This window comes from Musa acuminata, chromosome BXJ3-2 (genome assembly GCF_036884655.1).
Source record: "Musa acuminata AAA Group cultivar baxijiao chromosome BXJ3-2, Cavendish_Baxijiao_AAA, whole genome shotgun sequence".
In the NCBI taxonomy this organism is placed as follows: Eukaryota; Viridiplantae; Streptophyta; class Magnoliopsida; order Zingiberales; family Musaceae; genus Musa; species Musa acuminata.
In genome coordinates this window covers 17853514-17925602 of record NC_088350.1, presented here as the reverse complement: position 1 = coordinate 17925602, position 72089 = coordinate 17853514, and the positions used below count along the sequence as shown (strand labels likewise).

Sequence of the window (72089 nt, the reverse complement as noted above, 5' to 3'; positions counted from 1 at the left end):
AACCGAGAAGAAATCGGGAACCTATCGGAATTTTCGGAAGTTCGTTGAAGAGATCGTCGGAGGTTCATGGAGATCACCGAGAAGGCTCGGCTACTCGTTAAAGTCATCACAAGATCGGGAGCTTGCTGGGAGTCCATCGGAAGAAGTTCGTCAAAAAGCTCGCCGGAACAAGACTCGACGTTCGAGGTTGAAAACTTGCTTAGAATATTTTTAGTTATGTAGTTCACTTGTAATTAGGATTTGGATTAAGAGATATTCCAATATCCTTGTTAGGGGCCAACTGGGCCAAAATTAGATTTGGTTTGGGCTAAATTTGAAGCCCAACCAGTGAACCGAAGGGTCTGGCGGTGGCACCGCCCAACACTCGAGAGCTGGGCGGTGGCACCGCCCAGCATTGTCAGTGTCAAACACTGACAAGCGGTGGCACCGCCACTGACAAACGGTGGCATTGCCAGCATCGGGAACCAAAGAGAATTCAAATTTTGGAGCCCAAATTTGAATCCTCTTAAGGCCTATAAATACCCCTCAAATCTCAGCTGAGATTATAACTTTTTGAGAAGCAATTGATTGAGAGAAAGGCCTTAGAAAAGTCTTAGCTAGTCTTGTTTTCAATTTGCTAGTGTTCACCTCCTTCTTTCTTGCTGAAAATCTGTAAGAGAGTGAATCGCTTGTAAAAAGTTGTAAGAGGGGTATTTACCCTTCCTTTTCAAGAGATTTGCTAGTGGAAGGTGGGAGCCTCATCGAAGAGGGGCCTCGCAAGTGGATGTAGGTCATTTGACCGAACCACTTTAAAATCGGCATAATCTCTGGTTTGCATTTCATTACTGTTATTTACATTACTGCAAACCTTCTTACTTGCTTTATTTCCTTATTACCTTTGCTACATAACTTTGCGAATACGCTTTCAAGTTAAGCACTTCCGATTTCGATTTTTATCATACGAAAGATTTGTCAAAACCGACGTTTTAATCCGCTACACTAATTCACCCCCCCCTCTTAGTGCCGCTCCGATCCTAACATGTATTTCTCTTCATGCTTTTTTTTTTATATTACTAACTAATTTAGTTGCTCACTACTCTTATTCACATTCTAAGTTAAATATATTTCTGATATGGGTTTCATCGATCAAAGTTTTTAAATCGGAACGTTATTTCGAAAACACTAATTCACCTCCTCCCACTCTCTCCTCTTACTACTTTTACGATCATAATAATTCATATCAGAGCTTGGTTTTCTTAGTTGGTTTAACATTCAAGAGATGTTAAATGATATTTTCTGATAATCAAGAGGGTCATTTTATCACTCATCCTTTTATGTTTAGTGGGACGTACTATACTTATTGGAAGACACGAATGCGGATTTTTTTTTATTTCTATATATTTTGATTTGTGGAATGTCGTTAAACGTGGGTTTTCAAAATTCTCTAGACCAATAAATGAATAGAATGATCTTGAGAAGAAAATATTTTCTTTAAATACTAAAGCTATAAACGTTTTATTTTGTGCTTTAGATAAAAATGAGTTTAATCATGTTTCTATGTATGAAACTGCATATAATATTTGGTATACATTTAAAGTTACTCGTGAAGGCACAAATAGTATAAAAGAATCTAAGATTAATCTTTGGTACATATTTATGAATTATTTAGAATTAAACCAAGTGAAACCATTAGTGACATATATACATGTTTTACATATATTGTCAATTGTTTGAAAGCTCTTAGTAAATGCTATACTAATATTGAATTAGTTAATAAAATTTTAAGATCCTTTCGAAAAAGTTAGGATCCAAAGGTATTAAAAAATAAAAGACTTGAATAACTTTCCTTTTGATGAACTCATATGATCATTAATGACCTATGAAATGACTTATAAGATATATGAGAGGATAACTTTTCAAAGAACAAGAAAGATATTGTACTTAAAACTAAAGAATATCACTTGAACGAAATCTCAAATGATGATGATGACTTGACACTCCTCATAAGAAAATTTAAAAAGTTTATAAAAAGGAACAAAACAAACTTTATAAAATAAGAATATAAATAAATTTAAAAAAGACATAATAATTTATTATAAATGCAAAAAGCCAAGGTACTTTAAAAATGAGTGTCTACAACAGAAAAAGAAACTACTAACACAAAAGAAAAAGAAAGCACTCAAGGCAACTTGGGATGAATCAAGTGTATCAGAAGACAAAGAGCAAATTAATGAAGATAAAGTAGCAAACTATAGATTGATAGCTTTCAACTACGAGGTATGTGACTCAACAAAAACTTCTTTATCTTATAATAAATTATTTGATGCATTTCATGACTTATATGATAATACAAAATAATTGGTAAGAAATATAAATTGCTAAAAAATAATCATGTATCTCTCTCTAATAAATTTGATAAATTAAAAAATGAGTATGACAAATGCTTGTTAACACCTTGCACTAAATATGAAGAGTTAGACCTATTCAAAAAAGAAAATATGTTATTATAAAAAATAAAAAAAATTAAAATTGATAATAAATTATTAAATATGATTCTTGCTAACAAATGTTAAGTACATAGAAAGGAATAAATCAATTTTGTGAGTAGTAACACTTAACAAAAGCCAACGACATTTGTTAAAGGACTCACATTACATGTTTCCCTTAAATTAAATGTAATTTTTGTGATAGATATGGTCATTATGTTTATACATGCTTATTAAAAAATATAAGTTGCATAAATTAGTTTGGATTCCTAAAGGAATCATAAACTACTTAATGTCAAAAGTCAAGATACATAGATCTTACTATGAGGGACCCAAAGTTAAATGAGTACTTAAAGCAAACCCCCTTTTCTTATATATATGTCTATAATTAAAAGCTAGGAGCAAGAGATGATATCTTGATAGTGGATGCTCAAGGCATATGACGGAAGATCTAACACATTTCTCTAAGCTTATTAGCCAAGACGAAGGATATGTCACCTTCGGAAACAATAATAAAGGAAAAATTATTAGTAAAAAAAATATAAGTAACAAATTAAACCTCTTGATTGAAGATGTTATATTAGTAAACGGTTTAAAATATAACTTACTAAGTATTAGTCAATTATATGATAAAGGATATAATATTAAATTTGAATCTAATGCTTGTATTATAGAGATACTGTTGAATCTCGGATTTTAATGATAAAATCAATTGATGAAGTTAAGATCTAATATATGTTTAAGTGATGTAGGATTAACCTCGATCAAGAAAAGAAAATTTGATTAAAGCTGGAAGAATTATACATTAGGTCGGAGTGGAACATGTTAGGAGATTGGACGTTGAGATGGAGGATCAATCGATGTGCCGGTAGGACTTCGTGCCATGAGTTCGATAATCGGGCCGAAGGATCGAACATTACACCAAGGAGATCGAAAGTTGCGAGAGGTCAATATGACGATTGGGTAATATATCAAAGGAGAGAATGATGCGCTGAAAGATAAGATAAAACATCGGATGAATCAATGACATGCCGGACAACGTAGAATTCTAATCTTATAATCTATTGTGTCTTAATTGGTCATAGTTAGGTCATAAGTTAGTTTTTTATATAACCATGATAACTTAATTAGGAGCCCATTGGGCCTAAGTTGGGAATATTTTGGGTTGGGTGGAAGGCTCATTCGGCAACCTAAGATTAGGTGGAACCATCTATGAGCAGAAAAAGTCAAGAGCACACTTTTCTAGGCTATCAGGTGGTGATACTACCCAGACACAGTCTCCTAGACTATGTTAGGCAGTGATACTGCTAGTTTGGGTGGTGGTACAGTTGAGAAATCTTTGGGGGCGACATCACATGCGTAGCGGAAGAACAAAAAACAAAATCCCCTATTTCCAAAGAGATGTTCGTCATCATGCGAAGATTGGTGCGCAAACTCTGCGAAATAGAACACTGCGTATAGTAAAGATTATGTTACCTAGGGAGATCATATATCCTCGATTCCTTATAGATATCTAGGAGAGGGTGAAGGAGGTCAAGCGCCCTCCTCTCTAACGGTGATCCACAAAGCAAGGCTGCGACGACACTCCTAAAAACTCTAGGCCTACTTGGAGGTGGAGAGGGGGAGGAGAATAGGAGAGACAAGCAAAGGCTCTAGCCTATGAACCACTACATCCCTCCTATTTATACAGGTCCTCTATCAACTTAACCCTAATGGATCCTCCTCTATTGGGTATTAGATCTTCATCCAACTACCCAAGCCTCTTAGATTAGTGGATCTTTATCCAATAATCTCTCATGGGCTTTTATTGGATCTCGTCCATGGGATCCAATAATTCAGGGGCTTATTGGATATCCAATAATATAGGCGCTCCGACGGATATCTCATATCCGAACCTCTACTCATTATAACGCCTACCATATATGTGTGACCCTCTAGGCCCAATATCGAGTCGACCGTGAGTCATACCTGTCAAAACTTCTTTTGGCTCAGTGAATTATTATCTCCATAATAATTCACTCGACTTATCGACTACGGACGTGCTAGGCCACTACACCACAGTCCCCAGACGATACAAGAGAATCCAATCCATTGGATATGTTTGTCCTCAGTTACCATGTATCTATAGTCTCTCATCCATCTAATATCCTAGAGACCGTATATTGGACATGGTGTTGTTTGACCCATACGATTTCTACTCGAGTCTCGCTCTAATCGGATTCTCTCAAAGAACTCTTTCTCTCTAAATCCGAATGACCCTAGCCAGGGATTTGTTTGAGCAAGAACACATAGGGTATTCCTCTCATGACATCGAGAGTGGATGATCCTTTATCGATACTCAATAGCCCTCGTAAGGTTGATTGTCACTCCCGATGATTGATTGTACTAGAACTGGGATATCCAAACCTATAAGTCCGGTATCAAAGAGTGGAGTACTCATACAGGACATCCTTGGTGTCTCAAGTCTAAGGACTAGATATACCACTAGGATTACGGAATCTTTGTCCGACAATAAGGCATCATCAACCATCCAACATTCCGTAAGCGGATCAATTAGTGAACTCATTCTCCAATGAGCACTTATACTATATCTCTAGTGTCCCCACACGAGCAGCTATGAGACCAGCTGCATCCATCATATGGATAGATATATAGCATACCAGTCTGTCCGGTGATCTCGATGTCCCTCTCGAGTAATCTATGACCGAGATTATTTAGGATCTATGTTTAAAAGTGAATCGGTCTCATTATCGTGATCTCCTCATTATCGTGATCTCATCATGATCTGATTCCCATTGCACAGATCCAAGAACATCATAACATATACATGTATATATGCAATAGTCAATATAAAGTGATAAATGCCAAAATATAATAAGCAAAACGACTACATGTTAAGTCACACATGCCATCACTTACATGATTGGCTTGTTGGACACTTATGACTAGCAATCTCTCACTTGACTTAAAGCCAATCACCTATGAGTCTGATTCCTATCAGACCCCTGTGATACTCAAAGATAATTTGAGACAATGGCTTTATCAATGGATCTATAATGTTATCTTCGGATGAAACTCTTTCCACTACTACATCTCCTCAGGTCACGATCTCTCTGATTAGGAGGAACCTCCTTAGAATACTTTTGATGAGACTTGGGTTCCCCGTTGTTGTTGCAATATAAGAAAATCAGCTCCTTGCTACTCGGCACAACTCCTAGATCTGTGATAAACTTCTTTATCTAGACTCCATCCTTTGCTGCCTCTACTACAGCAATGTACTCTGCCTCTGTAGTCGAGTCAATAGTAGTATCTTGCTTAGAACTTTTCCATCACACTACTCCTCCATTCAAAGTGTACATATACCCCGAATTTGACTTGCTATCATCAACACCATACTGAAAACTTGAGTCCATGTAGCCTTTAATCCTGAGGTTACTACGTAAAAGATTCTTAGTCCTTCTCAAGTACTTAAACATACACTTTACTACTTTCCAGTGTTCTAAGCCTGGATCTGCTTGATACCTACTCGTGACACTTAGAGCATACGATATATCAGGCCTGGTACATAGCATGGCATATATGATAGGCCCTATTGCTGATGCATAGGGTATCCTATCCATGTTCGCCTTTTCTTTAAGAGTTTTTAGGGATATTCCTAGAAAACGATATCATATGTCTCATCGGTATGAGACCTCTCTTGAAATTTTCTATGCCAAACCTTTTGACAATAGTTTCTATGTACCTGAATTGGGACAAGCCAAGCATCCTCTTAGATCTATCTCTATAGATCCGAATCTCCAAGATATAGGATGCTTTCCCTAAGTTCTTCATGGAGAAGTGTCTAGATAACCAAGCCTTTACTGTGGATAGCATTCCTACATCATTCCCAATTATCAGGATGTCATCCACATATAACATCAAAAAGGTGATAGCGCTCCCACTTACCTTCTTGTATATATAAGGCTCATCTTCGTTCTTAACGAAGTTATAAGATCTGATTGCCTCATTAAATCTTATGTTCCAACTTCGGGAAGCTTACTTTAGTCCATAAATGGATCTAAGAAATCTGCACACTTTATCTGGGTAGTCTTTGGACACAAATCCCTTGGGTTGTATCATAAATACCTCCTCGAGGTTCCTATTGAGGAATGTGATTTTTACATCCATCTACTAGATTTCATAATCATAGTGTGTTGCAATAGCTAATAGAATTCGGATAGATTTTAGCATTGCTACGGGTGAGAAGGTTTCGTCATAGTCAACACCTTGCCTTTGATGATAGCCCTTAGCCACTAGCCTTGCTTTATAGGTCTCTACCTTTCCATCTACTCCAATCTTTTTTTTTAAGATCCACTTGTAACCAATGGGTATAATACCTTCGGGTGCATCAACTAGGTTCCAAACTTTATTGGTGTATATAGAATTCATCTCAAAATTCATGGCTTCTTGCCACTTCCCAGAGTCCATACTCATAATAGCCTCCTCATAGGTCTGAGGATCAATGTCCTCAACATCCTCTCCTTTAATATATCCCACATATATCTCAAGAGGATGAGATACTCTGCCAGACCTACGTAAAGTTGGAACTTGTGTATTAGGTACCTGAATAGACTTGGGTTGTAGAGTGGTGCTTGAGCTAGGTTCTCTAACCTCGCTCAACTATATCATGCTCCTACTATCTCTGCCAAGAATGTGTTCCTTCTCAAAGAACATTGCTCTCTTGGCTACAAAGACCTTTCGGTCCTCGAGATGATAGAAATAATACCCACAAGTTTCCTTGGGGTATCCCACGAACTTGCACCATTTCGTCCTTGATTCCAACTTATCGGAGTTGTGTCTTTTAATGTGGGCAGGGCAGCCCCAAATCATAACAACCTTAAGATCAGGCTTCTTTCCTTTCTATATCTTATATGGTGTAGACACTACCGACTTAGTTAGAACTCTGTTCAAAAGGTAAGCTGCTATTACTAGGGCATATCCCCAGAATAAGATGGGTAAGTCAGCAAAACTCATTATGGACCGTACCATATCTAACAGCATATGATTCCTCATTTTAGACACACCATTGAGCTGAGGTGTATTTAAGTAACTAGGTAAACTCTATACTTAAGTACTCACCTCCTCGATGTGATCGAAGAGTCTTGATACTATTTTCAGTCTAGTTCTCCACTTTATTCTTATACTCTTTGAATTTCTCAATGACCTCGGACTTACACTTCATCAAGTACACATGTCCATACCTTAAGAAATCATCAATAAAGATAATGAAGTACAATAACAAGAGTTGACATGGGTCTACATATATCACTATGTATGAGTTCCAATAGCTCAATGACTCTTTCTCCAGTTCCACTAAATGAGAGTTAGTTAGTTTTCCACAAAAGCAAGGCTTATAGATTACATATGACTCATAGTCGAATGGATCTAGATATCTATCCTTTAGCAACTTTTAAATCATTCCCTCATGGATGTGACCCAGCCTACAATGCCATAGGAATGCACTGTTCACCTTATCTAATATCCTCTTGGACATACTTACATTCATGATATGTGGAGTAGTGTTTAGCATAAACAAACTATTATGCAATATTCCTCTTGCCAATCACCTTGACTTTGCCAGAATCTGTAACAAATTACATATATGATAAATAATACCGGTATCCAATACCATTGCACTATCACAAAAATTTGACAACTGGAGATTAATTATGAATGTACCTGAAGCTTCTCCAAGCTTTTGTTTCACCCTCCCTACAAGGTACTCTTTGTAGTTCCTCTTCTAATGCCCATCTCTTCCGTAGTGGAACTACTAGCCTTTGTCATTTGTCGGTCCCTTTTAGCAACCTTTATTTTACCTGGTCTGCCCTGCCCTTGATAAGAGACTTTTCTGCTTTCCTTTTCTTTCTGGTCTCACCAGTGTAGAGAACTGGCTTCTCCTTTTTGATAGTGCTCTCTGCCTCCCTCAATATATTGAGGAGCTCTAGAAGAGTCACCTCAAGCTTGTTCATATTAAAATTCATTATGAACTATGAAAAGGAATCTGGTAGGGACTGAAGCACAATGTCCACACATAAGTTATCATCTAGGACCATTCCTAGACTTGTGAGTTTCTCTATCTACTCAATCATTTTTAGGATATGGTTTTGAACCGGTGTCCCCTCATTCATCCTAGCATGGAAGAGACTCTTGGATATCTCATATCGCTGAGTCCTTCCCTGTTCCTTAAATAGTTTGCGGACATATAGGAGAATAGATCTGACATCCATCTTTTCATGTTGTCTCTATAACTCAGGAGTCATAGAGCCCAACATATAACACTAAGCAAGAGTAGAGTCATCAATGTACTTCACGTAATGAGCGATCTCATCCTTGCTTACCCCTTCCTCGGGTGTAAGTATCACTATATCAAGGACGTATACGATTTTCTCCGCCGTAAGAACAATTCTCAAGTTGCGGAGCCAATTCGTATAATTTGGACCAGTGAGGCAGTTAACATCAAGTATACCATGTAATGAATTTAAAAGCAATATTTTCTAAAATTAAAAATACAATAGAAATAAATAACATGCAGATTTTACATAAATAAATAATCAAGATATGGACTTCTATCTTAATATACTCCCACGACTTTACTAGCAAGTCACACGACACCCTTAGCACATGAAACGGAAGTCTCCGGCAAACTTCTAGTGGGGATCAAGATCCAATCAGCGTCTTAGTGTAACCTCGAGGGACTCGACCAATACACTAAGCCCAAAAGGTAGGCAACTCTTACTGATCATAACTTCTTATGATTCCCGTCCTGTTCGACCTCCGAATCACCATGGTCTCGAGGGACTCGACCAATCATGATGTTCGATTAAGTCAACACCATCGTTATAAGATGAGTATGATTCGATGATATACCCTTGAGGGACTAGACCAAGGATACCATGTCCTTAGGTCACCGGTGGCATCTCTATATCGTAGGCAAGATAACAAATCGCGATATACATGAACCTCGAGGGACTCGACCAACTCAACATACACCAGGAATCGGTCCCTACCTATAACAATGGAAGGTCATGTGGGTTAATCTAATTATCTCATGTTTACTGACTTAATATTATCGAGAGAGGGGTTTCTATAATTTGATCTCCTAATATGACATGCCACACATATATATTTAATATATATGTACATCGCATGCAAATATATATACATATCTAATAGGTATATAAGTAATTACACCAGATGATTATGGACCATAACCTAATGTGATCAGGCCCGAGCCAGTGGGCCTAATCACTCATATCAAGATCTATGTGTGCAAGGATGCATTTTTATGCCCTGTGATCGTCCATCTTGTCCTCGTCGATTTTGTCAACATCTTGACGCATCTCTATGTATCGCGATCATTCGTCTCGTGGGTCCTACTATCGCATCCATGCTCCCGCTGCGCATCATGGTGTGATTATAGCTTAATCATAGGTACGCAGGCCCGACAATAAATAAGAAATAAAATGAAGGCTCGCAAGCTCTAATAATAATAATCACAAGTACACACATCACACAGTCTATGATCATCCATCCACAAATCATATATTACATGTATAAATCATCATCATGTAGGATTACTAGATAATAATAAATAATAATAATTAATTAAATATTTTAGTTAATTAATATTTTTTAAATTCAAGGACATATAGGGAATTTTATTAATTCTGAGGGGTATTTTGGAAATTTAAATAGAAAAGACAGATTTAAAATTTTTAAAATTCTAAAGGGCAAAACTATCCTTTTGCTCAAAAACCCTAACCCTCTTTCTCCCCTTGCTTACTATGGTCATCGCCACCCTACCGGCGGTAACCTCTACAACGGGGGGTCGGAGGCGCCAACCCTGCCCGCGGGTAGCACCGCCGTTGCAGGTGGGCACCCCTGTGGGCATTGCCACCCCCGTGGGCGGCTGTGCTCGTGGGTGTAGCACCCGCAGGCATCGTTGCCCTACGGGGCCTCAGCCCGCGGGCACAACACCCGTAGGCGCCGTTGGGCTAGTGCCCCTTGCGGGCGATTTTCCCCACGGGTATAGTGCTCGCAAGTGCCGCCAACAGGGCCGCCACTACAGGTTGCCCTGCTTGCGGGCGCCCAATCCATAGGTGGTGCCTACTGCAGGCAGGCCGTAGGCCGCCGACCGCAAGCCTACTACAAGTAGGCCACCGATCGGCTGTTGCTATACATAGTGCCTGTGCGCCTACACATGCGATAGCATGCACGCAAAACGAGGGCAGCAAGGGCAACAACTATTGCTTCCCTTTCTCTTGCTTTTGCGTCAACGATCTTGACGCTAAAAGCTTCTTTAAAACACAACACATACAGTTTAAAACTAACCTATTGCATGAACAACCTGGCTCTGATACCATTGTCCCCTTGGGAAATCTTCAGGAGCGACATCACATGCGTAGTGGAAGAATAGAAAACAAAATCCCCTATTCCCAAAGAGATATTCGTCATCGTGCGAAGATTGGTGCGCAAAATCTGTGAAATAGAACACTGTGTATAGTAAAGATTATGTTACATAGGGAGATCGTATATCGTTGATTCCTTACATATCTCTAGGAGAGGGTGAAGGAGGTCAAGTGCTCTCCTCTCTAGTGGTGATCTATATAGTAGGGCTGCGATGATGCTCCTTAAAACTCAAAGCCTTCTCTGCGATGGAGAGGGGGAGGAGAATGGGAGAGGCAAGCAATGGCTCTAGCCTATGAACTACTAAATCCCTTCTATTTATAGAGGTCCCCTGTCAACTTAACCCTAATAGATCCTCCCCTATTTAGTATTGGATCTTCATTCAACTATCTAAGCCTCTTAGATTAGTGGATCTCTATCCAATAATCTCTCGTGGGCTTTTATTCGATCTCGTCCATTAGATCCAATAATTCAGGGGTTTATTGGATATCCAATAAGATAGGGGCTCCGGTAGATATTTCATATCCGAACCTCTACTCATCGCAACGACTACCATATGTGTGTGACCCTCTAAGCCCAATATCAAGCTGGTCGTGAGTCATGCCTGTCAGAACTCCTTTTGGCTCAATGAATTATTATCTTCATAATAATTCACTCGACTCATCGACTACGGACGTACTAGGCCACTACGCCGTAGTCCCTAGACGATACAGGGGAATCCAATCCATTAGACATATATGTCCTCAGTTATCATGTACCTATAGTCCCTCATCAATCTAATATCCCAAAGACCGTATATTGGGATGGTGTTGTCAGACCCATACGATTTCTACTCGAGTCTCGCTCTAATTGGATTCTTATTGAAAACTCATTCTCTCTCAATCTGAATGACTGTGGCTAAGGATTTGTCTGAGCAAGAACACATGGCATATTTCTCTCATGACACCGAGAGTGGATGATCCTCTATCGACACTCAATAGCCATTGTACGGTTGACTGCCACTCCCGATGACCGGTTGTACTAGATCTGGGATATCCAAACCTATAAGTCTGATATCAAAGAGTGGAGCACTCATACAGGACATCCTTGGTATCTCAAGTCTAAGGACCATATACACCACTAGGATTACAGAATTGCTGTTTGACAATAAAGCATCATCAACCATCTAGTATTCCATAAACGAATCAATCAATGAACTCATTCTCCAATGAGCACCTGTACTATATCCCTAGTATCCCCACATGAACAGCTATGAGACCAACTGCATCCATCATATAGACGGGTATACAGCATACCAATCTGTTCGGTTATCTCGATGTCCCTCTTGAGTAACCTATGATCGGGATTATTTAGGATCTGTGTTTAAAGACGAATTGGTCTCATTATCGTGATCTCATCATGATCCGATTCCCATTGCATAGATCCAAGGACATTACAATATATATATATATACACACACAATAGTCAATATAAAATAATAAATACCAAGATATAATAAGCAAAACGACTACGTGTCAAGTCACACATTTCATCACTCATGTGAATGGCTTGCTAGGCACCTATGACTAGCAGGTACCACCTAATGTTAATGCCGCAGGCGGTGGTACCGCTAGGACCCGGGAATCTCAAGATGAGACTATTTTTTACTCCATTTTTGAAGTTATTTGGGGTTTATAAATACCCCAATTATTTCTGCTTGGAAGAGCACAAAATTGAGTAGAAAGGGGGAGAAATATACTTGAGAAAAAAGTGTTATAATCTCTCAAATGTTAGTGAGTCGCTTCCTCCTAGAGTTAGAAGGTTTCTAAAGGAGGAGTGAGGTCTAAAAGAGAGAAGTATAAAGGTTCTCTCATGAGCTTGTAAAAAGGAGAAAGAGTTGTAAGGATGGTTGATCTTCGCCCATTGGAAAGAAGATCGGTAGTGAAAGCTAGTGGCCTCGAGTGAAGAGGAATTAGAAGTAGATGTAGGTCACGATGACCGAACCACTATAAATTCGATGTGCTCTTTTCATTTGTTGCTTAGTTTTATTACTTACTTAGCTGCTCACTTCACTTTACATTTACTCTAAGTCAAACTTAAACACTTTCCGATATGGGCTTTATCGAAATAGTTTTTTTACAATAAATGAGTTTTCAAATTGACATAATTTTTTTGTAAGCACTAACTAACTCCCCCCTACTCCTCTCCCACATAGTACCCCCCCCCCACCCAATCCCCCTCTCCTCTTAGATACTTAATATGTATACTATTGAATAATATCTTAATGATTTTTGTGATGAAACTTGTTTTTCAGAAACTTGTTTTTCGATTTTAAACGATGATGAATGTAACTTGTTTTTCGATTTTAAATGATGATGAAACTTGTTTTTTAGTTTTAAGGAACAATAATGTCCCCTTGCTTTGGCATAGGAGATTAGGTCATCCAAGTATGAAATTGATCTCATAAATTACAACTAAAAAACTTGTAAGAGGAATGCCTAACATTAAATTTATCAAAAATAAAGTTTGTGATGCATATTAACTAGGTAAATAAATAAAGAGTAACTTTAAACCTAAAAATCAAGTGAGTACTTCTACACTGTTACAATTAATTCATATGGATTTATTTGGACCAATTGACATCATAAGTCTCTGAGGTAGTAAATATACTTTTGTAATTGTTGATGATTATAGTAAAAATACTTGGACATACTTCTTGGCATATAAAAGTGATTGTTTTAAATATTTTACAAAGTTTGCAAACAAGTTCAAAATAAAAAAGGTTTTATAATTTCTTCTATTCGTAGTGATCATGGTGGTGAATTTAAAAACCATGATTTTCAAGAATTTTATGATTCAAATGGGTATTGAGTATCGATAGAGGATCATCTGCTCTCAAAATCATAAAAGGAATATCTCATGTGTTCTTACTTAAGCAAATACTTGACTAGGGTCTTTCGGATTGAGAGAGAAAGAGTTCTTCGGGAGAATTCGATTAGAGCGAGACTTGGATAGAAACTGTATAGGCTTGACAACACCATGTCTGGTATACAGTCTCTGGGATATTAGATGAATGAGAGACTATAAATACATAATAATTAAGGACAAACATGTTCAATAAATTGGATTCTCCTATATCGTCTAGGGACTACGGCATAGTAGCATAGTACGTCCATAGTCGATGAGCCAAGTAAATTATTATAAAGATAATAATTCACTAAGCTAAAAAAAATTCTTACAGGTATGACTTACGACCAGCTCGATATTGGGCTTAGAGATTCACACACATATGATAGGTGTTGCAACAAGTAGAGGTTCAGATATGAGATATCTACCAGAGCCCCTATCTTATTGGATATCCAATAAGCCCCTGAATTATTGGATCCTATAGATGAGATCCAATAAGAACAAATGAGAGATCATTGGGTGGAGACCCACTAATCTAAGAGGCTTGGGTAGTTGGATGAAGATTCAGTACCCAATATGGCAAGATCCATTATGGTTAAGTTGATATGGGGCCTCTATAAATAAGAGGGAACCAAAGGGTCATGGGCTAGGTTCTTTTTGGTTATCATCTTCTATTTTCTTCTCTCCCTCTCCTCCTCAACCTATAGCCCCTATTTGTGGTGTGTGGACAGCAAGAAAGGACAACCCCTTCTTAATTGTGTGGTGCGTGTGAGGAAAAGATTTGGGCAGCGATTTGAAGAGCGTATTCGCAACCCAGCGATTTGAGGACAATTGACCTTCTTTATCCTCTCCTATAGATCTATAGGTTTCTAAGGATATAAGATCTCTCTAGGTAACACATCGATTTTGTGGGTTTTTGTGCACCTATTTTTGTATGACGATGAAATCTTCTTTTATGTAAGAAATTTTAAAATTTTTATTTTTTATTCTTCCACTGTGCATGTGATGTTGCCCTAGATTTTTCATTGCACAGATCTATGGATATCACAATATATTTATTCTCATTGCTCTGATACCACTATGGCAGTGCTTAGTCCTTAAGATTTCCTAGTAGGGTTCCCAAAATATTATAGAATAATTAATTAAATAATTTAATTAATTATTATTATCTAGTAGTCCTACGTGGTGATGTGTGTACATATGATGTATGATGTGGATGGATAATCATGGACCGTGTGATGTGTGTGTACATGTGATATGATTATTATTATTAGGGCCTATGAGCCTCTATTTTTTCTTGTTCATTGTCAGGCCTACGTACTTGTGATTATATTATAATTACACGAGAAGGTGCAATGGAAGCGTGGAAGCAATAACGGGACCTTTGAGGTCAAGACGAACGATTGCGATGCATGGAGATGCACTAAGATGCCAATAGAACCGACGAGAATAAGATGGACGATCACAGGGCATGGAGATATGTCGATGCACACATAGATCGTGATGTGAGTGATTGAGCCCACTAGCATGGGCTTGATCATATTAGGTTGCGATCCATGATCATCTAGTGTGATTACTCATATGATGTGTGATTGCTTACCCACATACTATAATATATATATATATATATATATATATATATATATATATATATATATATATATATATATATATATATATATATATATATATATATATATATATATATATATATATATATATATATATATATATATATTTATTTATTTATTTATTTATTTATTTATTTTTTTTGCATGCAATATAGATATATATTAAATATGTATGTGTGTGATATATCATAGGAGACCAAACCAAAATCCCTTCTCTCGATAATATTAAGTTGATAAACGTAAGGCGATTAGAATGACCCACGTGACCTTCTATCGTTATAGGAAGAAATCAAATCCTAACATAGGTTGAGTTAGTCGAGTCCCTCGAGGCTCACCTATATTATGACTCGAGATCTTGCCTCTAACATAGAAATGTCACTAGTGACCTGAGGATGTGGTATGCTTGGTCGAGTCCCTCAAGGGCATATCATCGAATCAGACTCATCTTATAACGAGAGTGATGGCTTAACTGAACATCATGGTTGGTCGAGTCCCTCGAGGCCATGATGGTTCGAAAGCTAAATAGGATGGGAATCATAAGAAGTTATGATCGGCAAGAGTTGTCTATCTTTTTAGGCTTAGTGTGATTGGTCGAGTCCTTCGATATTATATTGAGACGTCGATTGGATCTTGATCTCCATTAGAGATTTACCAAATATCTTCAATTCACATCCTAGAGAGAGTTATATATTTCATGAGAAAATAGTGGGATTAGATTAAGATAAAAGATCCCATCTTAATTGTTTACTTTTTTTACAAAGTTTGCATGTTATTTATTTCTATTACATGTTTTTTTTTCAAAAAATATCACTTTCAAATCCCTTACATGACATACTTGATATTAACCACCTCACTAGTCCAAATTTTACATATTGGCTCCGCAACTTGAGAATCGTTCTCACGGTAGAGAAAATCGCATACGTCCTTGATACAATGACGCGTACACTTGAGATAAGGGTAAGCGAGGATGAGATCGCTCACTACATAAAGTACATATATGACTACACTCTTGCTTCATGTTACATATTGGGCTCCATGACTCTCGAGTTATAGAGACAACATGAAAGATGGACGTTAGATCTATTCTCTTGTATATCCGTAAAGTATTTGAGGAACAAGAAAAGACTCAACGATATGAAATATCCAAGAGTCTCTTTCATGTTAGGATGACTAAGGGGACACTGGTTCAGAATCATGTCCGAAAGATGATTGAGTGGATAGAGAAACTCACAGGTTTAGGAATGGTCCTAGAGGATAACCTGTGTCTGGATCTTATACTTCAGTCACTACCAGATTTCTTTTCTCAATTCATATGAATTTTAATATAAACAAGCTTGAGGTGACTCTCCTTGAGCTTCTCAATATATTGAGGGAGGTTGAGAGTACTATCAAGAAAGAGAAGCTAGTTCTCTATGCTAGTGAGACAAAAAAAAAGGAAGATAGAAAAATCCCTAAAAAAGGGTAAGGGCAAACCACGTAAAGCAAAGGTTACTAAGAAGGACCCGACAAAGGATAAAGGCCAATGCTTCTACTACGATAAAAGATGAGTACTAGAAGAGGAATTGCAAAGAGTACATTGCAAAGAGAGCGAAACAGAAGCTTAGAGAAGCTTAAGGTAAATTCATGATCAGTCTCCATTTGTTAGATTTTTATAATAATACATGGGTATTGGATACTGACAGTGCTTATCATATTTACAATTCATTACAGATTCTAGCAAGACCTAGGAGATTAGCAAGAGATAAGATGAACCTCAAGATGGGCAATGGAGCAAAAATTGCTATAGTAGTTGTTAACATGGTCACCCTACATATACTTGATGGAGCTATTATTGCATTGGATGCATGTTATTTTATTTATTCTATTATTAAAAATATTATTTTTATTTTATGTTTGATAATTAGTGGATATAAATTAGTTTTTAAGAATAATGGTTATTTAATATTATTATATGATAAGATCATCAGGAGAGGAACATTATATAATGGTTTATTTATGCTAGATATTGCTCCACATATCATGAATGTAGGTATATTCAAGAGAAAACGAGATGAGGTGAGCAGTGTATACTTGTGGTATTATAGGCTAGGTCATATCCATAAGAGAAGGATTGAAAAGTTGCTAAAGGATGAATATCTAGATCCATTCGATTATGAGTCATATGTAACTTACGAGTCTTGCCTTCATGAAAAACTAACCAACTCTCCATTTAGTGGAACTAAAGAGAGAGATACTAAGTTGTTGGAACTTATACATAGTGATATATGTGGTCCCATGTCAACTTATGTCATAGGTGGTTACTCTTACTTCATTACTTTCACTAACAATTTCTCTAGGTAGGGACACGTGCACTTGATGAAGTATAAGTCTGAAGCCTTCGAGAAATTCAAGGAATATAAGAATGAAGTAGAGAACCATACTAAAAAGAGTGTTAAGACTCTTCGATCAAATCAAGGAGGTGAGTACTTGAGTACAAAGTTCACCCAGTTCCTCAAGGACCATGAGACTCTATCCCAATAGACACCTTTTTATACACCTCAGCTCAATGGTGTATCCGAAAGGAGGAATCGCATATTGTTAGACATGGTGTGGTCCATGATAAATTTTGTCGACCTACCCGTCTCATTATAAGGATATGCCATAGAGATTGTAGCTTACTTTCTGAATATAATTCAAACTAAGTTGGTAGTATCTACACTATATAAGTTATGGAAAGGAAAGAAGCTTGATTTGAAACCACTAACAATCTTAAGAATGTTAATGTAGTTAATGTTAGGAGCGTATCGGCACTAAGAGGGGGGGGGGGTGGTTTGGAGGTTAGTGCTTTCGTAAAAACTCATTAGAGAATGAGTTTACTAATTGATCCGCTCACAAAATGCTAGATGGTTAATGATACATCATTGTCAGACAATGATTTTGTCATCCCAATGGTGTATATGGTCCATAGACTTGAGACATTATGGATTTCCTATATGAGTACTCCACTCTTTGATATTCGACTTATAGACCTGGATGTTCCAGATCTAGCACAATCGGTCATCGGGAGTGGCAACTAATGTTACGAGAGCTATTGAGTGTCGATAGAGGATCATCCACTCTCGTGTCATGAGAGGAATATTTCATATGATTTTGCTCAAGCAAATCCCTAGCCATAGTCATTCAGATTAAGAGAGAAAAAGTATTTCAAGAGAATCCAATTAGAATGAGACTCGAGTAGAAATCATATAAGCCTGACATCACCATGCCTAGTATATGATCTTTAGGATATTAGATGGATGAGAAACTATAGGTATATGGTAACTAAGGATAGATAAGTCTAATGGATTGGATTCCCTTGTATCATTTGGGGACTATGGCGTAGTGGCCTAGTACGAATACAATCGATGAGTTGAGTGAATTATTATGGAGATAATAATTCACTGAGCTAGGAGTTCTGATAGGTATAACTCACGACTAGCTCAATATTGTACTTAGAGGGTTATACACATATGATAGGTATTGCGATAAGTAGAGGTTTGGATATGAGATATCCGTTGGAGCCCCTATCTTATTGGATATTCAATAAGTCCCTAAATTATTGGATCCTATAGATAAGATCGAATAAGAGCCAATAAGATATTATTGGGCAGAGATCCATTAATTTAAGATGCTTGGGTAGTTGGATGAAGATCCAGTACTTAATAGGGGAGGATCCATTATGATTCAATTGACAAGGAGCCTCTATAAACAGAAGAGAACTAAAGGGCTATAGGCTAGACTTTTTTTGTTGTTATCTCCTATTCTTCCCTCTCCCTCTCCTCCTCGACCCATAGCCCCTTTTTGGGGAGTATGGACAGCAAGAAGGGTCGCCCCCTTCTTGATTGCATAGTGCGCACAGTGAGACTTGAGCAACAATTTGAGGAGAATAGTTAACCTCCATCATCTCTAACAAACCTATAAGAATTCAGGGATATACGATTTCCCAAGATAACACAATCTTCTTATACATGTGTTTGATTTTGTGGGTTTTTATGCACTAATCTTTATATGACAACAAGAGACTAATTTTTCTATGAAAATCTTGAATTTTTATTTTCTGTTCTTCCGCTATGCATGTGATGCTTATCATAGGTGCCCTACAAGCCAATCACGTGAGTGATGGTAGTGTGACTTGATACATAATATTTTTACTTATTATTATTATTTGGTATTTTATCACTTTATATTGTCTATTGCTTGAATATATTGTGATGTTCATGGATTTATGCAATAGGAATCAGATCGTGATGAGATCACAATAATGAGATCAATTCATCTTTAAACACAGATTCGAAATAATCCTTGCCATAGATTACTCGAGAAGGACATTAAAATAATCAGACAAACTGGTGTGCTATATACCCGTCCATATGATGGATGCAACTGGTCTCATAACTACTCTTGTGGGGACACTAGGGATACAATACAAGTGCTTATTGGAGAATGAGTTCACTGATTGATTCACTTATGAAATATTAGATGGTTGATGATATCTTATTGTCAGACATCAATTCAGTAGTCTCAATAGTTTATTTAGAAGCGTCCCCAGCTTTGAGTTCAGTAAAAAAAGACGGAAGTGAGGAGTTACCTTAGAATCCAAAGTGGTAGAGCAAGCCTGATTTCCCAGCTTCGTGCTTAGAGGTAGTCGCTCTGTTCCTATTCTTTGACTTACTTGCTCGATTCTTACTTGTTAGGTTTAGGTTGAGTATGGTCCTTAGACTTAAGACTCCAAGGATGTCTTGTATGAGTACTTCATTTTTTAATACTGGACTTATAGGTCTAGATGTTCTAGATCTAGCACAGCCAATCATCGAGAGTGGTAGCCAACCTTACGAGGACTATTAAGTGTTGATAGAGGATCATCCACTCTCGATGTCATGAGAGGAATATCCTATGTATTCTTGCTCAGACAAATCCCTAGCCAAGGTCATTCAGATTGAGAGAGAAAGAGTTCTCCGGGAGAATCCGATTAGAGCGAGACTCGAGTAAAAACTGTATCAGTCTGGCAGCACTATACCTGGTATACAGTCTTTGAGATATTAGATGGATGAGGGACTATAGGTACATAGTAACTGAGGACAGATAGGTCCAGTAGATTAGATTCCCTTGTATCGTTTGGGGACTACGTCTGCAATCGATGAGTCAAGTGAATTATTATGAAGATAATAATTCACTAAGCTAGAAGGAGTTCTGACATATATGACTCACGGCCAGCTCAATATTGGGCATAGAGGGTCACACACATATGATAGGCATTACGATAAGTAGAGGTTCGGATGTGAGATATCCGTCGGAACCCATATCTTATTGGATATCCAATAAGCCCCTGAATTATTGGATCCTATGGATGAGATCCAATAAGAGCTAATGAGAGATTATTGGATGGAGATCCACTAATCTAAGAGGCTTGGGTAGTTGGGTCAAGATCCAATACCCAATAGGGCATGATCCATTATGGTTATGTTGACAAGGGACCTCTATAAATAGGAGGGAACCAATGGTTCATAGGCTAGAGCCTTTTTGGGTTGTCTCTCCTATTCTTCTCCCCTTCTTCTCCTCAAATAGCAAGCTTTGAGTTTTTAGGAGCATCGTCGCAGCCCTGTTGTGTGGATCACCGCTAGAGAGGAGGACACTTAACCTCCTTCACCCTTTCCTAGAGATCTATTGGGATTCAGGGATATACGATCTCCCTAGATAATATAATCTTCCATATATGAAGTTTTTAAGTTTCATAGATTTTGCGTACCAATCCTCGCACGATGACGAACACATCTTTGGGAAATTAAAGATTTTGTTTTTATTGTTCTTCCGCTGTGCATGCGATGTCACCCCTAGATTTCCCAACATGTGATATCGCTATAGATTTCCCAACACCCATTATGTGTCTGGTCCTTAGACTTGAGACACCAATGATGCATTGTATGAATACTCTACTCTTTGATATTGGACTTATAAGTCCGGAAGTTTCAGATCTAGCACATTCGGTCATTAGGAGTGGTAGTCAACTTTACGAGGACAATAGAGTATCGATAGAGGATCCTCTGTTGTCGCAGCCCCTCGTCGATCCCAGCCAACGAACCGCCCCATCGTCGCATCTACCGTCGACGATGTTGCCTGGTCCGCCATCGTGCTCTCCCCCTTGGGTCGCAACCGCAGCCGCTGCGTGTCACAGCCCCTCCTTGTAGCGGTTGTAGAAACAAAGTTCCTCTGTTGTCGCAGCCCTTCGTCGATCGCAGCCGCACCTCCACCAGCCACGCCACCTCCAGCACTCCTCTTCCCCTTCAGCGCCGTCGTCGCCCAACCGACCCATCACCCCTGTGGTCCACCGTACGACGATCGCCGCTCGCCTCTCAACCACCGCTCCACCTTGCTCTACATCCTTTGTAACCGAAACATAGCACAGGCAGCTCACCTTGCTGCCCTTGTTTCTAGCCACACCACAGTCGCGGGTCCCCTTGTTGTTGTGAACGCCGGCTATAATCACCGTTGCTACTACTGCCCAGCCAGTGACAACGCTGCTCGTCGCCCAGCCATGATCCTCGTAGCCTTTCCCTTGCTCTGGTAACAGAAATAGGGTAAATCATCGATTGCCTTTGTTCCCACAGAGCCACCGTCGATTCCTATTCTCCACTACAACCTCAACCCCGGCCACTTCAACGCTGCCTCTCCCTTGCTCTGCCTCTGCTGCTACAGCTGTAGGATTCCATCATTGCAGTCTCAACCTAACTATTTAGCGATCACTTTCATGAGTCACAATAGTTGTAGTCGTCGCCTTCCAGCCCCCGACGCTCTCATCTCACGCAGTGACTGAAACACAGGGCAGCAACTCTTCCTCTGTCGCAGCCACCGCATCAACGAGCCCTTGCCGACGCTGCCCCTAACCGCACCACCATTGCTACCTCTCAGCCCTCAGCAGCAGCGATCCCTCCACGCAGTGACTGCAATAAGCATCGTTGCCTCTCACCAGTGCCTTCTTCCGTAGTGTGATAAAGACAGAGCAACGCTGCCTTCCATTCGCACCATCGTAGCCATCGCAGCGACGAGCCCTTAGCAGTGCTACCCCAGCCGCGCCACCATCGCTGCCTTCCAGCCTTCAGCAGTAGCAATCCCTCCACGCAGCGACCATAGCAAGCATCGTTGCCTCCCACGCAGCGAACGCAGCTACATCCACACATCCTCTCAGGAACCCTTCATTCCAATAGTGCTACCACCGATTACATCACAACAATAGCACCGAGTAGGGCAGTGATTTATGCCCTAGTCTTGACACCAGAAATAGGAGTTGAGATTACAGATTTGTAGTCCTACAAAATGGCCACCGATAACTCAATGAAAGCACAAATGGAAGCATTGGAAATTAGAATTGAGAACCGGCTACAAGAAACACTTAATGATTTCAAAAAATGGCCTACTGGAGAGCCTCAGCAAATTTCAATAAGATGGGAGCTCAAGTTCTACGTTGCACAGATATGAAAATATTGGAAAAGGGCCCCAAGATTGTGACACAATCTGCTCATACATGAAGGTGGATGGACAGCTCGCCAAAATTTGTTAGACTTCTATAGTGTTGGAATATCAGAGTAGGTTTGAAAGATTGTCAAATCAAGCTAGAGATTGGTCGGAACGATAACTTCTAGATACATTTATTGAAGGGCTTATTCCAGAGATCCAGTGTGAAGTTAAGGTTCGTCAACCCCGCACTATGATAGCTGCGATCTCATTCGCACATCTACATGAGAAAAAAATCAACAGGGAAAATCATGGAAACAGAAGTGACAACCACCAGATGATCAGTAAGCCACCCACCATATCTATTCCCAACCAAAGCCTTGATACCCGAGGACTAACCCAAGAAGAACTCAAGAAAAATTCAGCAAAGGGTTTGTACTATAATGAAAAGTAGAGTATGGAGCACTAATGTAAACAAGGGCAACATATGATGATTGAGCCAATTGGAGAGGAACCGAAAGCAGAAGAGTTGGACTCCGATCATGAAGGTATAAATTCTAATGAAGACGTTTAACCTGCTGTACATACAATGCATACATTAGCCAACTACTCTAACCCGCAAACTATGGAAGTTGCCGGAACTTTAGAGCATCAGCCTATTATAGTTTTGATTGATACTAGTAGCACTAACAATTTTATGGACAGTGAAACTGTTGACCGATTGGCCCACCACATTAAAGACTATGATAGATTCGAAGTAAAAATCGTTGATGGACGGATTTTCACTTGTGATAGCAAAGGTTCAAAGATAAAATTGACTATACAGGGCTAGAAGTTTCATGCAACGATTACTACACCGAAAGACCGACCTGTTGCTTACACTATCAAAAAGTGGAGACCATAATTACTTGATCAACGAGTTGTGATACGTTATAGATAGTGTATGGCTAAAGTGCTAAAAGAGAAGCTCCCCGAGGTTGATGCTGCTCAACCTTGCAGACAAGACTGATTTGAAGAGGGAGGAACTATTAGGATCCTTTTTATGAGCTTTTGAATAATGTTTATTGAGTCTATTTAGTCCAGTTGTTTATTGAGTCGATTTGGTTCTATTAGAGTCAAGTAGAGGTTTATTTAATATTTATTTATTATTAGACTTCAAGTCCTGATGGACTCTGGGTGGAACTCTCTAAATAGGGATGTAACTGCTTCTTTTCAGTTATCTATGAAAAATATTATTCTTGTTGGGTTCAGCCCATATGTGTGCTTGGACATTGGGCTTATTGAGCCCAAATCAGTAATTAAAAGAGAAAGATGTGAGATACGGCAAAACACGAGAGAGAGGAAAGTTTTTTCGTACGTGGTGTGAATGGCGACAGCACACGGCAAGAGAGAGAAAGAAGAGAGAGAGAAGGAAAGAGAAAGATTAGGTTTCTGAGTTTTTTTGCTTGACGATCGGTGGCCAAACGTTGTTAGTTTTAGCCCAAATTTTATGTGGAGAATCCTTGCAGCAAACTCTACAATCCTAATAGTGTTGATCTACAGTTTACCCTCTCTAAGGTACTTTCCTATTATATCCACTCTATGAGACCTAGAATTCTCTTTTAAGGAGATTCATCCTATATGATGATATGCTAGAGCCAAGATCGATGTTTTTGATGTTATTGTGATCCTCTGATTATTCTAGAGAAGACTTATTATAAACCTGTTATTATTACTATTGATAATGGAAGTTTGAGGTGGACTACGGTCCCGTGGTTTTTCCCACATTGGGTTTTTCACGTTAAAAGATTTAGTCTCACTATGTGATTGATTTTTTGCTCTATTATTTATGCTGTGCTGGTTGATATTTTCATTTGGATATCAAGTTGGTATTTTGATGAAGAACTCATTTTGATACACAAAGAGGGAAAAGAATATTCCGCTTTAACAAGTTTTTTCCCAACAAGTGGTATCAGAGCAATAGGTTGTTTGGTACTAGTTTTTCTTGTGTGATTGAAATGGAGCAGTCAGATGGTATGATTAAATTGAACTCATCAAATTATTCCACTTGGAGGCGTCTAATGGAAGATTTGCTTTATTGCAAAGATTTGTATAAGCCCATCAAGATTAAAGATAAACCTTCTACTATGGACAATGAAGAATGGGAAGTTCAACATAGAAAAGATATTGCATATATTAGAAGATGGATGGATATAAACTTACATGAGTATATTTCTAATGAAACCATAGCTGATGTTGTTTGGCAAAGGTTAGAAAACCTCTTTACGAAAAAGATAGTGGGAAATAGAATTTCTCTCCTCAGAAGACTTGTAAATTTAAAGTATAAAGATGGTGGTAATACTATTGAGCACATAAGCCTATTTCAGAGTCTTGCAAACAAGTTGGTTGCTATGAAAATGAATTTAGATGATGAGACGTAAGGATTATTACTTCTCAGCTCTTTACCAGAAAGTTGGGAAACGTATGTGGTGACTATTTACAACTCCACGCCAGAGGGAACTATAACTATAGATATGGTTAAAGACAGTTTTCTAAATGAAGATGCTAGAAGGAAAGAACAGGGTGACTCTTCTTCTGGTGCATTTGTTACTGAAAAACAAGAAAGATATGGAAGAAGTCATAGTAGAAATCCATATGGTTATAGAGGAAGATCCAAGTCTAGAAGAGATATCAAATATTTTCACTATAATATGCTAGGTCACATGAAGAAAGAGTGTAGGTTTTGGAAGCGAGAACAAAATGAAATGAAGAAAAATGAGAAAGAGACCAGTACATTTGCTGCTGAAAGTAATATCACTATTGTTTGTGATGACGGTTGTGTCAGTCTTGTAGCTCAGGACAGTAACTGGGTAATTGACTCTGGTACTTCATTTCATGTTACTTCTCATGGTGATTTCTTTAGATCTTACACTGCTAGTGATTTTGGTAATGTCAGAATGAGAAATAATGGTACATCTAAGATTGTGGGTATTGGAGATATTTGCTTGAAGACCAATATTGGGAGCAAATTGATACTTAAAGATGTAAGGCATATTCTAGATATTCGTCTTAACTTGATATCTACAGGTAGACTTGATGATAAGGGCTTTGCACACTATTTTGGTGAAAGCAAATGGAAACTCACTAAAGGTTCTCTGATTGTGGCAAAAGGAAAGAAACTTAACTCTTTTTATATGGAAGCTAAGCTACACAAAGGAGAGATTATAACAATTCAAAAAGGTGAAAGTATAGATCTTTGGCATAAGAGGCTTGGACATATCAGCGAGAAGGGACTTCAAACTCTTGCTAGAAAATAGTTCTTACTAGAGTTGCAAGGTACATCTCTTAAATCTTGTGATCATTGCTTAGCTGGAAAACCACAGAGAGTTACATTTCATACATATCCATCATCTAGAAGATCAGATGTTATTAATTTAGTTCATACTGATGTTTGTACTATGCAAACTAGAACTCTTGGAGGTGCTCTTTATTTTGTTACTTTTATTGATGACTATTCTAGAAAAGTGTGGGCTTTTGCTTTAAAATCCAAAGACCAGGTACTCATGTTTTTAAGGAGTTTCATATCTTTTAGTATATATGGATGATATTATTATTATAGGAAATGATCCTTTGAAGACTTAGGCATTTTTAAAGCACTTCGATCGATTCTCCCTCAAAGATCTAGGAACTTTAAGCTACTTTTTGGGAGTGGAAGCAACATTTACATTTTTAGGTCTCTTCCTATCACAAAGAAAGTATATTCAAGATTTATTATTAAAGACAAACATGCAGGATGCGAAAGAGGTTACAACTCCTCTTTCTACCAGTGAATCACTTAAATTATGTAATGGAAGTCCTACTACAGATTCGACTCAATATCGATAAGTCCTTGGCTCCTTACAGTACTTGGCTCTCACCCATCCAGATATTTCATTTGCCGTTAATAAATTATCTCAATTTATGCATCGACCATCTACTACGCATTGGTTTACGGTCAAACGAATTTTGCGGTATCTTAAAGGGACTCTTAATTATGGCATTTTTCTTCACAAAAATACTTCACTCCATCTCCATGCCTTTGCTAATGCTGATTGGACAGGGAACTTTGATGATAGAACATCTACGTCAAGATACATTGTCTTCCTTGGAGCTACTCCAATCAGTTGGAGTTCTAAAAAATAAAAGACGGTTGCACGATCTACAACTAAAGCTGAATACCATGTCATCGCCACCGCCGCTGCTGAACTCAATTGGGTCAGAAATCTGCTCAAGAAACTCAACGTCAACTCCACAGTTATTCCTACAATATATTGTGATAATATTGGAGCTATCTACGTATGTGCTAATCCAGTGTTCCATTCCCACATGAAACACATTGCCAACGACTTCCACTTCGTGCAAGATCAACTTGTCAGACATCAACTCCGTGTTTCTCACGTACATACAGCTGATCAACTAGCAAACTCACTCACAAAGCCTCTCGCCCGCAAACTTTTTTCATCTCATCGGTCCAAGATCGGTATCCTTGATAGAAGCTCAATCTTGCAGGGGCATGATAAGATAAGATTTCCTCAAGGCAGTTGAGGAAATCTCTAAGAAGTTGAGAAAAATCCTCCATGCTAAATGTGTATAACTTCCCTGAGTGTGTATAAATAGCTATCAAGAGCTCACTATCAAAATGAACTAGGAAATTACATCTTATACATTTCATAGTTTCTTTTATAATTTCTATCTTTCTATCTTCTTCGTTTAATTTTTAACAAAAACATCAAGCATGGTTTCATTGAACATAAAGCATCTTCAATCAAAATTGAAAAACAATACAAAAATCAACATGATTACATATTATTGCTTCTTAAAAACATACATACGATTATTCTTATTAGGTGTACAAGTATTAGATTTATATCTAACATTTTATTATATTTTCATAAAACAGACAATAGTCATTAATATTTTCAAAATTAGCTAGAAGAAGAAAAACATGATTCCTAATTTTTTTAGCATTTTCATTACATTATTAAACATGTAATTTTCAAGAAAAAATAATTTTTCTAAACTAAATTAAAAGTAACTCATGAAAAGCATCATGTAATTTCGAAATAAACTAAGGGAATCTTGATTACCTTGTCATCGAAAGCCGTTAAGCGTAGTTTGTAGCCTCGCCTTTATTGGTTTGTTCTTCATCGGTTTCCTCCTTGTCATCGGATGAGCTCGATTCATTCCAAAGTGCTTCCTTCTTCTTGTGTTAATACCAAGTAGTTGCATTCTTTTTGTTCTTTAAATTTTGTTTCATGAATTTTTTAAATTTTATAGTGAGGTGTTCAAGTTCACCATCACTTGAGCTTATGCTTGAGTGGTCTTCAATTGTTCTAAGTTCGAAATTCTTCCTGTTCTTTAGAAGGTTGTCCTCAAGTTTGTTTTGTGTCATATTGGTCATTTCGTAGGTCATTAAACACCCGATAAGTTCTTCGAGTGGGGGGGAGGGGGGGGGGGGGGTGAATTAGTGCAGTGGAAAGATTACGTCGGTTTAAAAATCTTCGTTCGATTAAAATCGATTTCGATGAAAACCTTTTCGGAGAGATGTTAACTTTGAAATTATATTCGTAAGAATAATAGAAGTAAAGCAAATAAGTAGTTTACAATAAAGGTAAATAGGAAGAATAGAAATGCAAATAAAGTTTTTATAGTGGTTGGTCGCCGTGACCTATATCCACTTCACTGATTCCCCTTCCATCGAGGCCACCAGCATCCACTAACGATCTTTCTTTAATAGACAAAGATCAACCTTCTTCTTACAACTCTATTCTCCTTTTGTAGGCTAAGGAGAAAACCTTTACACCCCCTTTTTACAAAGCTTCCCTCACACTCTCCCTTAGAATGGTCTCTGAACTTTAGGAGGAGGGACTCTATACTTTATAAGGATTTTCAACTCTAGAAACATAGAGTTTTCGTTCACTTTTCTTACTTCTCTATGCAGGAATAGCCAGGGTATTTATAGACCCCAAATGGCTTCAAAATAGAGCAAAAATTTAAATCCCTCGAAATTTCAGGGTATGGGCGGTACCACCGCCTACACTAGGCGGTACCACCGCCTGCAGCCTAACATTGGACAATACCACAGCCATTTTGGTAGTACCATAGCCTAGAAAACTGTGTTTGGGTAGTACCACTACCCAGACTGGCGGTACCATCGCCTGACATAATCTCGAAGATTGTGTCATGATGGTTTCACCTGTTTGATCATTGTTTGGGCTTTTCTCTTAGTCCAACATAGCCCAAACTTGGGCCCAACTGTCCCCTAATTGGGTTGGCCCAATTCTAATCCCAATTATGTGCTAACTATGAATTTTAAAACATTTACTAAGCTAAACAAAGTCCGTAAGTCTAGGTTTCTTCCAGTGAACTTTCGATGATCTCTCGGCAATGTTCCAGTAGACTCCTGGTAAGCTCCTAGACTTCATGATGATCTTCTTAGCGAGTTTCGATGAGCTTCTTTGGCAAGCTCCTAGACTTCTCGATCAATTCCGGTAGAACTTCTGACGAATGTCCGGACTTCCGACGAACTCTCGAACTCCCAACGAAATCACGTTCTTGACTCCGAGACTTCATTTTACTTTATGCCTTGCTATTGTAGTTAATCCTGTACACATAAAATCCCACTTCAATCTAGAAAATTATTACAAAGCTTGAATCATGTTGTCCGTCATGTCATTGGTTCTTCGATGCTTTGTCCGATTTTTCGGCGCATCGTCCTCTCTTACGGCCTATTGCCCAATCGGCCAATTGACCTCTACAACTCTGATTTCCTTGATATAATTTTAACTCTTCTTGGCTTGATGCCCAAACTCATAGCTTGAAGCTTTTTGTCGATACATCGACCGATCCTTCAATTCGACGTCCAATCTTCTGACATGTTTCTCTCCGGCCCAACATGATTATTCCCACTTTAATTGTCTCTCCCTGATTGAAGCTACATGCATCACTCAAAACACATATCAAATCATAAACACTATCAATTGGTTTCATCATCAAAATCTGAGATTCAACAGCTCGGTCAACTGAGCTTTGTGAAGTTATTTTAAGGTACTCCTCCTCAACATGTGTGGTCCGTTGTATATGGTTCTCCCTCTAGAGAGCTGGGGCTTATCCCTCTTGGATATCTATCCCATTGGAGTAACTTTTCTCTTCGCTTCCTTCTATGTGAAAGTTTCGGAGACCACCATCTCCTTGGACTACTCCGCCTTGATAAATAAACTATGCATTATTTTGTCTTCTACAAACGCACTTGCTAGATTACGACTTCACGTCAATATAGCCCCCCGCTGCACCCCTTAAGGCCTAGCAACGTGCTGAACTTGCTGCACACTTCAGCCTCCTACGGACGTATCCTTCTCATGCTGAAGTGAAGATGGCCACGAACACTTCATTGTTCACATACAATCCTTTGCATGAGTACTGAATTCTTCGAGTTAGTAATTCCTCTCACCTCTATGAGCTTTGTACAACTCTTTCAATCGTTGGATAACTCATTCCACCTTACATGGTCTCATCCTTTGCCAAGCACCTCGCTTGCCTTGAGCACCATCAAGTATGGTTGCCAATGTTGAGCTGTAGCTTAAACTCAGCCATCTCAACCTTTGTGTGCTACACATTCTTCATAGCTTGCTTGTCCTCGTGGTGCCTCTTACGTGAAGGGTTGGCCATTCCTCTGAATGCTAATCTCAGATGTCTGCTCATTTGAGTGATGCTTTTTCCCTACATCTCCATGCTCACTTTCCCCCAAACGATCATACCTATTAGTTGCCCTCAACATAGCCCTGCTAGGTCCCTTACGTTTGCATGTCAAGTATTTCTATGAGTGCTTGTCCTACTCTGATACCATCTATCATGAACTTAGCTTGTTTTGCCTAAGTCATGCGGCACTCTTGCATGTCCGTCCGCAAAGGTCAGCCTCCCCGAAACCTCCTATGGTCCCTTAAGACCTACAAAAGAAAAAATGGGTTAGAGAAAATGCCTCGCTCGGGATCTACAAGCAATCATTTTATAAAACACTTCATAGTCAATGCAAATTACAAACAGACTTTACAAACTCTAAATGGTTGCAACAACAAAGGGTCCAAATAGTCCACTATAGATCGAAATCTCCCATAAATGTCCATATGACAACCTTTATTTACAAGCTTAAAATGGTCACTAAACCCAACTAAATTGAGGTTGTTAAGCCTTCAACCGTCCCTCTACATACTGTGCAAAGCATGAACAAATCGAAAGATACAAACATACATGAGCATTACATTAAACTGTTAGAAATTACTGAAACCAACTTGTGTTTCTAAATCATTGTAATAGAAACACAATAAAACTAATGCGGAAACGAAATAGCATACCTCCAGTCATTGTCGTCAAGAATTTCTGTAGAGGTTTCTTCTTGAACTTTGGTACTTCTCGGCTCAGAACTCTCACCTTAGATGGTGTAGGAAAGTCTTTCGCTTCAAAGAGATGATTGAGCCCAAGGACCAAAATCCTCATATATATAGATGTTATCCCATCAAGAACATTTATTATCACTAAATCATAACGTTCAAGAATTAATTCAGATTTGTAACGTTTGGACCATAATGAAGAACTTTAATGATATTAAATATTTAATTTAATAATAACGGTTTCATGTTTAAAGAATAAAAAAATTGAAATCATTTAAACCATAATTAATGAAGAAATTCATGATAATGAATTATGAATCTTAATGATAACAGTTATATTATTATTAAATTAAATATTTAATAATAACGGTTACATTCTCCCACTTAGTCCATACGTTTATCTTAATAATTTGAATTAATTTTTCTTGAACAACTTTCTTAAGAAATAAATACACGAATCATAGCGATAAGTCCTTTAAAAGCGAGTATTATCATCCATGTATCACGATGTATTTAGTTTCTTAATCTTAATATGGCAATATTACTTAATGAATAAACCTTATGTTTATTCTTGGCCCAGTAACAATATATTTTCTCAAAATAATGTGCACATGAATGAGAAAATTTCACAATATATAAGAGTTTTAATATCATTACAAAGTGGAACCAAGTCCCATTTTCTCTACATGATCCTTGAATTTCAGAGGTGGCATGTCTTTAGTCAAAGGATCAACAATCATCAATTCAGTGCTAATATGCTCAATGACCACTTTCTTTTCCTTTACACGTTCTCTTATGACTAAATACTTAATGTCGATATGTTTACTTCGACTTCCGCTTTTATTATTTTTAGCCATAAATTCAGCAGCTGAATTGTCACAGAAAATTCTTAATGGCTTAGAAATAGAATCCATGATTCTAAGCCCAGAAATGAAACTCTTAATCCATACACCATGTGAAGTAGCCTCAAAACAGGAGACAAACTCAGCTTCCATGGTAGAAGTAGCAATCAAGGTCTGCTTAGCGCTTCTCCAAGAAATAGCTCCACCGGCCATCATAAAAATATATCCTGATGTTGATTTACGAGAATCAACACAACCGGCGAAGTCTGAATCTGAGTAACCAATCACATCCAGATTGTCTGTATGTCTATACATAAGCATGTAATCTTTGGTTCTCTGTAGATACCTCATCACTTTCTTTGCAGCTCTCCAGTGGTCCATACTTGGATTACTCTGATATCGACCTAGCATCCCCACAATAAATGCAATATCAGGTCTAGTACAGACCTGAGCATACATAAGGCTTCCTATGACAGAAGCATATGGGATGTTTTTCATTGATTCCCTTTCAAAGTTGTTCTTTGGGCATTGGTTCAAATTGAACCTATCACCTTTCACAATGGGAGCAACACTTGGTGAACAATCCTTCATCTGAAATCTTTCTAAAAGTTTATCAATATAGGTTTCTTGTGATAGACCTAAAATACCTCGAGGTCTATCTCTATGGATCTTAATGCCAATGACATAAGATGCTTCACCCATATCCTTCATGTCAAAATTTTTAGAAAGAAATTGTTTCACCTCATGCAACAAATCCTTATTGTTGGTTGCAAGCAAAATATCATCTACGTATAAAACAAGGAAACATATTTTACTCCCACTAACCTTATGGTTTATGCATTGATCCATGGGATTTTCAACAAATCCAAATGAAGAAATCACTTCATGAAATTTAAAATACCATTGGCGGGAGGCTTGTTTTAAGCCGTATATAGACTTCCTAAGTTTGCAAACCAAGTGCTCACCAACACTAGAGGAGAAACCTTCAGGTTGTTTCATATAAACCTCTTCCTCTAGATCTCCATTAAGAAATGTCGTTTTCACATCCATTTGTTGCAATTCAAGGTCAAAATGAGCAACTAATGCCAAAATTATACGTAGAGAATCTTTCTTAGATATAGGAGAAAATGTCTCCGTGTAATCGATTCCCTCTTTTTGAGTAAATCCCTTTGCAACAAGTCTTGCCTTGTATCTCTTATTGTTGCCTAACGAATCTTTCTTAGTTTTAAAGACCCATTTGCAACCAATGGCCTTTGCTTCATTAGGCAACTCTACAAGATCCCAGACTTCATTGCTCATCATGGAATTCATCTCTTCTTTCATGGCATCATGCCACAAATTTGACTCTTTGCAACTCATGGCTTGTGAAAATGTTTTAGGATCATTTTTGGCTCCAATATTATAATCAGATTCTTGTAGATATACAACATAATCACTAAGAATTGCTGATCTTTTATTTCTAGTAGATCTTCTTAATGTTGTACCAATAGTTCCTTGAGGAACTTGTGGTTCAACTAGTTGTTCAGGAGCTTGTTGTAATTCCTGAACTGCTTGATCTATTAGAATACTATCAACAACTTGTGGAATTTCAACGATTGGTTGTTCAGCACTAGTTTGTACTTGAGGGGTGCTATGAACTATAACAAATCTATCATTTGATGTGGAAGGTTGAGATTCTATATGATCATGTGCGGAAACTATGTTCCTGAAATGATCGCTCCCACTAATCACATCATCCTCAAGAAATTTAGCGTTTCTTGATTCCACAATCCTAGTTGTGTGAGATGGACAATAGAATCTGTAACCTTTGGACTTTTCGGCATATCCAATGAAATATCCACTAATAGTCCTCGGGTCCAGTTTCTTCTCTTGTGGATTATATATCCTGACTTCAGATGGACATCCCCAAATGTGCATATGTCGCAAACTCGGTTTCCAACCTTTCCATAATTCAAATGGTGTCTTTTGGACAGCCTTAGTTGGAACTCGGTTTAATATATACACAGTCGTCTTTAGTGCTTCAGTCCACAAGAACTTAGGAAGACTGGAGTTGCTAAGCATACTCCGCACCATGTCTAATAAGGTTCGGTTTCTTCTTTCTGCAACACCATTCTGGTCTGGAGAACCAGGCATAGTGTATTGGGCAATAATCCCATGTTCTTGAAGAAACTTAGCAAAAGGACCAGGTGCTTGTCCATTTTCAATATATCTACCATAATATTCTCCACCCCTATCTGATCTCACAATTTTAATTTGTTTACCACATTGGTTCTCAACTTCAGCCTTAAAGACTTTGAAGGTATCCAATGCTTCATTTTTATTATAAAGCAAATGTATATACATATATCGTGAGTAATCATCTATAAAAGAGATGAAGTATTTCTGACCATGTATATCCATGTCTGGACAACATATATCAGTATGAATTATCTCTAATAAGTCTGAACTCCTATTAGCACCCTTTTTGGACTTAGTCTGCTTTCCCTTAATACAGTCCACACAAGTCTTAAAATTAGTAAAATCAAGAGTACTAAGTACCCCATCTTTAACTAATCTTTTAATTATCTCTATGGAGATATGTCCTAATCTCCGATGCCATAATATAGAGAAGTCCTCATTAATATTACACCTCTTAATGCCAGCGTGAACATGCATTGAACTTTGAGTATTATCATTTTGTAATAAAATACGGTAAAGACCATCAGACAAAATATCATTCCCAACACAATCAGATTTATGTAATAAATGAAATGATGTGTCTTTAAAATTAAAGGAATACCCAAATGGTACGAGTCTAGAAACAGAAATTAAGTTTCGTGAGAAACTTGGTACATAAAAGGTTTTTTCCAATTTTAAAACAAAACCACTACTTAAAGTTAAATTGCATGTTCCAATTGCTTCCACATGTGAGCCCATCTTATTTCCTGATAAGATGCTTTGCTCACTTCCCACTGGCTTCCTTAGGTTTTGCATACCCTGCAAAGAGTTTGCAATATGGATTATTGATCCAGAGTCAATCCACCAGGTGTTAATATTAATATTGATCATATTAGATTCATAACATACATATGAGGTTGGTTTACCTTTCTTTTCAAGCCATTGTTGGAATTTCGTGCATTCCTTCTTCATGTGTCCCTTTCTTTTACAAAAGAAATACCTTACTTCTTTCTTGATATCAGCTTGGGGTGGTATTTTACCTTTTCCCTACTGATGAGTTTTCTGATTGGCTTGATATTTGTCAGTTTTATTTTTCCCTCGAGTGGTTACTACCAATACACTCTCACCCAATTCCATCACTAGCCTCTCTTCTTCTTGAACACACATGGTCATTAATTCATTAATTGACCATTTATCCTTATGTGTATTGTATGAAATTTTAAAAGGGCTATATTGAGGTGGAAGGGTGTTCATAATATAGTGCACCAGGAAGGATTCTAACATATTAACCTCAAGTTTCTTAAGTTGAGCCGTAATATCTCGCATTTGCATTATGTGCTCACGCACACCCTTTATGTTGGTGAGTCTAAGGGATGAAAATTTCATAATAAGGGTACTTGCTAGTGCCTTATCCGAAGTGACGAATTGTTCATCAATAGCTTTTAGCAAGTCTCGGACATTTTCATGCTGGTCAACAGAACCACGTATGCCAGCAGTCATCTTAGTTTTGATAAACATCACGCTGAGCCGATTGGATCGCTCCCATCGCTCATATAATGTGATCTCAATTGGAGTGCTGGTATTTGTGACTATAGGTGGTTCATCTTTCCTGATAGTATAATCGATATCCATCTACCCTAAATGGAGGAGAACCCTCTCCTTCCATATCTTATAGTTATCACCATTAAGTTCGGGAATATCACATTGAATATCAGAGAAATTAACAGTTTGAGAAACTACATAAAATCAAACATGCTTATGTCAAAATTTGAAGCTTAATAGACTAAATTATATGTTTTACCAATGTGAAACATATCAAAAATATGAATCTCATGACATAAAAATTGCCTGTGAGCTAAATTCTTAATTCAAATAGATTCATATGGTTTTTATGATAAAACTATCAAATTATATTCCAATTCATAATCCCTATGGGTAAATTATGAAAATAATATGATATTTTATCCTGATTAATTATATTAAATATAATAAAAGATCATGTGGGATAACAATTATTATACGAAATATAATCAATCACAATATGATGTCTAATTACTTATGTGATCCTTATTTTAACTTTATATATAATTTTAATTAATTAAGGATGTTGTGGCTAATTCTTAATTAATTAAGATTATATGGATCACTAGACATTTTAAACATAAAAAATTTGCTCATAAGCATAATTTAATAGAACTAAATATCATATATGAGCATTTTACCAAGAAAAATGTTGAAAATGATATTTCCTCATGATTTTCAATAAAATATATCAAGAAGTTTCTAAGAAGAAACCAAAATCAAATCATTTTCATGGCATAAAAAATGAAAACTCTTTCGTATCAAGGCAGAGGTCAAAAGGCTCTGATACCAAATGTTAGAAATCAATGAAGCCAACTTATGTTTCTAAATCATTATAATAGAAACACAATAAAACTAATGCGGAAACGAAATAGCATACCTCCAGTCATTGTCGTCAAGAATTTCTGCAGAGGTTTCTTATTGAACTTTGGTACTTCTCGGCTCAGAACCCTCGCTTAGATGGTGTAGGAAAGTCTTTCGCTTCAAAGAGATGATTGAGCCCAAGGACCAAAATCCTCATATATATAGATGTTCTCCCATCAAGAACATTTATTATCACCAAATCATAACGTTCAAGAATTAATTCAGATTTGTAACGTTTGGACCCTAATGAAGAACTTTAATGATATTAAATATTTAATTTAATAATAACGGTTTCATATTTAAAGAATAAAAAAACTGAAATCATTTAAACCATAATTAATGAAGAAATTCATGATAATGAATTATGAATCTTAATGATAACAGTTATATTATTATTAAATTAAATATTTAATAATAACGGTTACATAAACACTGTTTATAGTTTTGTCTGTGATAGTGTAGACAACAAGAAGGGCCAGCCCCTTCTTGATCACGGTGCAGCTTTGTGGTGCGCATGGAAAGAAAGATTGTGCAGCGATTGAGGATCATCATTGCCCCATCTATTACGTGAATCAACCCTAGAGAGGAGGATAATTGACATTCTTCATCCTCTCCTATAGATTTAGGATTTTTTAGGGATATACGATCTCTCTAAGTAATACATCTCATGTGATACGCACGGTTTTTCAGTTTCATATTTTTATGCACCAAACGTTGCACGGCGACAAGATTTTTTTGAGAAATTTGGGTTTTTATGTTTTCTATCTTACACTGTGCATATGATGCTCTATCAAATTTCTCAATAATAAGTCGCTCTTATCAATTCTGAGTTAACAGATATTAAAGTCTGCTTACATGACATGCTAACTTATAATAAACTATCAGTATAATAACATATATAATTTAAATTTTTAAAAAAATCCATTTTGGCCCCTATAGTTTTGATCACAAACCACTTAAGCCAGAATGGCTTTGCTCGTATCTAAAATAATCCATACAATTTTAAAAACATAACATATAAGCCCCTCTTATCAAGTCTGAGTTAACAAATATTATAGTCTGCTTACGTGACATACTGACTCATAATGAACCATTAATATAATAATATATATAATTTAAATTAAAAAAAATGAAACCACCATCAATGGTTAAAGAAGGTGTCATTGTGGAACCAACCACCAATAGTAGCACCGAGCTACTACTGCTTAGTAGGGCGTCGTATGCATGTTACCTCTCCCATGCTAACGATAAGCTCAAGACCTTCCGGTCCTACCTCAGGTGGATGTGCATCGACCAGTCCAATGTTAGGCATACAATGGTCTCCTAATCCCTTTTCCTTCTCTTGGGCATCTTCGTCCCTACCGCCTCTCACTTCGTCCTCTCCTATGTTCTCACTCATCGCACTTATGACATGGTGGTCCAACTCTCCATCACCTCCACCTCCGACCTCTCCTACCTCTACCTCTCTATTTTCGTCTATCGTTACGACCTCCACCACTTCCTCTTTCTTAATAAGATAGAAATTAAAAAAAATTAAATTATATATATTATTATATTAATATTTTATTAGAAGTCAACATGTCACGTAAGTAGATTATCACATTTATTAAATCAGACTTGACGAGAGAGACTTATATTCTACGTTTTAAAAAATATAGGGATTATTTTATACATGAGTAAACTGTAAGAACTTAAGTAGTGCATGGTCAAAATTACAAAGGCTAAAATGAACCTTAACCATATATTATATTATGACATATTAATCTCAAAATATAATGCTACTATGTAAATTTATTAAATATATCATGATCTGACTCTCAATTAACATGAGCCCTACTGAATTGATCCAATTAATCTGACTTGGAATCAATTAAACTAAAACATAATTGAATAAACTTGAAATCCTCATAGATTTAGTCTGAAATCACTTTAAATTAATCTAATTTATACTTAGTTGTGTCCAATTGGAGCCAAATGATTTTGAACCGATTACAATTGATTTATAACACTCCTGAATCGGCCTAATTCGTTCAAACCGGTTTGCACGAATCAATTTAAGCCACCGGTCAGGTCACAAAAAGGCCATGGGTTAAGCTAAGCTGTTAAAGGGCTCATAAGGCTGGGTCACGACACCTCGGCCGCGAGGCGCCACGCCCTAAACTGACTGCACAAAGGCTAAAATGGGCTCGAGCCGGCATCAGCCCATAGTGGGCCGGACCTGAACGACAATAGTGGGTCAACATGACACGTTCGCTGCAGGTTGGCCTCAATCGCTGGGCCACGCTAAGCATGGTGGCAGGCCCGGGTTCAAGGCATACAAGTGTTACTGCACGGGGCTCCTTAATTAGATTGCATCATAAACATAGGTTCAATTTTGCGTGTTAAGTCTAATCACACACTTGTAACTAATACTAAACACAACAAATAAGTCCGTGATGTGGCGCCATCCATGTCTCTGAGATTTGATAACCATCATGATGAGCCTATGTCCCTGAGATCTGATAAAGAAAATGTGCAGTAGCTGTTAATCCCAACACAAAAGGCCCCCCTGGACTCCTTAAAGCTCAGATAGAAAAATGAATAGGCACCAAAGGAAAGAGGAGAGAGATGTAGAAAATACATGAGGAAGACGAGATAGACTTTTTGTGCTCTTTCCAATTTTATGACTTTGGCATCGTCTACCGGTATTAAGTGAGGAAGTTAATTCACAGGAACGGTTGATTTTGTGGAATCGTCTAAAGTGTTTACTTGGATACAAGAAAAATAGTTATTCTATCTTGCTAACCATATGATCCATTTGGCTAATATATCGAAATCATCAGCCAACTAAGTGATGACATACCAACCATTCGGATATTCATACCACTGACTCCTCATATCTCATAAAAAGAATACTTTAATTAATTATAAATGAGATGAATGCTAAAATGTTGATATATACATAGAAAATTCATAGATCTGTACACAGCCTCCTTTCCTTTTTTTATTTCTTCCCTCTTCTCTCTCCCATCCTTAATTTTCTCCCCATCTTCCTCATCCTCCTGCTATATATTCCTTCGCCTAAATGGTGCACCAGTAGCCTCCACATCCTTTCCCTCCTTGTTCTCACCTCTTTCTCCCTTTTATTCTTCTCACCAAAACTGCAAGCTTCCCGCTGCTCCCCCCACATAATTCCATTGTTGTAGGTCATCATCGTCTCTCCACCTCGACTGATATCCACAACCTCACCGCTCGTCACCATAGCCAACAGTAGAGGAGAAATAATCTTCTCTTCTCTCTTTCTTCCTCAACCTCCTGTTCTATCTTCCCTCCCTATACTGCACCTCCACAACCTGTTTTGGTTTCACAACAGGTTCTCCCTCCACGTTCTCACCCTTTTTCTCCCTTTTATTCTTCCCACCAACATTGTTCTCAGCTTATACTGCAGGCCAACCGTCGTTGCACGAACTCTCTCCTCCGCCCGACAACAACACCACCACGAGCCCGCCCCCATACAAGAGTCTTCCACCATTGTAGCTCATCAACGTCTCCCCACCGTGTCAGCTGTCACCATCCGCGTAGCCACCAGGTGAAGAGAGTTCATCCTCCATCGTAAGTTGATAAGCTAAAATGTCGATAATACTCTCCTTTCCGTAAGTTGTCAAATTTAAACGGGAAAGATAGTGTCAGTATTTAAGATTGTTTGGATAACATGATAATATTGTTAAGAATTTTTATAGATTTATCTACAATTAAATAGTTTGATTAAAAAAAATATTTATAATTAATATTATCTGAACTTTTCAAACCATTATCTTCATAACATTTTAGAAAGGTATTAATGTCAATTAAACTTATATCAAAAAAATTAATCTAAATTTTCATACATTATAATGAAACTTTTATTTCTTTCTTTTACTACTACCCAAAGTTAATTAAAAAATCAGCCAATAAAATTAAATTTTCATACAAAAAAATATTTTTGCCATCATTTTCCTTAAGAGAAATTAACAAAACAACAAGTACACAACTAAGAAAAATCTGAGAAGAAGATCTTTAGATGTATCTCTTCGAACTGGCCTAAATCATAACATGTAGAGAATATTATTTTATACTTTCTTTTTGGTTTGTGTGAAGTTTCAGCATGTGAAATACTGTTCAACAGTTTAAACATTAGCCATTGTTATGGTTGGAGAACATTAAACATTAGCCATTGAATCAACACCGAGAAGAAAGCATGTGCTTCCTCCAGCCAAAACATCGGCATCTGCGTATGAGTTGACCTGTGTGGCATGGCAATCCACGAAGGATCCTCTCGGCCTTTTGACTTGTCTGGTTTCGAGGAAGAAGAAGAAATATGAGTTCTCAACCCACCACGGACACATCTGCACCCTTCACTCCACCTAAGTATTGTTCCGACGGTTACCATATGCACTGTAACGTAAATCTAATGCTGTCATCCATCTATATATGGACCTGTTGCCAAATACTATATTTCCACCTCCCCACAAAGCTTTCCAAGTTTCAAGGGATCAACACTCCCTATCTAAATCCCATGGTGTTCCCATATCTCTATTTCTCAGTCGCCGCTGCCACTCCTATTCCATTCGATGATCACAGTCCTTCCCAGTGCCGGCGGACATCTCCGGTGAGTGACTGCTAACACCGGCTTTGGCCTAAAGTCACTATCTTCTCTCTCTCTCTGCAATCATGTTCACGGACGATTGAATAGGGCACGGCACAGATGCTTTGACTGCATAGCACATGCCAATAAGAGAAAGTTGGAAAACTACGGAAGACGCATCTTCTCCCTCTCTTTGGAGAAGAACTCGCAAGGGACATCGGCGGCTACTTTACGATTAGATCCCTCGTAAGTGTTGACCTTTTAATATAATACTTGTAAGATTTCTGTAGTTGGCCCATTCGACGTGTAAGTGATTGGATCACACGTTGAGCCGCTTGCGTTGCTGGCTAGGCTTCTGTAAGTGCCTTCTTCAATCATGGTAGACTACTAATAAAGACACTCTCTCGATCTGAGCAGACACAGGTTGACGATTGGAGCAGCAAAGGTCGGATCTGTCTCGGGCCTCGTCGAACCACATTCTCTTGAGTTGGACGAGCGTGGCAGGACCTTATAACCTCATATTTTAGTGCGAGATCGCATCAAACCAAGGTTAAGAGATCTGAGGAGGGTTTTGGCGACATAAAATGGAAGCGAGAGGCAGCAAGAGCTACCAAAGCTTGGACATGTCCGGGGATAATTCGGAAGCGCAGCCGGAGAGGCACAGCTCCCGTATTCTGAAGCCATGCGTGCTCCTAGTCACCTGCTTGGTATCGGTGCTGTTGGTGTTCCTCGTCGGAACCCATAGGACGCCATCTTGGGAACTGCTGCGGCCAGTTGGTGCAGGAGCCGGAATAGGTAACTCTCCATCGCCATGTTCACTTCTTCTTCTTCTTGAGAGATAAAATATAGGATCAAATACACTTAGGAACAGATAAATAAAATGTATTTGATCAACTCGGCATATGGTCGAACTAGATTTATCCGTTTCATCATATCTCAAACAAGTTATAATGGTGTTTTGATGTGATCAGCTACCCATTAAGCATCATCAGCTGGCTTTGAAATTAGTCTGCAAAAGAAACCAACAACCTTATAGTGTAGGTTTCTCTCTAGTTTTCCGGTTCTCTAGCAGGATGGTATACCATACCGGAGGAGATTGTAGGTTTCTCTCTAGTTTTTGGAGTTGGAATAATCTGCAAGACGAGCTTTAATTTGTTGTTTGACGAGGAGGCCTGAAATCTTGAGAATATGTCCTCATATGGCTTTTCTTGTTATTAACGTTTTGTCTTTCTTTGTTGATTCCACTAATGTTAGTATCTTTTAGCTTAGCTATCCTTTTTAACTTTTGATAGGCTTCTATGAACCACCGTATGTAAATTCAAGTGTATTTTTTTTAAATATAAAAATTACATAAAATTAGTCTTCTTCTTTTTTTTGTTTTGTTGTATTTATTTTTATATTTTGTTTGGACAATCGTAATAACGAATAATTGTTGTAAAGCCATAGAAGATGCTGCTGCCCATATGGCAGCTGCTTATGACATTGACGAGGGACCCACCCTTTACGTCAGTCAATAAGAACTATCAAAGAACAAATCGAGATGTTAGTGTGTGTGTATATATACACACAACTGACCTCGTTGTTTCCGTCAAGCTTGGTCAAGCATTGGGCACTTCCAATGGCCGGCCACTCTCTTGACGTCACAAATGGAGCGAGCCTTCTTTGACTTTGGAGCTTGTGATCATCATGATTTAGAGTAATAAAAGAAAAGTGAGGACAGCTTACATTTGCTGGTTCCTAATGAGGTAGAAGACAAGGATTTCAAGTTATGGAATCTTTGACCACTATCCATATGGAATCAGCCCAACATCGTTGTGGCTCTACTTGATCATCCAAATAGTATATGGCTAAACAAATCTTTAATCCTTTCGGTAATAAAACCAAGAGAATCTATCTTAATCTTTTTTCTTGCAGTTAGTTAATCATCATAGATTCACTTGTGCATTTGGTGGAACATCTATCTAGGTCGGAAAAATAGCTCCTCCGAGGCACCCAATGACAGACTCCTTGGCGGCCTCTTGTCTCCTGACTTCGACGGAGAGTCCTGCCTCAGTCGATACCAGTCTATGCTCTACCGCAAGGCATCACCTCACGCTCCTTCGCCTTATCTCATCCGAAGGCTGCGAGAGTACGAAGCTCTCCACAAGAAATGCGCTCCGAACACCCATCTCTACAACAAGTCCATAGAGCAGTTGAAGTCCGGCCGCAGCAACGGCCCCATGGAGTGCAACTACGTGGTTTGGATCCCTCACAATGGCCTCGGCAACAGGGTGCTCACCATCGTCTCCTCCTTCCTCTACGCTCTCCTCAACAACAAGGTTCTGCTGCTCCACATCCCCAGCGACTTCACCGACCTTCTCTGCGAGCCCTTTCCGGGGACTTCGTGGGTTCTGCCTTCCGACTTCCCCGTCCACAACTTCCTCGACTTCGACAAAGGGACTCCTCAGAGCTACGGCAACATGCTCCGCAATAAGGTCATCGACGACGAGATGCTCTCAGGTTCTTCCAATGCTACATTGCCGGCTTACGTCTACCTCCACCTGCCCTGGTACTACGACCAATGGGATAAGCTGTTCTTCTGCGGCGACGCGCAGCTGATGCTTCGGAGGATCCCTTGGCTGCTGCTGAAATCAGACCACTACTTCGTGCCGTCCCTGTTTCTACTGCAAGAGTACGAGGAGGAGTTGCGGCAGCTTTTCCTGGAGAGAGCGACCACGTTCCACCACCTCGTTCGGTATCTTGTGCACCCGACCAACGTCGTGTGGGACTACGTCACCAAGTATTACCGTGCTCATCTTGCTGCGGCTGACGAGACGTTGGGCATCCAGATCCGAGTCTTCCACAACTTCCCCGTTCCGTTCGAGTCGATGCTGCGTCAGGTCATTAACTGCTCGCTCAGTGAAGGCATTCTGCCGGCGGTGAACCTTCAGGAGTGGGCGGCACCAGCTTCGAAGACCGACATGAAAGTGAAGGCCGTCCTGGTCGCTAGCTTGTTTTCCGGATACGCCGAGAGGATCCGAGACATGTACGCCAAGCATCCCACGACGACCGGCGAGTTGGTCAGGGTGCACCAGCCGAGCCACGAGGAGCAGCAGCACACGGAACAGCAAGGCCATAACATCAAGGCGTTGGCAGAGGTGGAGCTTCTGAGTTTCAGCGACGCCCTGATCACCAGCGCGTGGTCGACGTTCGGGTACGTGGCGCAGGGGCTCGGGGGCCTGCAGCCGTGGATTCTGCTCCGGCACACGCAGTCGGACCTCCCATGCCGCCAGGCTATGTCGTCGGAGCCATGCTATCTCATGCCTCCCCCTTACCCTTCCACCCATTGCTCCAAGGATCATGGCGACGCCGGCGAAACGGCTGCGGCCAGGCAGTATGTTAGGCAGTGCGAAGATGAACTCGGAGGCATTAAGGTTTTCGACTAGAATACACACATACCCCTCGAAACTTGCCGATTTTCGTATTTACCCTCCACGTTTGAGGGTATTTGATCATTTCCCCTATATCTCAAGAACATTTCATTGGTTGAGTAATGTTAGCATAGTGATGTCAAAACTTTAAACGACATTAATACCGTTCGAAGCAAACACAAATTTACTAGTAGCATCTTAGTATATAAAGTTGCTAAGCTCCTTCGTGTAGTTAAGATCAGCAAAAATCTCATAAACATACAAGGAACAGATGGCCAAATAACTACACATTGCCCTGTTGTGCATACCAGCAATAGAGCTTCTGTTGCAAATGAACAGGCCATCTAACAAGGAAATACATGATGGATACATCAGAAGCTGAAACAAATCATATGTGTTGCGTAAAAAACTTCAAGCAGCGGGCGATGCTACACAAAAATAACTTCAAGCTTAGCACAAGAATTGCTCTCGATATACTTTTCAAGTTCGGCATCGTCATCAAATTGGAATGTGTACAGTGCTTTTTGCTGGGTGATGCCCACCGGGTATATTCGATAGATTTTCAAATCATTTCCACCTCTTATCATTGCTGGTCTTTCCTTCTTCCAGATGGACGTGTGGTTTAGTGATCTGAACTTGGTTAGAACTGCAGATTTTAGTGCTTCTAAAGTCAGCTTCCCAGATCTGCCACATTTTCAGAATCATCATTTAACCGAGACACATGAATCACATAGAAGTTAAAACAGATATAGGTGTCGGGGTTGTTAAAATTAATAGCCACAACCAAATATTTGAGGTTCCAGACATGCAACAACAACAATATTTGCACTCGGTATAATATGTTATGCAAAAAGTGAAAGACAAAAGAGACCAGCACACCATATCATAACAATGAAACAATAGCTTAAAATAACCAATCGAAGAAAAGAGACCAGGACCAGCACCACCATATCATAACAATGAACGATAGCTTAGAATAATCAGTCAAATAAACATGTACCTCAGGTAGATACTCTCCATCTTGAATCGGCCTCTTTCTCTGACAAACAGGTGGTAGACTGTTCCTGAACTACTGGTGCAATGGCAGGGACGATTCTGAAATGCAGCACTCTTTTCCTCTTCATCGTGGATCTTTGTCGCTAGATGTATGCAAAGCCGACAAGATGAATGTACAGCTGCCATGTCCATGAGGGCCTTGAATGAGTCAGATGGACCTTCATACTTCCACCTACAAGAAGATAATACTCATTGGATCATACATTAAGGGTTGAGAATTTGTAAAAATGAGAAGATGATGATGGCATTATAACACAGATACACTAATTTAATATTTACTTGCCTACAACAATTAACAAACTCTATAGAACTCCTTACAGTATTATCAACTTAGTAGGGTTAAGAAAACACGCTATAACCAACTCGATAATGCATGGTTTTTCATGTTTCCTGAGAATGAAGATTCCACTTGAAATGTTGGGCGCATCACAGGCAGGCACAGGATGTCACTCTAACACCAACACATGCTAGATCATATCATCGCTCTCAGATGCTGGTGCATGCCATCTTGTGATGCATAGTATGCCACTCTTATCATTCTAAACACCAGCACACGGGTATCAGAAGCAAGAATTGATACACACAAAGTTTGCACTAGGATGACATGGGAGAGTGTTGGATGCAGTGAGCTGGCAGCTCTTAACCTACTGAATGACATGGGGTGGTGGAACAACAGCCAGCATCAACATGATTTGATCAAAATATGTATTATGTGGAAGTACTTCTGTTTGAAAAATTATAAGAAAATAATATTTCCTGCTAGGATCCTATGCTATAAATGGCAAGTTTTGATTCTTCCATGTAATTCTAGACCCCTTTCTCCCACACCCTAGTGATAGTTACCATTAAAATGGGCTCTTATTTTAACAAAAAAATACTTCAGAAAATAAAATCCAAAATCTTCTTATTGGCAAAACAAGAAACAGGAACCAAGTGGAGGAGTACCCACTGCATGCTACCTAGAATTAGAGATCCTCTTCGTCCAGTAACTAAATATGGATGCTGGCTGGTAATGGTCGAATTTTAACCCATTGCTGACTGGTAATGGTCGAATTTTAAACCTACAAGTGTCATTTCAATTGGTACCAGTCCCCAATGGTCAAATTGACCATTGGAGACTGTTTTGGGATTATAAAAGCCCCTCCCTCCCCCCTCTTTCACTCACTCACACTCACTCTCCACCTCACTATTTCTCATTCTTTCTCTCTTATTAAACTTGTTTAATCTCTCTAATAGGCAATTAGTGAAAATCATTCTCTTGATTTGGATAAAAGGAGGATTCGATCTTGAGGTAAAGTGGAATTTTTTCCAATTGAAGGTATTTAGCTTTTCTTTATGTTTCTTTATCATATCATATAATTAGGATTAAAAGTATTGGAAATTCTTGACTGATTAGTGACTAATGATTGCTTAAGACTTAGAGGTATTTAATAAGAATAAGCTTTGGTTGATCATGTATTAACTTCTTGCATGATTAACGAGTTTAATCTACTATGTTTAGTGGATAAATTAGAGGTAGTTTAGTGGATAATGAGAGGCTTATTTATGCATGGTTAGGTACTAAATGTAATTTATATAATAATATATCAGGATAAAGAATCCTGAAATATGTTTTTGTGTTTTAATTTCAGCTGAATTTTTAGATTTTTTTTCAGTTTGCACATAACACACACTACACCGGAACAGACCAATACGTACCAGACCGACCAGGGACCAATACATCTAGTCAACACAATACGGCAAACATGAAAAAGACAAAAGTAGATAGATAAAATAAGTGCATTCATCCAATGAAAAGCTTCAGACAATAAAAAAGTGGCCTGTTGAGACAAAACATATTAAATATACAAACACTTTAGACTTGACTTGCATTGGTCAGAGTCAGCAAGAGTTTCATTGAAAGCAAATATGACCAGAATCAATCGATGTGTTTTAAGAAGGGTGCTGCTGCTATTCTTAGGATCTAATTCATCTCCAATTTCCATGCTCTGAGATCTCTTTACATCAGTTCACTAAGCGAAATAATAAACAAAGATTATCATGATCAAATCTCTTCTAGTGGAAAACTCAATTCTTTCATGGACAAGGGATCACCACCCAAGCATACGTGAGCACAAGATCATGAGATGTAAGTCAGTGCCTTGCATACTGGAGATTCAAGATGAAGCTCAGGGGTAACAATGATTGATATGATTGAATCTATTCTTGTGAAAAATTCAACTCTTTCTCAGACAAGAATCACCTCCCATGTTTACTTAGTACAAGATTTTGATAATTACGAGGGCACCTTGTGCATAGAGGATTCACAGATGAAGCTTGGAAATATATGAAATTCCCTTATTCATACTACTCATGTACGAAGTCCTTGAAGACATAAGAGTCCTAAAAGAGATGTCGAATGATGCAATGGCAGGAAGTCTATTAAGGTGATTAGCTCTCTCTTCTTAAAAATGTCCATCACATTTAGGAAACTATGGGCGCAACCTTGGATGGAAACATATAAAGATCAGAAAGATCACTCTTTGGGGCACAGGTTTCTGCACTCGAAAATGGATATCTATTTTAGTTTCATATATGATGAATGTTAAAATGTTATACCTGTTCAGCACAGGCACTCACTAAAGACAAATTTGATAATTCAAATCTTCTCCAAAAAGATAACCAGAAATGATATAGAAGGCATGTAAAATATATAGATAAGACTTGAGACCAAAAAACAAAATTCTTAGATGCTCAAAGATCAGGCACCTAAATTTGTTTCAGAAAGATTTATGGCCTTGTCAATAACCTTTTTGTGCACTATCCTTACAGATAGAGAGGTTGTTAATGCAACTAAAACCCTGATCAACTAGATGTCAAAGGAGCAATATTAATTTGTACCAAGACTCGCCCGCCCTGAGTAATCTCCATAATATGATGAAAATGACCCTTGACCAATGTGGCTAAGAGCCTAAGGCGATTCAAAATCACTAGAAATAAGTGACAAGGGCCATCTTTGGCGAAGAACAGAAGGTAAAAAATCAATTTAAATAACCAAAAAAAAACAAAAGCTGTGAATGAAAAAGCAGTCTTGTAGTTTTACAAACATGATCCTAAACACTATCTTTCCAAACCAAGTGTCATTTATAAGGTTGCATATATGGAATAAATGCAACTTTCATTCTGTAACAGGACTGTAGAAGACTCCAACATTAGAAAACATACTTAAAAAGAGAGCAACACGATACAATAAAAGTGTACTTTGACTATACTGCCATGACAATGTCCACCCAAGGAAATGCTTTATAGGGAAAAATATAAAATAGTCATACAACAACAACAACATGCCACAGTGTCCCAACTATTTGGGATCAGCTTTTTGCACCCAAAAAAAAAAAGGAAAACGGGACATCAATGACAAAAACCTGTCATTATAGTTCAAGTTCTTTTGATGATAACATTGATCACAAAAGCATGAAACCTGAATGATTATGAGCTTTTTGCTAGATGATTAACAAAAATAAGAACTTACCTCAGTGTATGGTTATAAGCATCAGGATTTGCCGCAAGGTCTCTCATGGTTTTTGCAACTGAAGCAACATCATGAAGCTCTTTGATATGTAAAACAGAACCAGGAGAAGGAGCAAAGTCTTGGATATTTGGAGCACCAACGACAACAGGAATTGTTCCTGCAATGTGATACCATAGCTGACATACATTTTGCAAATGCAAAGTTGAGTTAACATTAAAAAATTCAGGCAAGATTAACACGTCTTTTCTGATATTGCAATCTAACTTGTGCAAAGCAAGTGCTAAGAACAGATCTACAGACTGAGATTAGTTGGATGACAAATAGTGAGCTAGATCATGGTCAACAAAAAATTTTTAGGCTGAAACACCCTCACAAGAAGGCAAATAATTCCTCAATAAACAGAAAAGCTAGGTATAAAGAGAATATACAAATGAATATGACTTCAGACTTCATATCCAAAAAAGGGCACAGGAATGGCTGTAATACCAAACTACAAAAACTTGCAAACTTTCCAGCTGAAGAAACTGACAAATCCTTTTAGTTTAATCAGCATACCTGCAACAAGTGACTGAAAGTATTTCTCCGTGACATAGTCCACCTCATTAGAATTCTCAAAAGCCAAGCTAAATTTATAGCGCTTTAAAGTTTCTACTTTGTTCACTGCATCCAGACAATAAACAGCAAAAGCACATGATTAGGAACTAATTTTAGCAGCAAATTTCAAAATTCCATAAGAAGAATGCAATAAAAACCATTAATAACAAGCCAAATTCTGGATTTACTGAGTTCAGATCAAGAGCCATTTCCAATCTTTGAGCAGAACCAAGCACATGCATTCACATATGTACACCTAAACATACACATGTATATGAACTTGTGTGCACATACAGATACACTCTCCTAGGGACAAGCATGAACATGCAAGCACATGGTAGATAGAGTTCCATATGCTCAAAACTATCTAGCCTTTGATGCTTCTGTTCAAAATTAAATTGGTGCAACTGAACAGGATCTTACCCAAAGCTTAATAGCAAAGGTTTGGTTCTTTTCATGAGTTTTTACTCATTCATCATATAATTCTTTAATTAATGTATTAAATGGTATAATTCTTGATTTAATCGATGATCTAAAACAATCAAAATAAGATCAATTCTCTACACATGTATCTAGATCATGATCAACAATTAGAATATTAAATATGAACTTTAGTACACAATTCTATTTATCACCATCATTTTATTCAATTAGATGTAGCATGAACAACCATGAAAAGGGACTGAATAGTTCAAGTCAACCATGTGGACCTCTCACCCAAGTGATTACATAGCTGAAAATATCAAATGCCAAACATGAATTCACAACAAAACATAATAAGATGATTGTAAAGCATTATACGCACCATTGCCATCACGGTTTCGGTGACAACTTCCATAAGAATCTATCCTAATGCCCAATTCTTCCAGCATATCAAGGGCCTGCAAACGGAAATTACGAGCCCCACAGTTGGAAATGAAAGCAGCTGCAAGTGCTTCTTCAGTTTTTTGTTGAATAGGTGACATTATGTCATATTCAGCCCATGAAAAATAGCCAACTGGTACGTCTGATGACAGGCTGGTTGTCATCACAACTTTATACCCTATCCTATCAAACAGGACAAAATTTCAATGTCCAAGTAAATATTCAAGCACAAATAAGAAAAAAAAAATGTTTGAAACGTAAGAGACAGTCCCATGCATAGTAGTATGCAATAGCAAAACCACAACATCAGTGAAATTTTTAACTCCTTTCAGAAGAATGAATTCTTACATGTTAACTTTGGATAGCAAAACAACAAGTAATAGTCTAATAATGGTATAGTAAAACAACATCACAAGAGAGAAACCCATAAAAAATTTGGGGTGGCAAAACAACAGGTAATAGACTTTTTCTTTCTCCATTAAAAGAGCAACCTACTGAAAGTTAATCTAACAGCTAGAAGCTTGAGCAGTCAAAATCACTGTAACTAACCATTTAAATTTGATTTTTCCACTACAACAGAACAGTTATTTTGAACAGTTTCCTTTTGAATTTGTTGGCTATGATTTCTGTAATAAAATGTGTCCAATGACCTGAGATTGAAGGTCATAAAACCAGGCTCTCAGTTTTTAGACTGCATTAGAAGTTGGATCGGTTGCCATGGTCATGACATTCATAATCTAGGTGACTAATCTTGATTCTGTTCAATGTCCAATGATGTTATAAAATATTGCCTAAATATGCAACAAACCTTTACAAAGAAAGAAGTGTAATTGTTCACAGAGTGTATGTTCGGTGTGCTATTACAACTAAACTTGATATATTTACTTTGGTTCAGTTAGCCATCGCCATTCATCACCTTATTCATCACAGGTCAACAAGAAACTAAATCAAGCCAAAAGTGATTTAAGTATATTTTATTTAAAAAAATCAATCAAATTATTGATCAATTTAATTGTTAGACATAATATCATCAATACAAGAAATTTCATAAAGAATATTCATTTTTGCTCAAAGAAGAACAAGGATGAAGCTAAAGCTAACTTTTTCTAATATTTGGACTGCACAACAATATGATCACACTCCTTTTTGAATTTAATCAAGATGAGACTGATTGTCGGGTACATAACAAGAATTCTCTTGAAAGGAAGTTGAGGTGATGCTGAAGTGATCAGCCAGGGTGAGATTTTTATTGTGCAACATTTCAAATGAAGCAAAGAAGCGATGTCCGAGAACATAGAGCCAAGGATTAGCCTTTTTTCTTTGGAGTTTTCACTTGTGTGTTAAGGATGACAGCATCATTGCTTCGATCAGGATGGCATGCTATGTTTGAAGATGATATCAACACTAGCAAAAATATTTTAAGATCTGAGTACCCACTTATCATCATGTTATACCTTATCAAGTTATTGGGTCATCAAGTCAATGAGCTACCATGTGACTTTGATGCACAAGACTGTTAACCAAGTTGAGAACTTGCCTTCGGAAATGGAGCTTATGCTCCTTATGTTAATATGTTTCATTTATGAAACACGATTCTATTGTACACATACATATGAAATAATTAATAGATATTCATATAACTCTAGAAAAACAATTCTTTTTTTGTGGAGGATGGGTTATGAATTTCAAATACTCAATAGAAGGTGTCACTTATTAAGGATGTAATCATCTACGGTTGATAATTTAATCATAGGGACTTATTTGATATATATTCTAACCCTATAACAAATTTCCTGATCAACTTTGTATTTACAATGGATGCTCCCAAAGAATCCACCTAATTCGAAAAAAAACTCTAATAAAGTGTTACTTCATAGTTCGAAAAGAATACTAGTCAATCTTTCCACATAATTGAAGCATAATGCATGAAAGTGCAGAGGTCCATGAAAGAGCCAGAATACTTAAAAGATCAGAAAAAATAATAGCTTTCAAGCATCTTGTTCCCAGCTTTAGCATACATGTACATAGTTCATGGCATCAAAACGTCTTCAGATAAAGCACATGAACTGATTGGATGTTATTAAACAGCGGAACCTAGAAAATATAGTGGGTCTTGCTATTTCCAAAGAAGGGGCATTACATGATAGTGTCCATAAGAAAAGCAAAAGAAAGAAATCATACATTAGATTATGTGATGATCATGATATCAATAAGTGAAATTAGTTGGTGACTGGCTCACACAAGAAAGATAATACAGTACATACAATGCTCAGCTAGTTAAGATTATCCTCGGACATCATTTTTGGTAATTATTTTGACTTAATGGTGATATCCCTCTCACTCTTTTCCTTCTTTATATACTATAACTGCCTGCTCAAGTACATGTCATCTGACAGCCCAAATTTCTAGAAGACTGGCTTACATGCTGCCAAGAAGTTGCTTTCATGAATGTCAATCTACAGCAAATGGACATTATTTTTAAGAAAATGCACAGACCCTATAAAACACAAGAACATAAACTGAAAACATCAACTCTTCAGATGAACTGGTCATTGCAGTGAATAAACTGTGCTTACCCACCGTCGTGCCACACCAACATCATTTTCTGGATAATAGTGTGATGATTCCATTGACCGTAAGACACCAGCAATTGCTGGATCATGGGGCAATCCAAACGCAGCATCCGGTACCTTGTCATTGGCAGACCCGAAATCACAGTCCACATCACAAGAACTCCAGTCCTGAACCAGAAATGCTTTACATTATTAATACAAATGGAAAGGACAAATTTGTGGCACGAGGAGGCACTTTCGAAAGTGTAAGTTAAACACCTAAAAAGATAAAATAGTATTGAATCATCAGGTTTCCATTTGTTGCAATAAAGCAGCAGCGCTGCAGCATCTCAACCCATGTCTAAATGTGACCGATCAACTTATTTAAGTAGGCTGATATCCAATCTCCACTCAACGCAACACACTCTTTACCAGTACAAGAAAACAAGGCTGGTAACCGCTGACCAGACTCTCCCTAAAATGTACAATTGTTATTAAATCCACCGACGGAAAACCTCACAAAAGCAACGTCATTCAGAGGAAGGAAAATAAAGCAGCATTGCTATTAAAAAAAAAACAAGAATTAGCAGCCGTCGTACGCTGAATTTGATTTACTAAAGAACGAAGGAGAAAAGGGGCATCAAGAAATCCTAAAACCTTGTGCATGCCGAAGACAAAAATCGGATCTTTCCGGAAATCACGAGAGTAGGGCACGGCGTCCTCCCTCTCCAACCACTCCTCGCAGCGCTTGATGTCTTCCGGGACCTTGTCCTCCTCCTCCACAACCGAAGACGAGGAAGAGGAAGAAGAAGAAGAAGAAGATGAAGAATACAAGGAGGTGGACCACTGCTCGACCACGGAAGCAGCCTTCTCGGCGACGTCGATGCGGCTCAAGAAGGCGATCTCGGCGAGGACAACCAGGGCAACCAGTAGCGGCATCGGGCTCGGCCATCTGCGCAGCTGCTGGTGGCGGGAGGGCGCGCCCCTCAGCGAATGGCCGCTCTCCTTCATCATTGTCTTGTTCTCCTGGCGACGGAGGAAGAAAAGGAGGAGGAGGAGGAGGAGGAGAAGTCGTCGTGCCGGCGGCTGTGGTCGCGCTTGCTGTTCGGTTGGTCTACCTGTCTTCTTTGTTATAGTTTAGTTTGGTAAACAAAAAGAAGGAAAGCAATCGATCGCCTCGTGTTGTTGGCGAAGGAGCATTTTTTTTTATCGGGTACTCCAAATATGTACCCCAAAATACGTCTCTTGTTATTGGAGCAATGACGTGTGCTCGGTCTGGGAAATGGGGGGTTTGGTCTTCCATGTTTAAAACGTATTTCCGTGTAATTTATTTACTTGTCCTGACATGCAAACAAATTAATGTTGAAAATATTTAAGAAATATCAGAAGCAAATCTATTCATACTATTATTACTATTTAAAATATTACTAAATAAATTTGTTAATTAAATAATAAATATCATTCAAGTATTACTATAAAACAGCCGATAGCACTTTGAGCCGGAGGAATCTTGTGGGTTCGATTTCTGGTGTTGCTACATGTGAGCAAACCCAGCTGATCATTTGAACCGTTCTGGTTGTTACGTAACTGATCGATGAATGATGATGATTCCAAGGGAACCCACCTAACTACTGGGAATAGATAGATGAACAATTTCAAGAAAAAGGTTAGATGAAAAATTAATATACTTTATTTATAAGGAGAGTCTGATTAAAAAAAAATAAGAATCTTAAGAAAAGAAATTGATAATATTGTATTTAAAATTTAACATGCCGAGAAAGTTAAATAAAGAAATAATAATAATAATAATAATAATAATAATAATAATAATAATAATAATAATAATAATAATAATAATAATAATAATAATAATAATAATAAAGGCTTGAAGATAGAAGTATAGTCTTAAAATTTTTATTTGGAGAAGAGATTTTGAATGTTTTCCATGTTTATGCCTTCCGAATTCAATTCAATTGGATGATCAACCCAGTAAGAAGAAACTTTAGAAAAATTAGATTAAATCATTGCAGGAGGAAAAACATTTAAACTTTGTCAGCTCCATTACATTCTAACAAATTTAATTTGATGATCTGATCTAACCCAAAAAAAAAAAAAAACTTTAAAAAATTTTAGATCAAATCATTCGAAAAAGAAATCATTAAATCCATCTTGACCGTTTATCTTTTGTTTAAAAAAAATTTTGAAGAAGTCATTCAAGGTATATTTTTAACTGAAAAACCTGTATCTATAGGTGGTGGTGATAGCAAGTTCAAAAGACAATTAATATCTTGATTGGAAGATTGACAGAATTATAAATATGAAGAGAAATATAAAAATATATAGTAGCTAAAAAAGAGGTAAAAGTAGCGGCACACTAAGATACAAGGCTTATAATAACTTTTATAATAAGTCAAATACTAAGGATGGTAAACAAAATATAATTTGAATTTCTAAAGCAAGGGAAAGAAAAAAAAAGTAGGAATTTAGATAATATTACATAAAAATATTTATTAATCATATGAAGATTAAGGAAAGATGAAATATTTTTTTTTATTATTGTTTAATGAACATTTAACAAAATAACTTAGCATAAAAGATATTTATAATGGTTGGTTTAATAATCTTTTTGTTTGAAAATTTAGAATGAGGTAAAAGAAGCTTTAGAGAAAATAAAATAACAGCTAATGCTGTTATTGAGGTTTAGAAGGATTTAAAATATCAAAGAATGGTTTAGTTAATTAGTTTATTTAATAAATATTTTGAGAATCAACTTGATTTTCTATCAAGAAGATTGGTAATAGAAGTTATATATTTATATATTGGTTTCTAATTGTTTTAGAAAAAAAAAATGCATGATAGAGTTCCTTATGATATTTTTTAAAAAAATAATAACTATTCATTAATTATATTAATATTATAAAGGATATGTATGACAATTATGATAGTCATAGATGCCTTGCAAGCTGAGTGATAATACATGTAACTTGATACACAATCTTTTTATTTATTATTATTATTTGATATTTTATCACTTTATATTGTAATTGTCAGACAAACTAGTATGCTGTATACCCATCCATATGATGGATGCAGCTAGTTTTTGTTGGGAAAAACCTGTTAAACGGAATATTCTTTTTCCTCTTTGTGTATCAAAATAGGTTCCTCATCAAAATACCAACTTGATATCCAAATGAAAATATCAACCAGCACAGCATAAACAATAGAGCAAAAATTAATCATACAGTGAGACCAAATCTTTTAACGTGGAAAACCCAATGTGGGAAAAACCACGGGACTGTAGTCCACCTCAAACTTCCACTATCAATAGTAATGATAACAGGTTTACAATAGGTCTTCTCTAGAATAACTAGAGGATCATAATAACATCAAGAATATAGATCTTGGCTCAAGAATAGCATATCTTCATCACATAGGGTGGATCTCCTCGTAAGAGAATTCTAGGTCTCACAAAGTGGATATAGCAAGAAAGTACTTTAGAGAGGGTAAACTGCAGATCAACACGTTAGGATTGTAGAGTTTGCTGTAAGGATTCTTCACATAAAATTTGGGTCGAAACTGACAATGTTTGGCTACCGATCCTCAAGCAAAAAACTCAGAAACCTAATCTTTCTCTCTCCTCTTTTATCTACACGTCGCCGCACACTGCACGCTCTAATCTGCACACACGCACGCTGCCATCTCTATTTTCTCACCTTTTGCCCTTTCTTTCAATTAGTGATTGGGGCTTATGGCCCAAATTGTCCAAGCCCACATATGGGCTGGACCCAATAATTCTCCCCCTCCAGCTCATATGGTGGGCTGTACCAAGCCTGCTCTTCGTCTACATGCTTCAAGCTTCTCCTTAGACAAAGACTTTGTTAACATATATGAACCATTCTCATTGGTATGCACTTTTTTCAACTGTAATTCTTTCAACTCAAGCACATCACGAATCTAGTGATATCTCACATCAATATGCTTGGATCTAGAATGGTATGTTGAATTATTGGAGAGGTGAATGATACTCTAACAATCACAGTAAACAGTATATCCTTCCTATTTCAAGCTCAATTCCTGTAGAAACTTTTTCATCAATAAAGCTTCCTTGTAGGCTTCAGTAATTGCTATGTATTCTGCTTCTGTGGTTGATAGAGTAACACACTTCTGTAACTTAGACTACGAAGAGACTGCTCCTCCTGCAAATGTCATTAAGAATCCCGAAGTGGACTTCTTGGAATCAATATCACCTGCCATGTATGCATCTGTGTACCCTTCTAACACAGGTTCATCACTACCAAAACATAAACATAACCTGGAAGTATCTCTTAGATATCTTAATATCCATTTTACTACTGCCCAATGTTCCTTTCCAAGATTAGAGAGAAATCGATTGACAACTCCAACTGCATGAGCTATATCTGGCCTAATACAAACCATAGCATATATCAAACTGCCTACTGCAGATGAGTAAGATGCTCTGGACATTTCTTCATTTTCTTTCTCACTTGTAGAACATTGTTTCGAACTAAGCTTAAAATGACCTACAAGTGGAGAACAAACTGCTTTGGCTTTATTCATGTTGAATCTTTCAAGAACCTTTTCAATGTAAGTCTCCTGAGATAGCCAAATCTTTCTTTTCTTCCTATCACGAAGAATCTTCATGCCAAGTATTTGTTTCACTGATCCCCAAGTCTTTCATGGCAAAAGACTTACTTAACTCTCTTTTAAGCTTTCTAATTTTTCCAACATCATGGCCAACAATCAGCATATCATTAACATATAGTAGTAAAATAATAAAATCATCATCTGAAATTTTTTTCATAAACACACAATGATCAGATGTGGTTCTATCATACCCTTGGCTCATCATAAAGGAATCAAACTTCTTGTACCACTATCTAGGTGCATGTTTGAGTCCATATCAACTTTTCTTAAGCTTACACACCAGATTTTCTTTTTCCTTGACTTTGAAACCTTCTGGTTGCTGCATGTAAATTTCTTCTTCTAAGTCACCATGGAGAAATGCTGTTTTTACATCAAGTTGCTCAACTTCTAAATTCAAGCGGGCAGCTAAACCAAGAACAACTCGGATAGAGGACATTTTCATAATTGGAGAAAATATTTCTTCAAAGTCAATATCTTTCTTCTGACTGAATCCTTTCACAACTAGTCGTGCCTTGTATTATTGTTGTGGGCTATTGTTTTCAGTATTCAATTTGTAAACCCACTTATTCTTGAGAGCTTTCTTCTCTTTAGGCAATTTTACCAAGTCATAGGTGTGGTTCTCAAGCAAGGATCTCATCTCTTCTTGCATAGTTTTAACCCACTTATTCTTTGAGAGCTTTCTTCTCTTTAGGCAATTTTACCAAGTCATAGGTGTGGTTCTCAAGCAAGGATCTCATCTCTTCTTGCATAGTTTTAACCCACTCATTCTTATTCTCATGTAGAATAGCTTTTTGGTAAGTTTATGGCTCTCCCCTATCATTAAGCATAACATACTCATGTAGAGGATATCTGGTAGATGGTTGTCGCTCTCTAGTGGATATTCTCAATGGAATCAACTGGTGGTGGAGGTGCTTGTTTAGTTGGTTCAACTCATCAATTGTAGGTGTATCATCACTGGTATTCTCACCACAATCTTCTTGTTCATCTTCCCATGATCATCATGAACTACAGGTGAAGGAACTGGACCCAAACTCCAAGGAATATAAACAGAGGTTTCTGGCTTCTCAATATTATCACCATCATCAAACAATTGGTCTTCAAGAAATACAACATCTCTGCTTCTAATAATCTTCTTGTTCACTGGATCCCATAATCTGTAACTAAACTCTTCATGACCATATCCCAAAAAGATACATACTTTTGCTTTACTATCAAGCTTGGACCTCTAATCTTTGGGAATATAAACAAATGCTTTACACCCAAAGACTCTTAAGTGATTATAAGATATATCTTTTCCTCTCCATACTCTCTCTGGAACATCACCTTTCAGAGGAACTGATGAAGCAAGATTTATCAGATCAATTGTAGTTCTCATAGCCTCCCCCCAAAATGACTTTGGTAACTTGGCGTGGGAAAGCATACACTTAATCCTTTCTTCAATTATTCTATTCATCCTTTCTGCCACACCGTTCTATTGAGGAGTTTTAGGAGCTGTTTTCTTAAGCCTGATTCCATGGAACCTACAATAATTCTCAAAAGGACCCCTGTACTCGCCACCATTATTTGATCGAATACACTTTAGTTTTCTACCAGTTTCTCTTTCAACACTGACATGAAACTCCTTGAAAATATTGAGTACCTGGTCTTTAGATTTTAAAGCAAAAGCTCATACTTTTCTAGAATGGTCATCAATAAAAGTAACAAAATAAAGAGCACATCCAAGAGTTCTAGTTTGCATAGTACAAACATCAGTATGAACTAAATCAATAACATCTGATCTTCTAGATGATGGATATGTATGAAATGTAACTCTATGTGTTTTTCTAGCTAAGCAATGATCACAAGATTTAAGAGATGTACCTTGCAACTCTGGTAAGAACTGCTTTCTAGCAAGAGTTTGAAGTCCCTTCTCGCTAATATGTCCAAGCCTCTTATGCTAAAGATCTATACTTTCACCTTTTTGAATTACATTAATCTCTCCTTTATGTAGCTTAGCTTCCATGACATAAAAAGAGTTAAGTTTCTTTCCTCTTGCCACAATTAAAGAACCTTTAGTGAGTTTCCATTTGCTTTCACCAAAATAGTGTGCAAAACCCTCATCATCAAGTCTACCTGTAGATATCAAGTTAAGACGAATATCTGGAACATGCCTTATATCTTTGAGTATCAATTTGCTCCCAATACTGGTCTCCAAGCAAATATCTCCAATACCCACAATCTTAGATGTACCACTGTTTTCTATTCTAACATTACCAAAATCACTAGTAGTGTAAGATCTAAAGAAATCACCATGAGAAGTAACATGAAATGAAGCACCAGAGTCAATTACCCAATTACTGTCCTGAGCTACAAGACTAACATAACCTTCATCACAGACAATAGTGATATTACCTTCAGCAACAACTGTATTGGTCTCTTTCTTATTTTTCTTCATTTCATTCTGTTCTCGCTTCCAAAACCTACACTCTTTCTTCATGTGACCTAGCCTGTTATAGTGAAAACATTTGATATCTCTTCTAGACTTCGATCTTCCTCTATAACCATGTGGATTTCTGCTATGACTTCTTCCACGTCTTTCTTGTTTTTTAGTAACAAATGCCCTAGAAGAAGATTCACCCTGTTCTTTTCTTCTAGCATCTTCATTTAGCAAACTGTCTTTAACCATATCTATAGTTAGAGTTCCCTCTAGCGTGGAGTTGCAAATAGTCACTAGATACGTTTTCCAACTTTCTAGTTGAGAGCTGAGAAGTAATAATCCTTACATCTCATCATCTATACTCATTTTCATAGCAGCCAACTTGTTTACAAGACTCTGAAATAGGCTTATGTGCTCAACAATATTACCACCATGTTTATACTTCAAATTTACAAGCCTTCTGATGAGAGAAATTCTATTTCCTACTGTCTTTTTCGCAAAGAGATTTTCTAACATTTGCCAAACAACATCAGCTCTGGTTTCATCTGAAATATGCTCATGCAAATTTATATCCATCCATCTTCTAATATAGGCAATAGCTTTTCTATGTTGAACTTCTCATTCTTCATCGTCCATAGTAGAAGGTTTATCTTTAATCTTGATGAGCTTATACAAATCTTTGCAATAAAGCAAATCTTCTATCAGATGCCTCCAAGTGGAATAATTTGATGAGTTCAATTTAATCATACCATCTGACTCCATTTCAATCACACAAGAAAAACTAGCACCAAATAACCTGTTGCTCTGATACCACTTGTTGGGAAAAACCTGTGAAAGCGGAATATTCTTTTCCCTCTTTGTGTATCAAAATAGGTTCCTCATCAAAATACCAACTTGATATCCAAATGAAAATATCGACCAGCACAGCATAAACAATAGAGCAAAAATCAATCACATAGTGAGACCAAATCTTTTAACGTGGAAAACCCAATGTGGGAGAAACCACGGGACCATAGTCCACCTCAAACTTTCACTATCAATAGTAATGATAACAGGTTTATAGTAGGTCTTCTCTAGAATAACTAGAGGATCGGAATAACATCAAGAACATAGATCTTGGCTCAAGAATAGCATATCTTCATGATGGATCTCCTCGTAAGAGAATTCTAGGTCTCACAAAGTGGATATAGTAGGAAGGTACCTTAGAGAGGGTAAACTATAGATCAACACCGTTAGGATTGTAGAGTTTGCTGCAAGGATTCTCCATATAAAATTTGGGCCGAAATTGACAACGTTTGGCCACCGATCGTCAAGCAGAAAACTCAAAAACCTAATCTTTTTCTCTCTATTTCTCTCTCCTCTTTTATCTGCACACCACAGCTGCATGCTCTAATCTACACACACATGCTGCCATCTCTATTTTCTCACCTTTTGCCCTTTCTTTCAATTAGTGATTTGGGCTTATGGCCCAAATTGTCTAAGCCCACATATGGGTTGGACCCAATAGTTTCATAGCTGCTCATGTGAGGACACTAGGGATATAGTATAGGTGCTCATTGAAAAATGAGTTCACTAATTGATCCACTTACAGAATGCTGGATGGTTGATGATGCCTTATTGTCAAATAGCATTCCATAGGTCTAGTGGTGTATCTAGTCTTTAGACTTGAGATACCAAAGATGTCTTGTATGAATACTACAATCTTAGATACTAGACTTATAGGTCTAGATGTTTCAGATCTAACACAACCGGTCATCGGGAGTGGTTGCCAACTTTATGTGGACTATTGAGTGTCAATAGAGGATCATCTGCTCTCGATGTCATGAGAGAAATATCCTATGTGTTCTTGCTTAGACAAATTCCTAGCTAGGGTCATTCAAATTGAGAGAGAAAGAGTTCTCTAGGAGAATCCGATTAGAGTGAGACTCGAGTAGAAACCATATGGGTCTGATAGCACTATACTCGGTATACGATCTTTGGGATATTAGATATATGAGGGACTATAGGTATTCGGTAACTGAAAAAAGATAAATATAATAGATTGGATTCCCCTGTATCGTTTGGGGATTGTGGCGTAGTGGCCTAGTACGTCTGCAGTTGATGAGTCAAGTGAATTATTATAGATAATAATTCACCGAGCTAGAAAAAATTCTGACATATATGAATCACGGCTAGCTCGATATTGGGCATAGAGGGTCCCACAGATTTAGTAAGCGTTGCGATGAGTAGAGGTTCAGATATGAGTGCTCGTTATATGCACCCTACAAGCTAATCACCTGATTGATGACATGTGTAACTTGATATACATTCTTTTTTCTTATTATTATTATTTGACATGTTATTACTTTATATTGCTTATTGCTTGAATATATTATAATGTCCATGGATCTGTGTAATGGAAATTGAATCGTGATGAGATCATGATAATGAGACCGATTCGCCTTTAAACACATATCTTAAATAATCCCGGTCATAGGTTACTTGAGAGGGACATCGAGATAACCAAATAGATTGGTGTGCTGTATACTCATGCATATGATGGATGCTTCCAGTCTCATAGCTACTCATGTGGGGACACTAGTGATACAGTATAGGTGCTCATTGGGGAATGAGTTTACTGATTGATCCACTTACTAAATGCTAGATGATTGATGATACATTATTGTCAAACAATGATTCCGTAGTCCTAGTGGTGTATCTGGTCCCTAGACTTGAGACACCAAGGATGTTCTGTATGAGTACTTTATTCTTTGATATCAGATTTATAGGTCTGGAGGTTCCAGATCTAGCACAAATGGTCATCGGGAGTGGTAACCAAACTTACAAGGATTATTGAGTGTCGATAGAGGATCATCCATTCTCGGTGTCATGAGGAAAATATATCATGTGTTGTTGCTCAAACAAATCCCTAGCCAGGGTTATTCAGATTGAGAGAGAAAGAATTCTTCGGGAGAATCCGATTAGAGTGAGACTCGAGTAGAAACCGTATAAGTCTAACAGCACCATGCCCGGTATATGGTCTCTGGGATATTAGATGGATAAGGGACTATAGGTATATGGTAACTGAGGACAGACAGGTCCAAAGGATTGGATTCCTTTGTATCGTCTAGGGACTGCGGCGTAGTAGCCTAGTACGTCCATAGTCGATGAATCGAGTGAATTATTATGAAGATAATAATTCATTGAGCCAAAAGGAGTTCTGACAGACATGACTTACGGCCAGCTCGATATTGGGCCTAGAGGGTCACACACATATGCTTTCGGTCTCATAACTGCTCATGTGAGGACACTGGTGATACAGTATAGGTGTTCATTAGGGAATGAGTTTACTGATTGATCCACTTACGGAATACTGGATGTTTGATGATACATTATTGTCAAACAGTGATTCCATAGTCCTAGTGGTGTATCTGGTCCTTAGACTTGAGACACCAAGGATGTTCTGTATGAGTACTTTATTCTTTGATACCAGATTTATAGGTCTGGAGGTTCCAGATCTAGCACAAATGGTCATCGGGAGTGGTAATCAAACTTACAAGGACTATTTAAGTATCGATAGAGGATCATCCACTCTTGGTATCATGAGGGAAATATCTCATGTGTTGTTGCTTAGACAAATCCCTAGCTAGGGTTATTCAGATTGATAGAGAAAGAATTTTTCGGGAGAATCCAATTAGAGCGAGACTCGAGTAGAAACCATATAAGTCTAATAGCACCATGCCTGGTATATGGTCTCTGGGATATTAGATGGATGATGGACTATAGGTATATGGTAACTGAGGACAGACAGGTCTAGTGGATTGGATTTCCCTATATCGTCTAAGGATTGTTGTGTAGTGGCCTAGTATGTCCGTAGTTGATGAGTCGAGTGAATTATTATGAAGATAATAATTCATTGAGCTAGAAGGAGTTCTAACAAGTATGACTCACGGCTAGCTCGATATTGGACATAGAGGGTCATATGCATATGGTAGACATTGCAATGAGTGTTGAGATTTGATTCATAGTTATCTATCTAGATAGTTATCATGATTTAGTGGTTACAGGATGATTTCAATAATCACCTCAATCATGATCTAGTAGTTATCAGGTGGTTTCAATAACTACCTCATGATCTAGTAGTTATAAGGTAGTTATCACTAGGTCCTATAAATAGGACCATAGTTCATGAAGCAGGTAGATAGAGAATGTGTGCATTTGGTATCTTGTAAGTGTTCTTATTAATCCTCCTGTTTTTAAATACTACATTAGTTTTCTTGAGTCAAAATGATTCTTTTTACTCGTATCGTAGCATTCTGTTTTTTCCTTGCTCCTCCATCCCCAACATTTGTGGTATCAAAGCCTAGTTTCAATATGAACTGGGCATTATGGCTTTTAATGGCAATTCCATGTCTCAACCCCTTATCCCCATCTTCTCGGGCAAAAGCTATAAATTTTGAAGTATCAAGATGAAGACTCTATTCAAGTCTCAAGATCTTTGGGACTTAATAGAGAATGGATATGTAGATCCAGATGACGAAATCAAGCTAAGGGAGAATAGAAAGAAGGACTCAAAGGCATTGTTCTTCATTCAACAAGCTATACAAGAGACGATCTTCTCAAGAATTGCAGCAACGACAACCTCAAAGCAAGTTTGGTTGATACTTCAAAATAAATTTAAAGGCTCATCAAGGGTGATTACGGTAAAACTTCAAACCCTTCGTCGTGAGTTTGAAATTTTGTTCATGAAAAACAATGAATCGATGTAAGATTTTCTTTCTCGAGTGACTGAAATTGTTAGTCAAATGAAATCTTATGATGAACATGTTCCTGATCATATAATTGTTGTAAAAGTTTTGAGAAGTTTAACTCTGAAATTTGATCATGTTGTTGCCGCAATCGAGGAGTCAAAAGATTTATCTACATATTCATTTGATGAACTAATGGGTTCCTTGCCAGCACATGAAGTAAGGTTGAACATGTCACTTGAAAAAAGTGAAAAAAAAGTATTTCAGGTTAAGGGGGAGTCTTCTACTTCAAAAGAAAACAAAAAATCAGTAGGAAGAGGATATGACAGAGGAGGATTTCGTGGTAGAGGAAATGAAAGAGGAAGAGGACACTTTGATGGGCATGATGAACAAAGGCAATCAAATTATGATCAAAGAAATTATAAGAGTGGAATTCAATGTTACTACTATAAAAAGTTTGGTCACATGAAGGCAGATTGCTGGAAAAGAGAAAAAGCAAGCAAGCTATGTGGAGAAAAATGAAGAAAATAGTAAGTTGTTTATGACTCATTCACAAGTTCATAATATCTTAAATGATATTTGGTTTCTGGATAGTGGATGTTCTGATCATATGTCAGGTATAAAATCAATATTTAGAGATATTGATGAAACTCACAAGTTGAATGTTAGACTTGGAGATAATAAGCAAATCCAAGTGGAAGGGAAAGGAACAATTGAGGTGAAGATAAATCAAGGGAAGGTAAAATACCTTGATAATGTTTTCTTTGTTCCTACTTTATCACATAACTTGTTGAGTGTTAGACAATTAGTAGATGATAGATATTCAGTAATATTTGATGTTGGTTCATGCATTATTAAAGATAAAAAATCTGGTTTCACTTATAGTGATTGGGTAGGAGATTTAGATGATCGAAAGAGTACTTCAGGCAATGTTTTTAGCCTCGGATTGGGAGCTATATCTTGGAGTTCTAAAAAGCAAGCAACAACTGCATTGTCGACATCGGAAGCAGAATATGTAGCCTCACCATCAGCAGCTTATCAAGCAATATGGCTTAGAAGACTTCTTGAAGATCTTCATCAAGAACAAAAAGAAGCAACGGAAATATTTTGTGACAATAAAGCCACAATTGCAATGACGAAGAATCCAATGTTTCATGGAAGAATGAAGCATATAGAGATATGCTATCATTTCATCTGAGATCTTGTAGCAAGTGGAGCCAAAACAATGAAGTATTGTGGAATGGATGAACAAGTTACGGATATCCTCACCAAATCGCTTCTAGTTCGAAAGCATGTTTATTTTATGTCGCAAATTGGTGTATGCAACTATGAATCAAGGGGGAGTGTTGAGATTTGATTCATAGTTATCTATCTAGATAGTTATCATGATTTAATGGTTATAGGATAATTTCAATAATCACCTCAATCATGATCTAATAGTTATAAGGTGGTTTCAATAACTACCTCATGATCTAGTAGTTATAGGGTAGTTATCACTAGGTCCTATAAATAGGACCATAGTTCATGAAGCAGGTAGAAGAGAGTGTGTGCATTTAGTATCTTGTAAGTGTTCTTATCAATCCTCCTGTTTTTAAATACTACATCAGTTTTCTTGAGTCAAAAGGATTCTTTTTACTCATATCGTAGCATTCTATTTTTTCTTTGCTTTTCCATCCCTAACAATGAGTAGAGGTTCAGATATGAGTGCTAGTTATAGGTGCCCAGCAAGCTAATCACCTGAGTGATGTCACATATGACTTGACACGTAGTCTTTTTGCTTATTATTATTATCTGATATTTTATCACTTTATATTGCCTATTGCTTGAATATATTTTGATATCCATGGATCTATGTAATGGGAATCAAATTGTGATGAGATTATGATAATGAGACCGATTCGCCTTTAAACATATCCTAAATAATCTCGATAATAAGTTACTCAAGAGGGACATCGAGATAACTGGACATACTGGTGTGCTGTATACCCGTTCATATAATGGATGCAGCTGGTTTTATAGTTACTCATGTGGAAATACTAGGGATACAATACAAGTGCTCATTGGGGAATGAGTTCACTGATTGATCCGCTTATGGAATGCTGGATGGTTGATGATGTCTTATTGTTAAATAGCGATTCTATAGTCCCAATGGTGTATCTGGTCTTTAGAATTGAGATACCAAGGATGTCCTATATGAGTACTTCATTCTTTAATACCGAACTTATAGATTTGGAGGTTTCAGATTTAGCACAACCAGTCATCGAGAGTAGTAGCCAACCTTATGAGAACTATTGAGTGTTGATAGAGGATCATATATATTTGGTGTCATGAGAGGAATATCTCATGTGTTCTTGCTCAAACAAATCCCTAACTAGGGTCATTCGGATTGAGAGAGAAAGAGTTCTTTGAGAGAATCCAACTAGAGTGAGACTCGAGTAGAAACCATATGAGTTTGACAACATCATGCCAGGTATATAGTCTATAGGATATTAGATGGATGAGGGATTATAGGTATATGGTAACTAAGGATAGACAAGTCCAATTGATTAGATTCTCTTGTAACGTTAGGGGATTGTGGTGTAGTGGCCTAGTACATCCGTAGTTGATGAATCGAGTGAATTATTATAAAGATAATAATTCATTGAGCCAGAAGGAGTTCTGATAGGTATGACTCACAACCAGCTCGATATTGGGCCTAGAGGGTTACACACATATGGTAGGCATTGCGATGAGCAGAGGTTCGAATATAAGATATCTACTAGAGCCTATATCTTATTGGATATCCAATAAGCCCCTGAATTATTGGATCCTATGGATGAGATCCAATAAAAGCCATTGAGAGATTATTAGATAGAGATTCACTAATCTAAGAAACTTAGGTAGTTAGATTAAGATCCAATACCCAATATGACAAGACCCATTATGGTTAAGTTGATAGGGGACATCTTTAAATACGACAGAATCAATGGTTCATAGGTTAGAGCCTTTTTGGTTTGCCTCTCTTATTCTTCTCCCCTTCTCCTCCTCAAATAGTAGGCTTAGAATTTTGAGGAGTATTGTTGTAGCCCTACTATATGGATCACTACTAGAGAGGAGGACACTTGATCTCCTTTACCATATCCTAGAGATCTGTAGGGATTGAGGGATATACAATCTCAATAGGTAACACAATCTTTAATATATGCAATTTTAAGTTTCGTGAATTTTGTGCACCAATCTTCGTACAACAACAAACACATCGATGGGAAATTTGAGGATTTTATTTTTATATTCTTTCGCTGCGCATGTGATGTCGCCCGCCAGATTTTTCACTAATAAGATATTCTTTCGCTGCGTATGTGATGTCGCCCGCCTATCTTTTTAGACATCCAATAAACCCCTGAATTCTTAGATCCTATGGATGAGATCCAATAAGAGCCAATGAGAGATTATTGGATAGAGATCCACTAATTTAATAGGCTTGGGTAGTTGGATGGAGATCCAATACCCAATTAGGCAGGATCCATTAGGGTTATGTTGACAAAGGACCTCTATAAAAGGAGAAAACCAATGGTTCATAGGCTAGAGCCTCTTTGGGCTATCATCTCCTATTCTCCTCTCCTTCTCCTCCTCAGATAGCAGGCCTAGAGATTTGAGGAGTATCGTCATAGCCCTATTTTGTGGATCACCACTAGAGAGGAGGACGCTTGATCTCCTTCACTCTCTCCTAGAGGTTTGTAGGGATTTAGGGATATACTATCTCCCTATGTAACACAATCTATCTCACATGTGGCTTTTAAGTTTCATGAATTTTATGCACCAATCTTCGCATGATGATGAACACATATTAGAAAATTTGAAAATTTTGTTTTAATGTTCTTCCGCAACGCATGTGATGTAGCCCCCAAGATTTTCCTACAATAGGATCAGAGCTAGGTTGTTCATGTGAAAGATTGATTTTGAACTATTTGTCGTGTTTTTGAAGAAGCTTTTGACATCAAAATCATTGACGCAAAAGCGAGAAAGGGCAGCAATTGTTGTTGCCCTTGTTGCCCTCATAGATGGCAATGCTGCCATCTGCGTTCAGTAGGCTTGCGATCGGCGCTCGATAGCCTATGGAGGCCGATAGCCCGTCGGTGCTGCCTGCAAGTACTAGCGTTACAGCTGGCAGCCTGCGTTGGCCATAAGCCCACTGACACTACCTGCGGGCACTATGCCTGCGGGTAGAGGTACTGCGGGGGTAGCGGCGCTTGTGGGCACTGCCCCAGCAAGGGGCAACGGCGCTTATGGGCATTGCCCCAGTAAGGGGCAAAGCTTGCGGGTGCTACACCTATGGGCAACGCTTACGGGTGCTGCACCTGTAGGCAACGCTTGTAGGTGCTACCCCTTGGGCAGAATCGCCCATGGAGGTGGCGGTGCTCGCCTGATGGGACGCCCACTTGCAAGGGTGCCGCCGGCCTCAAGCAGGGGCGTAATCCCTGCCCCCGCCAATGATAGGGTGGCGGCGACCGCAACAAGCAAGAGGTTTAGGGTTTTTGGGCAAAAAGATAATTTTGTCCCACTGAATTTGAGAAATTTTAGTTATGTTTTTTTGTCCAAATTATCATAATACCTCTTAAAATTCAAAAAATTCCTTATATATCCCTAATTTTAGAAAATATTAATTAATTAAAATTTTTAATTGATTATTTTTATTATTGTTATCTAGTAGTCCTACATGATGATGATGTGTACATATGATGTATGATTTGTGGACAAATAATCATGGATCGTGTGATGTGTGTGTACTTATGATTATTATTATTGGGGCCTACGAGCCTTCATTTTATTTCTCATTTATTGTCGGGCCTACGTGTCTATGATTACATTGTAATCACTCGAGGAGGCGTAGTGAGAGCGTGGAAGTGATAGCGGGACCCACGAGACCGAGACGGATGATCGCGATGCATGAAGATGTGTTGAGATGCCTATGGAACCGATAAGGACGAGATAGATGATCACAGGGCGTAGATATGCACTACTGCATATATAGATCTTGATATAAGTGATTAGGCCCACTAGCTCGGGCTTGATCACATTAGTCTGTAGTCCATGATCATCTAGTGTGATTGCTCATGTGATGTATGATTACTTGTACATTGACTAGATATGTATATATAATTACATGCGATATAGATATATATTAAATATGTATATATGTGACACGTTACATTAGGAGACCAAATTAAAATATTCTTCTTCGATAATATTAAGTTGGTAAACTTGAGGCAATTAGATTGACCCACGTGGCCTTCTATCATTATAAGTAGGGATCGATTCTTGATGTAGGTTGAGTTGGTCAAGTCCATCGATGCTCACCTATATCGCGATTCGCTATCTTGCCTATAACATATAGATGTCATCGATGACCTAAGGACTTTGTATGCTTGGTTGAGTCCCTCGAGGTATATCATCGAATTAGACTCATCTTGTAACGATGGTGTTGACTTAACTGAACATCATGTTTGGTCGAGTTCCTTGAGACCATGGTGGTTTGGAGGTCAAATAGGATGGGAATCACAAGGAGTTGTGATCAACAAAAGTTGCCTACCTTTCGGGCTTAGTGTTATTGGTCGAGTCCCTCGAGGTTACACTAAGACGTTGATTGGATCCCAATCCCCACTATAAGTTTACCGGAGACTTCCGTTTCACGTGTTGAGGGGGTTGTGTGACTTATCAGTAAAATAGTGGGAGCATATTAAGATAGAAGTCCATATTTTCATTGTTTATTTTTATAAAATCTGCTTATTATTTATATCTGCCAACCGCCTCATTGGTCCAAATTATATTGATTAGCTCTGCAACTTGAGAATTGATCTCACGACGAAGAAAATCAAGTACGTCCTTGATACAGTGATGCTTATGCTCAAGAAAGGGGTAAGTGAGGATGAGATCACTCGCTACATGAAGTACATATATGATTCCACTTTTGCTCAGTGTTATATGTTGGGCTCCATGACTCTTGAGTTGTAGAGATAACATGAAAATATGGATACTAGATCCATTCTCCAATATGTCTGCAAACTGTTTGAGGGAACAAGGAAGGACTTAGCGATATGAGATATTCAAGAGCCTCTTCCGCACTAGGATGATTGAGGGGACACTAGTTCAGAATCATGTCTTAAAAATGATTTAGTGGATATAGAAACTCACAAGTCTAGGAATGGTCCTAGAGGATAACTTGTGTATAGATCTTGTGCTTCAGTCCCTACCAATTTTTTTTTTATAATTCATAATGAATTTTAATATGAATAAGCTTGATGTGACTCTCCTTAAGCTCCTCAATATGTTGAGGGAGGCAAAGAGTACTATCAAGAAAGAGAAGTCAATTCTTTATACTAGTGAGACTAGAAAGAAAAGGAAAGCAGAAAAGCCCCTTAAGAAGGGCAAGGGTAAGAGCAGATCGGGTAAAACAAAAGTTGCTAAAAAAGACCTGGGAAAGGATAGAGGCCAATGCTTCCATTATGGCAAATATGAGTATTGAAAAAGGAACTGCAAAAAGTACCTTGTAGAGAGGGCGAAACAGAAGCTTGAAGAAGTTTCATGTATATTCATGATCAATCTCTGTTTGTTAGACTCTTATGATAACACATGGGTATTGGATACCAGTAGTGCTTATCATATTTGTAATTCGTTGTAGGTTCTAGTAGGACCTAGGAGATTGGCAAGAGGCGAGATGGATCTCATGATGGGTAATGAAGCAAAGTTTGCTGTAGTAGTTGTTGGCGAGATCACCCTACATCTGCTTGGTGAAGCTATTATTGCATTGGATCCATGCTATTTTATTTTTTCTATTATCAAAAATATTATTTTCATTTCATGTTTAATAGTTAGTGGATATAAATTAGTTTTTTAGAACAATGATCGTTCAATAATATTAGATGATGAGATCATCACGAGAGGAACATTGCATAATAGTTTTTTATGCTA

The 72089-nt window shown here is 37.8% G+C and overlaps 2 protein-coding genes across 4 annotated transcripts; one reads left to right on the top strand and one right to left on the bottom strand.

Moving 5' to 3' along the window:
- The first annotated feature begins 39821 nt into the window (after positions 1-39821).
- Positions 39822-44906, top strand: LOC103968361 (galactoside 2-alpha-L-fucosyltransferase-like). 3 transcript variants are annotated; one of them, XM_065138292.1, is made up of 4 exons: positions 39822-40095; positions 40171-41592; positions 41764-42141; positions 43312-44906. In XM_065138292.1, the coding sequence occupies exons 3-4, from the start codon at positions 41931-41933 to the stop codon at positions 44769-44771; spliced, it is 1671 nt and encodes a 556-aa protein (XP_064994364.1). In that variant the 5' UTR covers positions 39822-40095; positions 40171-41592; positions 41764-41930; the 3' UTR covers positions 44772-44906. The 3 variants fall into 3 exon arrangements, with proteins under 3 accessions (XP_064994364.1, XP_064994363.1, XP_064994365.1); XM_065138291.1 differs by having other exon boundaries at positions 40159-41592; XM_065138293.1 differs by having other exon boundaries at positions 39822-41370; positions 41455-41592.
- Positions 44907-44958: 52 nt separating this feature from the next.
- LOC135630961 (glycoprotein 3-alpha-L-fucosyltransferase A-like) lies at positions 44959-54511 on the bottom strand. Its single transcript, XM_065138294.1, has 7 exons — positions 53991-54511; positions 53362-53522; positions 50723-50964; positions 49879-49983; positions 49324-49480; positions 45757-45984; positions 44959-45440 (listed from the first exon to the last, which is right to left on the bottom strand). The coding sequence occupies exons 1-7, from the start codon at positions 54345-54347 to the stop codon at positions 45185-45187; spliced, it is 1506 nt and encodes a 501-aa protein (XP_064994366.1). The 5' UTR covers positions 54348-54511; the 3' UTR covers positions 44959-45184.
- Between the last annotated feature and the right edge of the window lie 17578 nt (positions 54512-72089).

Bases quoted from the DNA above. Each gene is read 5' to 3' on its own strand.
- LOC103968361 (XM_065138292.1), top strand. From the start codon at position 41,931: ATGGAAGCGAGAGGCAGCAAGAGCTACCAAAGCTTGGACATGTCCGGG. The intron at 42,142-43,311 runs GTAACTCTCCAT...ACATCTATCTAG, and splicing joins TGGTGCAGGAGCCGGAATAG to GTCGGAAAAATAGCTCCTCC.
- LOC135630961 (XM_065138294.1), bottom strand. From the start codon at position 54,347: ATGATGAAGGAGAGCGGCCATTCGCTGAGGGGCGCGCCCTCCCGCCAC. The intron at 50,965-53,361 runs GTGGGTAAGCAC...CCTGTTTGATAG, and splicing joins GATGTTGGTGTGGCACGACG to GATAGGGTATAAAGTTGTGA. The intron at 45,441-45,756 runs GTACATGTTTAT...AAAATGTGGCAG, and splicing joins ATGGAGAGTATCTACCTGAG to ATCTGGGAAGCTGACTTTAG.